Source organism: Papaver somniferum, chromosome 1 (assembly GCF_003573695.1).
Source record: "Papaver somniferum cultivar HN1 chromosome 1, ASM357369v1, whole genome shotgun sequence".
Classification (NCBI taxonomy): Eukaryota; Viridiplantae; Streptophyta; class Magnoliopsida; order Ranunculales; family Papaveraceae; genus Papaver; species Papaver somniferum.
The window spans coordinates 37,202,409-37,274,109 of record NC_039358.1 but is presented as its reverse complement, the minus strand read 5'-3'; the positions used below and the strand labels follow the sequence as shown (position 1 = coordinate 37,274,109).

The following is a 71,701-nucleotide window of genomic DNA, read 5'->3' as shown; positions in this document are numbered from 1 at the left end:
CTCTAAAGGATCTTGGAGAGTTGTCTCTTTTTCTTGGTGTTGAAGTTACAAGAACAACTGATGGTTTGTTTCTTTCCTAGCGTCGTTATATAGAGGATTTATTGGAGCGTTCTAATATGCAAGGAGCAAAGACTGTGAGTACTCCTTTTACTACTTCTACGGAGCTAAATCCACATGATGGTGTTCCGTTGAAAAATCCTACTGAATATCGGAGTCTTGTTGGTGGTCTTCAATACTTGTTAATCACTCGGCCTGAGCTTGCCTTCTCATTCAATAAAGTATGTCAGTTTATGAAACATCCTACGGACAAGCATCTTCTTCTTGTCAAGAGAATACTCCGTTATTTACAAGGTACTTCCTCTTATGGTCTTACTCTTCGGCCTTCTTCTAATTTAAAATTGAGTTTTCAAGCCTACACGGATGTTGATTGGGCTGGTGATCAAACTGATAGACGGTCCACTAGTGGGTATTGTGTTTACTTGGGTTCGAATCTTATTTCTTGGAGTGCTAAAAAGCATAAAACTGTTTCTAGGTCGAGTACGGAGGCTGAATATCGTGGTCTTGCCATTGCTACTGCTGAGCTAATGTGGATTGAATCTCTACTCAAAGAACTTAAGGTTCCAGTCTGCACTCCTCCCGTCTTATGGTGTGATAATCTTGGTGCTACCTATCTTACTATGAATCCTATTTTCCATGGTCGTACTAAACATATTGTAATCGATTATCATTTTGTTCGCGAAAGAGTTCAACGTGGCCAGTTACAAGTGTGTTTCGTTTGTTTTAAAGACCAAATTGCTGATGTGTTTACTAAACGTCTTTCGCGGGATAGATTCTCTTTTCTACACTCTAAGCTTACTGTTTCCGATCACCGCTTAGATCGAGGGAGGGTGTTAGATAATAGGAAACTTCTCTTTGTTTCATGTTCTTTCTGTTTATAGTTTTCACTTATTTTGTTATCTCTTGTATGCCAAACTAAGGCAACTATAGGTCCTGTTCAGCAAGTCATGTAACTCTAAATATATATAAACAGATCTTTATGTTTGGTTTTCTCATCTTGAGAAACCGTTAACAACCCAATTCTGTCTCAAATTCGTTATCCTTTTTATTATAAATTGATACAAATTGATGGTCGTTTAGCTGTGTTAGCTACTACGACAACATGCATAACTGAAACCCGTCAATGAAGATGTGTGTGTTATATGACAAGAAATTGAAGGAAAATATCGGTAGTAATGTGTCATCTACAAGCAGTGTGGCAGGCAGTAGTGTTAGCAATAGTGGTGATTTCTACTGGACTGAAGAGGTCTTCAAGATGCCGCATTCTGACTGGAGCCGGCTACAGTTTGATTCCATTCAAGCTGTTCCAGGTGCAGACTTACTCATCATTAACTCTGAAGAACATGCTCGTTCAACTTTCTATTTTTACGACTGGAGGAAGGGGAGTTTTAGCAAGGAGAGTTTTTCCATTGCAAAAAGGAAGAAACCTTCGTTTGAGTATTTTGTTTACGAAGAAAGCCTTTTGCATGTAATATGAGTAACTAGGTATATACAGTATTGGCTTTATTTTTACAGGAGTGCTAAAAATGATTTTGATGGTCAATATAAAAGTTGTGCTTTGTCAACAGTTTCTTTAGTTAATGAATGAATTGTGGAAAGTCTAATCCAGAATCTGGTTCTCTTCTGTCTTTTTTTCGGGTATGTTGCATTGTTTCCTATGCGTCACTCAGCAAAATTCCTATGAATGCCTGCAGCCATTTAGTGAAACATTCCTGGTTGGGAGGCTAGTTTTCTTTTATTTTCTCGAAGGTACAGTGCATTGCCTTATTCCCTAAAAGTTCAACCTTTAAATAAGTTGGGCATTATTAGACTTTAGGGACATAGTCAGGATTTATCCTTCTTATGTGGAGGTGAGGTGTTCATTGGCCCCAACTATGATATGAACCGAGAGACGAGAGATGAGATATCCCTCAGCTAGCTACTGCAGCTTTATTAAAAAAATTGGGGATGCAGCATGGGAGAGAAAATTCTTCATATATGAGTAGGCTTTTGCTTAGTGTGCGTGGCCTTCTGGCTCTTTTCTCTTTTTGGTTTGGCTGCACTAGTTTGTGCCTTTCTTTCCTGTATCTTTTGTTTTTTCTTTAATACAAGTTTAACCTTTCTTCTCAAAAAAAAAAAACAAGACAAAAACAAAAACAAAAAACAAATGGACCAGGAAGATATATAAACTAGATGCAAAGTATGAATATAGTCGGGTATATTAATATCTGAAATCAAAAAGTGCTGAATGATGATTTAAACTTTCCTAACAAGATCGAAGTTACCAAAACACCAATTTCATTACAACAGAGGCAAACTGGTTTATATTTATGTCCAGGGAGTTGTCTGAAACGTGCAAAATCTCACCTGCTTAGTAATTATAACATGTGATGCATCAACTGGAGACATCGGCATGCCAGCAACATCAGATGGGAATGACATCATCTGACCCATGAAACCCTGAGGTACCATTGGCATTGAAATGTATCTATAACCAAGACTATTGCGCTGCATCAACTGCAATAAGCAAAACCTCCAGAGTCAAAAATAAAAACTTGACGGTAAAAAACTTAATGGTAAAAGTAAGCAAAACCTCCAGAATCTAAAGTAATAACTTGACGGTAAAAACTCTAGCACATTAGAAGGCCAAGTAATTCTTAGCAAGTGAAGATACTGCCTTTTCCTATGCTTTATATGTTTGGTAGCATTATTATACAAGGATTAGGAATGTTTGGTAGTATTACAAGGATTAGGAAACTTGTTGCAGCCTGCAAGATTTGTATGTATATATATTCTCTGATGCCGTAGCTACAATACCAAAGCTATAGCTAGGAAGGAACAAAGTTGAAGAAGAATGATGACGAAGCAGTATTAATTTAATAGCGAACTTGTTATGTGCAATGAGTTCTTACTTGGGGACATATTGAGTAGACTTCCAATGAAGTCACTCATGAGGTTCAAGTGTGTAAGCAAACAATGGCAGTCTTTAATTAATAAAGATCGAAGCTTCATCGATCTTCACTTCACGCGATCAAAAGCGTCTAGTTTTTCTGTTGGTGGTATCTCATTTTTGACGAAGCGCCCTACTAGACATAACGTTTTCTCCTCGGTTGAATTAATAATGTCTGAAGAAAAAGTAGAGACTGTTCAAAGGGAAGTACCTGTACCAGGAGCTTCTCATAATGGTACACACGTTTTTGGAGGTGTCATGGGTTGATAGCTTTAGTAAACCGCAGCACGAGTTGTGTGTGTATATTAAATCCGAGCACGGGACAATCAACACCTTGGATACAGCCCACGTTTAAACAACAACATGATCGGGTTCAGTATACCAGTGCTAATTGGTATTACTTTGGGTATGATCCTGACACTATGGAACACAGAGTGGTTTTATTTTGGATAAAAAGAATATGCGACTGCCGTGGATTTTTCTTACGCTATGAAAACATATGTGAGGTCATGACAGTTGACGGCAGACAACACAACAACAATCTATTATGGAGAAGGACTGATGACGAGTTCTCGCTCCCGCCAAAAATTTCACCGGAAGAATTCACTTCTTCTCTTTACGCAAATGGTTCCATTTATTGGCTGCGTACCGGCTATAAATGGAGCCAAGTAACAGAACCATTAATTGTGGAATTTAATGTTGGGAGTGAAAAGCTTAGATTAATTTCACTTCCCAACTTCATCATTGAAGAACTTGTAATTTCAATTCCCATCTACATCATTGGAGAAGTTGGTTATCCTTATGATTGTAAGTTGATACAAATTGATGGTCGTTTAGCTGTGTTAGTTAAGCCGACAACATGGCTACCAATTAAGATGTGTGTGTTATATGACAAGAAATTGAAGGACATTACCAGCAGTACCGTGACATCTACAAGCAGTGCAGATGGCAGTACTGTTAGCAATAGTGGTGATTTCTACTGGACTGAAGAGACCTTCGAGATTCCGCATTCTGACTGGAGCCTGCTACAGTTTTATTCCATTAAAGCTGTTCCAGGTACAGATTTACTCATCATTAAATATGAAGAAGAGGCCCCTTCCACTTTCTATTTTTACGACTTGAAGCAGAAGAGTTTTAGCAAGGATAGTTTTCTCATTGCAAAGAGTGAGACACCTTCCTTTGGGTATTTCCTTTACAGAGAAAGCCTCTTGCCTGTAATATGAGTAACAATTGGCGTAATGTCTACTACAGGAGTGCTAAAAATTACTGTTATTATGGTTAATATAAAAGTTGTGCTTTGTCAATATTTTGTTTCGTTAATGAATGAATATCCGGATTCTGGTTCTCTTCTATCTTTTTACGCGTTTCAGGTATGTTGCATTGGTGCATGCAGCCGTTTCTCAGCAATATCCTATGAATGCTGCATCCGTTTAGTGTAAAATTCCTGATTGGGACGCTGGTTTTCTTTTTTTTTTCCTCGAAAGTACAGTGCATCGTCATATTCCCTAAAAATTATAAGTTCAACCTTTAAACAAGGTGAGTAGTAAAACAATTGCTCTCTTTTCTATTATAGATGCAGCATGGAAGAAATGCTTCATATATGAGAAGGCTTTTGCTTAGTGTGCCTGGCCTTCTGGCTCTTTTCTCTTTGTTGTTTGATTGCCTTGGTTTGGTTGCACTAGTTTATGTTTATAATTTTTATATGAATTGCTGGTCAATTTCATTACAACAGTGGCAAACTGGTTTATATTGATGTCCAGGGAGTTGTTGTCTGGTTACTTCACCTGCTTAGTAATTATAACATGTGATGTACAGGACAGGACTCCCTCACATTTCTGTACATACGCCAAGAATCTGATGCGGTGGTCCCAAGTACTACAAAAATCAAATATCACAACAAACTACTTTGGAATTTTAATTGACAAAACAAATATCACAAGGAAGAAAAAGAATCCGTGAAGACTCAAAATCCTTCCATAAAGTATGATGAAGTTCAACAGTAACAAAATGAAAACACCCCATCCAGAAAAAAACTTGTCAAATTCCTAAACTTATACCTCCTTCCACCCCCAAAATATAAATCTGACTCATTATCCCATATATCTAAACCCAAACCATTAAAGCCACTCAATTCCGTATCAAAAAATAACCCAAATCAATAGGCGTAAGACAACAACAGATCAGGGCAACACCCAAATCAGTTGTTCAAAGATAAACTAGCAAACCGATCTAGAGTAGGATCCGACTTGTGAGCAGATCCAAGAACAATCAACGCCTCTTCCACTTTCTTCTTTAGCGCTTCAGGTGCCTCCAATAAATGTAGGACTTCGGTTTGGTCCATCTCCAACAACATCCCTGTGACTTTACCCGCTTGGTCATGCTCAATGCGCTCAACCAGAGGATATAAATGTTCTCCAAGCATCTGTGTATTTTAACAAATGCACAATAAATACTTCATTAGGCCTGTGTATCCTTCACAAATCTGGTATTTGCGGGATAAAAACTGTGAAAAAGAGGAGGCTGAATATACCACATGCTGATGCTCAGGATCTGCAGAAGCCAAAGCCGAGGCAAGTGTTTGCACTGATCCAGGTCGTTGTGCATCAACTGGAGACACCGGCATGCCAGCAACATCAGACTGGAATGACATCATCTGACCCATGAAACCCTGAGGTACCATAGATGGTTCATTCCGTCCATTTGAAATGTATCTATAACCGGGACTATTGGCATTGCGCTGCATCAACTGCAATAAGATAAACCTCCAGGGTCAAAAGTAACAACTTACCGTAAAAAATTCAGTACATTAGAAGGTCTAGAGGCTAAGCAAGTTCTCATTACAGATGGAAGAAGACAACGATACCTGATGTTGCTGCATCTGCTGCTGTGGGTTCCCAGCTCTCCTCGCACCCATTCTTGGCGAAGGCTGCCCTTGTCGCTGGAGTGGGTATGGCATCATGAAGTTTGGGGCAACACCTGGCCTCATCCCAGGCAATAGTTGGGGTTGGAAGCCATAAGCTGCAGGTTGTGGAACAAGACCAGGACCACCTTGACTAAAGTACATCTGTCGAGGATGAGGAGGTCTAGGTCCTCCAAGATGGTATGCAGCAATACCTGGGGGCAGAGGTGCCATCGCAACAGGTGGTCGAGCTTGAGAAAATTGTGCCTTCAAAGATAAATTGGTAACTGGTTAGTACTTCTTGGAATCCAAAATGATATAAAAATAAACAAACATACTAAACATCTATACCACAAGGCCTGTTTTGACAAACATGATTTAGTGGGTGAATGGTGAGATGCAGATAAATAGTTTTTATACATTATCACGTCAAACGGTGGCAAGAAACACTAGAGCAAGAATACATAAGCTAGCATCCAGGAATGATAACATTCTACAGTGACTAACCACATCATGAAGTCATGATCAGGAAAATATATATATACACATATGAAAATTTTCTGAATAAATACCATGTTTCCAATTAACTAACTAACCTGAAGTCTGGCCTTCCTGTCATCTTTACGCTGAGCCACAGCAACATAGAGAGGTTTTCGCCCGATGATCTTCCCATTCATTTCATTCAGCTAAAACATTAAAGAATGACATACATAATCTCAGTCGTGTAAGCGCTAACAGAGCAAGTCAGCAAGATGACATACAAAGAAAAGAAAAATCCACTTACAGCTTTAATAGCTTCCTCTGAGGTAGAAAAGGCAACAAATGTGGTGCACCTATCTCAACTTCGTAAAGAGACACAAAAGGGGGAGATGTTTCACAAAGAGGAAACTGCAAAGCAGATTAATTTTGATAAGAAAAAAGGAAAAGGTAAGAAGATTATCTCTGGAAAATCCAATATTGGGAACGATGTTAGTATTCCAATTTGTGCAGCATCAAAGTTAAAAAAGTGGCTAAAGATAAGAGGCATTCCTAGGCGCTATTGGAATTCTAATCTTTTCAAAACCGTAGGAGATTCTATGGGAGGTTTAATCGAGATTGCAACCAGCACTCCGCAACTTGATAAAGCTTCTTTTTTTAGAATCTCAGTCAAGGGAGATTTTACGATGATTTCGGCGGTTTTGATGGTTGAAGAAGGAGACCAAATTTGGGTTGTTACGATCGAATGGGACTTTAATTTTGATCTTAAAATTAGGCCTTCATTGGAGGAGTACTGTATAATAGGTTGGTTATTGATTGACAATAAACAGAAACATTCAAATTCAAATACACCAATTACTCCCTCGCTTCTAGGCGCTAAATCGGTCTGAGTCTCTGATTCAAATTTGGGTGAGTTAAATCATCAAATGCGTGAGCAACAAGAAAACTGGGTTTATAAACCTAAAAATAAGAATGTGTCTAATGCTTCTTCACGCGATGATTCCCCGATAACAGATGAGGGTGACCACGGGGTTGGAACTATTCATTCTGTTTCCCATGGGATGGATAGAAGAGAGGTTGTAGTTCCTATTCATTCTAATGGGAAGGAGTTTAGTAATTCCATTGTTGAGATGAGTGGATGTGCAGGTGATGTTCCCAACTCTCATAATGGAGTTATAACTCCTACTGCTAATCATTTTCATGTTTTGAATGATTATGGAAGAGGAGTTGAAGTTCCCATATCATCAAGACTGGAAGTGATTGACAGTATTTTAGCAGTAGAGTCAGTTGGATTACAGATTGAAAGTGGAGATGGGGTTGGACCTTTTCATTATGTTTCTCAGCTGTATCCGAGCTGCTCTGCCTCACCTCTGAATGTTGTTAGTAGATGTGAAGGAGATGTTCCTACTACAACTTTCGAGAAGAGTCCAGCTTCTAATAGAAGGTTTGATTCCTCGGGATGTCCTAACGACCTTCAATTAGTGTTACATGGCTCATCTTTGCAAGACAACAATGGGTTGGATATGGACACTGAAATCCGACCGTTACAAGTATTTCCTACTAACGTATTTACAGTAGTGGATGATAAAATTGTGATTAGTCTTGATGATATCCAGAAATCCAACATTGACTCAAATGAAGTTATCTTTTCAACTTCGAAGATGGTTTTTGAGTTATGTTGAAGATTAGGGGGTATTACTTCCAAAGATGAAAAGAGTGCAAAAGAAGTCATTGATGAGATTCTGTTCAAGTACAGAGATAGATACAGAGCTATTCAAGAAGCCAAAAAGGCACACGACAGTTGTGAGTCGACTAACTCAGGCAATTCGAATGAGCTGGATAATGATTTGGAGGAGGTCAATTCAAGGGAGAAGTTATTACCCGATGAGTTCTAAGTTCATTAACTGTAACATTAGAGGCCTTAATGCCTACAACAAACAGATTGATGTTAGAGATCTAATCGCTGCGCACAAATGCTTGGTGTGCACAATACAAGAGACAAAAATTATGAATTTCTCACTGTGGTTTGTTAGACAACTTTGGTACGGCTCTGAGTACGACTTTGAGTTTTTACCATCCCAAGGCGCTAATGGCAATAGTGGAGGTCTTATTTCCATTTGGGATTGCACAACACTCGAGTTGTTGGATAAGAGGTTGGGAAACTATTCTATTTTTTTTTTTTTTTTTGCTTCAGAAGTAATGATTTTAAGTTTATTGTCACTAATGCATACTCCCCTTGCGAATACACATTGAGAGAAAGTTTCTGGAATGATTTGGCGGAAGTAAGAAATTGGTCTTCTGAAGCTTGGTGTTTAATGGGAGATTTCAATGCTGTAAGAAATGATGCTGAAAGAAACAGGCCGGGTGGTGATTTAAGAAATATGGATTTTCTTAATGATTTTATTGATCTGCAAGAAATGATTGATATGTCGTTAATTGGTAGTGTGTATACTTGGAGTAATAAGCAAGACGATCCACTTCTCTACAGATTAGATAGAGTTTTAGTTTGTACTGCTTTTGATTCTAAATTTTCAAATGCAACTCAAACTGTTTTGGTTCGAACTATTTTAGACCATAATGCTTTGTTACTGGAGTTATTTCCAAGTATTTGTCATCATGCAAGCTTCAAAATTGAGAACCACTGGCTGAAACATCCATATTTTGTGAAGATGGTAGAGATTTGGTGGACGGCTATGCAGTTTAAAGGTACTACAGGTTATGTGCTTTTCAGGAAATTACAGAATCTAAAATTTTTCATTAAAACTTGAAGTAAGGAAGTTTTTGGGCATGTTAGGAGACAAGAGGAGGAGCTGCCTGAGAGAATTAAAACTTTTAATTTATCTGAAGAAACGACAGCGTTATGTAGCACTCAAAGAGATGAAAGAGCTGATTTGCTGGTGAAGTTAAACGAGGTGAAGGTTAATATGGCGAGAATGGCACACCAAAGGGCTAAGGTTAGAGGCTTTCAGGAGGGTGATAAGAACACAAGTTATTTTAACAGGATTGCAAACTCTAAGAAAAAAGAAGTTTGATTACTAAGCTAGAGATTGGAGGGAGAGATGTTTTTAATCAAGAGGCAATAAAGTTGGAGATTCAACAATACTTTTCAAAGCTTTTTACAGCTTCAAGTTCTGTGAACCCTACTTTTGAGAATATGGAGTTTAAAAGTATTGATAATACTCAAAAATGCTAGCTAGAGAGATGCTTTGAAGAAGAAGAGGTGGTTCAAGCTATTATAAGTCGTGGTACTAACGAGACACCAGGGCCTGATGGGTACAATATAGAATTTTACATAGCATGTTGGAGTATTTTGAAGACTGATATTATGGCGGCTGTTAATGAGTTCTTCTCTAAAGGTAAGTTGGATTGGAGACTTAATGTGTCTTTCTTGAAATTAATACCAAAAAGGAGGATTCTGCAACACCAAAGGATTTTAGGCCTTTAAGCCTCATAAGCAGTTTCTACAAAATTATTGCTAAACTTCTTGCCGAAAGGTTGAAGGTTGTGATGCCAAGTCTGATTTAAAATGCACAAGGGGCTTTCATCAAGAATAAACATATTTTAGATGGTATTCTTATTGCGAACGAGTGCATTGATAGTAGATTGAGGCAAAAAAAAACGGGTATTTTATGCAAAATAGATATGGAAGAGGCTTTTGATAACGTTAGTTGGAACTCTCTTTTCTCAATTTTGAAAAAAAAAATGGGTTTGGTGATAAGTGGATTTCATGGATTCGTTGGTGCATCACAGGTGGTCAATTTTCTATTTTGGTTAATGGTGGTACAACTTCAAGAATACAACCTTCAAAAGGAATCAGATAAGGTGATCCTCTGTCACCTTTTCTTTTTTTATTGGTTGTAGAAGTACTTTCTATTCTGATTAATGATACAGTCATAGATGGAAGGTTATCTGGTTTTCAAGTGGTGGAAGGTGGTTCAATTGTTTCTCATCTTCAGGTTGAAGACGATACTATTATTTTCTTAGATGCTTGTAAGGTGGAGGTAAGAAGATTGGTAGTGATTTTATTGATGTTTGAAGTTTTAACTGGGCTGAAGTTAAACTTAGAAAAGAGCTCAATGACTAGTATTGGTGCTGAAGATGTGGTGCATGATTTGGCTTTGGAGTTGGGTTGTAAAGTAGATTCCCTTCCTATTAAGTACTTAGGAATGCCCATTGGTGCTTCTAAGAGGAATGTGAACATTTGGGAAGAGGTTATCCAGAAGTTACAGAAGAAACTTGCACCTTGGGAGAGAAAATTTCTTAACAAGGCTGGCAGAATTATGTTGATAAAGAGTTCTTTAGAGAGCATAGTAGTTTACTACTTGTCTCTGTATTATTTGCCAGTTTCTGTGGAAAAGAGAATTAACACAATATTGAGACGTTTCTTGTGGGGAGAGGATGAGAACATCAGGAAGATGAGTTGGGTTTCTTGGGAGAAAATTTGTAAGCCGAAAAATAAAGGGGGATTGGGAATTCGAAATATAAGAATTTTGAATAGGTCTTTGCTGGCAAAATGGCATGGTAGATTCTGCAAAGAAAGAACAACATGGTGGAGACAGATAATGTGTGAGAAGACAGGTTCAGATTTGGAGTGTCTTGTTCCTTTACAAGTGAATGAAACTATAGGGAGGAGTATGTGGTTTGAGATACTTAAAGCAAATAAGGACTTTATGGAGTCTGTTAGTCTACGGATAAACAATGGAAGAAGGGTTCGTTTTTGGCAGGATCTGTGGATGGGTAATCTTTGTTTTAAGGATAAATACCCAAGAATCTACAGAATAAGTAGACAAAAGACGTCGGTTATGGCAGATATGATGAATCCAGCTTGGAATTTCTTATTTTCAAGAGAGCTTGACCCTGCAGAAAGAATAGATTTGTTGGAATTGAAATATGAGGTTCGGAATGTTGTTCTTAATGTGCATGAAGAAGATGGAGTTGAAGGACATGCTACAGCAAAAGCAATATATATCAAGATTTCTGAAGCTGCTGGAGATGATTGGTACGGTCGTAATGCCTTGGAAAATAAGTTGGTTCCCCCAAAAGTCTGTTTTATCGTTTGGGCAGCCTTACACGATTCCATTCCATCAAGAGCTATGCTGCAACATAGAGGTGTTATATTAAACTCGGTTTCCTGCCTATTTTGCGATGAAGTGGAGACGATGGATCATATGCTATTAAACTGCAGTGAGGTGAAAGAAATTTGGGATTATTTTATCAACTCTTTACAGGTAATCTGGGTAATGCCTTCAGATATAAAGTCTTTAATTGTAAGCTGGGATATTCAAAGAACTTCGGAGAAGCGCAAGTCAGTTTGTCAGCTGCTCTTGTTTGCCATTTGTTGGGAAATCTGGTTAGAACGTAATAGGAGGGTTCACCAAGGAAGGGCAAGGTCAAAAGATAAAATAGTATACGCTGTCAAGCTTAATATTTGCTTATGGAACTCAGATACAGAAATCTTTCAAGGCTACTCTGTAAACCAGATTTTGCATAATTGGGAGGATATTCTTAATATGTAATCTTTCCTTTTCTTCTTTCACGGATATTTCTCTCTGAACCTGTAGATATCTTTTTCTATTAATATACACCCTTTCTTCTCGAAAAAAAAAATGATGTTTAATCAAATTAACCCACATATCAACTACCATTAATTCATCATCAAAACTTGAAAAAAAAATTAATTTTTTTTTCAAAACTCAATCCAGAATTGGTTGATGTTAGTGCAGTTGTAAACTGATTCTGGGTTGAGCTTTTTCAAAGGATGAAGTAAACCCAGAGTCGGGATATTCAATACCAAAACAAACCGATTGTGGGAATTTTATATATGCCCACATAATCCGATTATGCCTTTGTTTCAGAAACAAAATATTCATTACATAGTTTATAAAATTAGCGCATTACATATATAAGATAGGATTCAGTATAGGTATTATAGAATTTGACACATCAAATGTTCGTCAATGAACCTCCGAGCACGTCGGTACAACGCCGTATATTCTCTGTGGTGAATGAACTTAGTTTCCCCATTACGAATTCTCCATAGCCCATTGAAACGTTCCAGCTGAAATTCAGTGAATTCTTAAATGTTAGTATGCGAACTTTTAACGATGACATAAGTATAAATATTATCGGATTACTAATTTTTTCCCTAAGAGGAGCTCGTGGATGATAGTCATACACCATATTTCTAACTTTTACATACTCTCGCATTGCACTTTTTATGTAGTTGAATCGGAATTCTAAGTCTCTCCATTTGCGGTTATTGGGATTCCCGGTACTCCCGTAAAAGAACTCTTTAACTCTCTTCCAAAACATTGAATAGATTTCATTCGGATGTTCGCGGAATGTATTAGCAAACGATTTAACGAGACACAAATCTTCACGCGGTACCCACTCCATTTTCTAGGGTAAGTGTGTGATGTGGGAGTAGCTCAAAGAGGTTGTCCTTATATAGATAAAGACTCAACGACTATTTTTTTTCAAATTCAATTCAAACAATCGGAGTTAAGGTATGTCCACATAGTCCGATTGTGTCCTCGCAAAATCATAAAAAATTGTGCCTCTCAATAATCAGATTTTAATATTGCACAAGTAATCCGATTCTTGGCGAAAAAAGTTACAGAAGAACCGCCACTTTTCCTTGCAAGAATCGGATTACGAGTGATGCCAACATAGACCGGTTATAGAAGTTGTCAAAATCTGCCTCTCAATAATCGGGTTTTAATGTGTCACTTGTAGTCCGATTCTTGGCAAAAAAAGATACAGAAACATTGTCACTTTTCATCACAGGAATCGGATTACATGGGATGCCCACATAAACCGATTCCGAAATTGTCCCCTTGGAGAATTGTCAGAATCGGATTTTATACCGGTACATGTAAACCGATTGTGGCAGAAAAAACTTACAGAATCATGCATTTTTTGCACACAAACATTGTAGTTGGTTCTTTTGCCGCGTCTTGGACAAACACAAACAATTTTCAAAATAAACCAGATTCAGTCATTCATAAACTAGGAATATAACCAAACATAATTCGACAATAAGTTTGAGACATAAGTTTTGACACCATAATTATCCATAGTTAAAGACATAAGTTTGAAACCATTCATTCATCAACATCCCCACCACGACCATCTCGTCCTCGTTTAGCAGTTGGCGCGCTGCTCGATGCACCTTCAGAATACACTCTTTTTCTTTGGCTCCTCCTCCTCCACCTCTTCCCCAAATTTTGCACCCGCTTCCACATCTTCGAGACTGTTCAATTCATCAATCATCTTTTCATTGGCCTTAAAAAAAAATTCCCTTGCCTGATTTCTAGCTGTGCTTGGGATATCAAGTGCCCGATTCGTCTTCTCTGTTTCCATTATAAACAACAAACATTAAACAAATAATCCTAAAAAAATTGACAAAACCGTAATTGAGAAATAATACGCACCAGGAAATCGAGAGTTGTATCTTTGTCCTCTATCCGGGGCCTCTCATCTACTCGTATCACTCGAGTACGCGAAATATTGAGGCACCACGGCATGTAACCCGGAATTTCCTCATCATCTGTTTTCAATCGACCATCCATAGCATATCCTTTGTACTCTCTCTTATCCCAATATTTATATGATGGTAAAGTGTAGTGATCTACACTACAAATGGGTTTCAGGCAGCCGGTTTCTGCCGAAGAAGAGAAAGAAGACGAGATGAAGAAGAGGATAAGAGTTTGATTAATTTTCTTATTGGTTCTCTTACAGCCACAAACGCAAATAAAAGCAAAACGCCTGACCCGCTAGAATACTGCCACACGTAACTAACAGAGTCGTTAACAACATTAACTCCTAACGGCTGAACCTGGACTAAGGCACCTGAATAAATACTAAGGGAACCTTCCTACTACAAGAGATCATACAAAGGCAGGGACATGACAACTACCCTCTACTCCACCAGATCCTTGTCCTCAAGGATCAACTTTGGAAACTGGCTCTTCATCAACAGTTTGTCCTCTCATGTAGCTTCAGATTCTGACAAGCCGTCCCATTGTATCAAAACTTGAGATACTATCTGTTGATGTTTTTGAATGTCCCTTGTTGCTAGAACCTTCATTGGCTTGACTTGTAGCTGTCCTTCCAAGTCAGTCTTTCGAAGGTTAGTTTGCACTACCACATCTGCTCCTACCTTGGGCTTGAGTTGAGAAACATGAAAGGTGGAGTGAATTCTGCATCCAGCTGGAAGCTTAAGTTTATAGGCGACAGTACCAATCTTTGCTAGCACTTGATAAGGGCCAAAGAATTTTACAGCTAGCTTCAGATTTCTTCTCAGTTGCACAGAAGCTTGCTTGTAGGGTTGTAATCTTAGATACACCCAATTTCCCACAGCAAAGGACCTCTCTGATCTTTTTTTATCAGCATGTTGCTTGATTCTGTGTTGTGCAGCTTCCAATGCTTCCTTCAAGACACCAGCCATCTCTTGTCTTTGCTGCAAATAGTCATCTACTGTTGCATGTATTCCTGCTTGAGAAGAAAGAATTCCAAACTGTGGAGGGGTATAACCATATAATTCTTGGAATGGTGTGAGTCTTAAGCTAGTATGATATGAAGTGTTGAACCACCATTCAGCTAGAGGTAGCCAGGTGACCCATTTGGAAGGTTTAAAACTAGTCATACATCTGAGGTAAGACTCTAAACAGGCATTGAATCTCTCTGTTTGCCCATCTGATTGAGGATGGTAGGAAGTACTCAAATGTAAAGAGGTACCAACCTTAGTAAATAAGACTTGCCAAAAGTTGTTGATGAATACACTGTCTCTGTCAGATACAATAGACTTGGGCATGCCATGTAGATTGTATACAGTGTCTATGAACCTTTTGGCCACTGAAGAAGCTGTGTACGGATGGCTGAGTGCAATGAAATGGTTGTACTTTGTAAATATGTCTACCACTACTAGAATCACTTCCCTCCCTTATGATTTTGGCAACCCTGTTATGAAGTCCATACTTATGTGTTCCCAAGCTTGATCTGGTACAGGTAATTGTTGGAGAAGTCCTGCTGGCAGAGTGTTGAACCCCTTGTGTTGTTGGCATATGTCACACTCCTTGACATAATTGAGGATTTGATTTTTCATTCCCACCCAATAGAAGTACAATTTTTCCTTTTGATAGCTGGCTTGTCCCCCTGAATGTCCTCGAATAGTAGAAGAACGAATATCAGTAAGTATTTTTGTTCTCAGATCACCAGTACTACCAATATAGATTCTTCCCTTATATCTGATTATACCTTGCTGATAAGAATAAGGGCTCAAGGCTGCTCCTTCCACCACTAGTTCAAGAATTAATTTTTGAGCCAAGGTATCACTAATATAACTTTTTGATATCTCTTGCAACCAAGCTGGTTGGATTTGACAAATGGCTTGACAACTTGGAGTCTCTTCTACTACTACTCTTGAAAGGGCATCAGCCAGCACATTCTCAGTCCCCTTCTTGTATTTCAGTTCATAAGTATACCCCATTAATTTGGCCAGCCACTTTTGTTGAAGCAATGAATGTACTCTCTGTTCCATGAAGTACCTTATACTCTGATGATCAGTATAGATTGTAAATTTGTTACCCATCAAATAAGTCCTCCATTTAGTAACTGACATGACTACTGCCATCATTTCTTTTTCATAAGTGGACAAAGCCAAAAACCTTGCACCCATGCCTTTGCTGAAATAAGCTATATGTATTTGTTCTTGCATCAGACTAGCTCCCACTCCTAAGTCACATGCATCAGTTTCCAATTCAAATGACTTTGTAAAATCTGGAAGTACTAGCACTGGGGTTGTAGTAACAGCTTCCTTCAGTTGTTCAAAAGCTAACTGAGCTGCAGCATTCCAATGAAAATTATTTTTCTTGAGTAAGTCTGCCAATGGCTTGCAGATAAGGCCATAGTTTTTGACAAACTTCCTATAATATCCTGTAAGGCCTAGGAATCCCCTAAGATCCTTTAAAGTGTTTGGTACAAGCCATTTCACCATACAAGCTATCTTATCTGGATCAGTTGCCACCCCATCACCACAAATAATGTGTCCCAGATACTCTATTTGAGATTGCACAAAGGAGCACTTGCTGAATTTAGCAAAGAGAGAATGCTCCTTGAGTACATTGAAGGACAAGGATAAATGTTGGAGGTGAGTCTTCATGTCTGGACTATAGATTAAGATATCATCAAAGAATACCAGAATAAACTTCCTCAGATAGGGTTTAAAAATGTCATTCATTAAGGCCTGAAAGTTTGCTGGTGCATTTGTAAGGCCAAATGGCATGACTAAAAACTCATAGTGCCCTTGGTGAGTCTTGAATGCAGTTTTATGGGTGTCTAAGGGGTGTACTCTAATCTGGTGGTATCCTGCCCTTAAATCAATCTTGGAGAACACCTTAGACCCTTTGAGTTCATCTAAAAGCTCATCAACGATTGGAATGGGGTATCTATCTTTGATGGTGATGTCATTTAGCCTTCTATAGTCTACACAAAACCTCCATCTTCCATCCTTCTTCTTAACTAAGAGTATGGGAGATGAAAAGGGGTTATGACTGGGTCTGATCACTCCAGAATTAAGCATTTCCTGTACCAGCTTCTCAACTACCTCTTTCTGAATGTATGGAATTCTATAAGGCCTTTGGTTGGGAGGGGAAGTTGATGGTTGAAGTGGAATATGGTGATCATGAGTTCTATAAGGAGGAATAGTAGTGGGTTCTTGGAATATATCCTTAAATGAATCAAGTAAGGGTTGTATGATGATGGGTATAGTGGGTATTTAATCATTGCATGTGATAGAGAATAAGTGACCAACCAGCCCATGTTTATGTTTCTTTAAGTACTTCTGGCAAGATTCTCCTGTCATAACTGAGATACTAGTGGATTCAACATTTCCCTGTAGAATAACTTATTTCCCATCCCTCTGAAAAGAAATAAACATGTTTTTAAAATCAAAGTTAACAGGGCTGAGATCCCTCATCCAATCAACACCAAGAACCATATCACAGCCTCCCAGAGCTAAAACTCTCAAATCAAACTTGAATGAATGGCCCTGCATCTGCCATTGTAAGCCTGGACATTTAGCATTGCTAACTAATTTATTGCCATCTGCTACTGCTACTTGAAATGCACCTGTAGGTTCTATATAACAACCACTCTGCCTAGTAATTTCAGGATCAATGAAGCTATGTGTACTTCCACTATCTACCAAAATGGTAAAATTCTTCTTCTTATTCTTAAGAGTGCCTAAAATCTCAATGGTGTTATGGGTAACATTACCTGACAAGTCATGTACAGAAATCTCCACCTCTTCCTCAGGCACTTCTTGTATAATGGGAGAGTTGATAGGTGATTCATCTTTTGAAGTAGCAACTCCATCATCATCTCCAACAAGAAATAGTAATTGTTGTTTAATGCACTTATGGACCTTGGAATAGATTTCATCACAATTGTAACAAAGTCCTTTCTCCCTTATAGCTCTCATCTCAGCATATGTGAGTCTCTTGATGGGTGGAAGCTTTGGACTGGAGTTGGTGCTTCCTCTTGGAGATGGGGATTGAGGTTGTGGGGTAGACATTATACTTCTGTGAGATTGTGGAATGAACAGTGGTGGTAGCTTGGCAGACCTAGCCTTCTTTGTTGTACTTTCCAACAAAATATCTTGCATTTTGGCCAAGTAAATAGCCTTGTCTAGGGTGGATGGAGAAAACATCTGAACTGCTATTTTTAGCTCATCTTTGAGCCCACTAATAAAACTAGAAGTGAAATATTCTTCTGTGAGATGTCTATTCTTGGCTAACATCAAGGCCTTCAACTCTTCAAATAATTCTTGGTATTCTAAGACAGTGCCCAATTGACAAAGCTTGTTAAATTCTTGTAGTAATCTACACTACAAATGGGTTTCAGGCGGCCGGTTTCTGCCGGAGAAGAGAAAGAAGACGATATGAAGAAGAGGATAAGAGTTTAATTAATTTTCTGATTGGTTCTCTTACAGCCACAAACGCAAATAAAGGCAAAACACCTGACCCGCTAGAATACTGTCACGCGTAACTAACAGAGTCGTTAACAACATTAACTCCTAACAGCTGAACCTGGACTAAGGCACCCGAATAAATACTAATGGCACCTTCCTACTACAAGAGATCATACAAAGGCAGGGACATGACATAAAGGGTCATGTACAAGATCAATATCATTATCATATGACTTGGTTTTCTTCACATCGATTTTAAAATCCTTGTGCTCCTTTGGGAGTTTTTGTATGTATCCGCATTGTCTTGCAACTCTCGTCGGGTTATACATTACATATCCTCTTGGGTGAAACAACGACCCAAAATAATCAGTTTTCTCTTTGCACCCAGCCATCTTTCCCTTTTTTTTAGCCAAACCCCATTGTAAGGGTCAAAGACAACACCTCTCGTCGTCAAGTTGTCCAACTGGCGTCGCAACTTCAAATAAACTGTATCTTGGTCCTTTTCCTTACTCTTGTAGATGTACTTGTCTCCATAACACTTACCGTCCCATTCCTTGTTCTCAAAATCCCTTGTCGCAAATATCGGGAAGTGCAAATATATCCACGCCTGCAGAAAAGCCATGTTCCCTCAGATTTGGTTCATGTCAGCCCTGGAAGCATTTCTCAACTCGTTCAACGAGTGTGCAAGGATGGAAGTGCCTCAAGAGTACTTGTGGATCTTCTCAAATGGTTGTAACAGCTGAATAAAGTTGGCGTTCACACGGGCACCGGAAACGTCGGGAAAGATAACAGATCCCAGGACGTAGAGGACATACGCATTGGCGGTGGCGAAGATATTCCTTGGTCACCTCTTTTCCCTCAGCACGAAGTTTCTTTGTTCCACTTAAGAGTGCCCTCAACTTCGAGAGATGGAATATCCCCTGCTTTGATTTACCTACTAGCATTTGTGACTTGGTCATCTCCTCATCCCATTGGAACACTTCCTTGGTGAACGCGTAAATCTTGTCCCAATCAAGCTCTTGCACGTACTCTTTTTGTTTCATGGCTTTACCATGTATGCTTAGCCCGGTAATGAACTTCGCATTATTTGGAGTCATCGTCATTTCCCAAAACGGAAGATGAAAAGTATGTGTTTCCCCGTAATATCTCTCGGCAAAGGCGGAACAAAAATTACAAGACAACAATTTACATGGCCATGAGAGAAGGACTTTCAAAACTTGGATCTTCGAAACTTGTGATGTCTTGGTATCATGAATTCTAACAACTTATATCATTTGCTCTTATAACTTCAACTTTGATTTTTGAATTATTCTTTTCTATTATTGCTTCTAAACCTAAAACGTCTTCAACTTTCTTCATAGATTTTTATGTCGCTCCGCTTGTTGATGATGATAAATTTCTACCGAGAGAGAGTCGCAATCCAGTAACTAAGAATACATTGTGAGGTTTCTTTGTCTTTCTGGAATTTCCTGACCTACTTTCCTTTCCATCGTGTATGGTTAGGTCCATCACGGTTACCCTCTAAAAGGAACAAGTTCTCTCCTGAATTTCAAGGATCTCAATGTCTTTTTCTCTAATGTCTCAAAAGGTTATTATCCCCAGCATTCCAATTTCTATCTTTTCGGTGAGAAACAGTATATAAACTTAGCTAACCGGATACCATGTGACGCTAGAAGTTTCAAAAGTGCAACTAAAAAGTTCTTCCCCACCCCCAAACTTAAATCTAACATTGTCCTCGATGTTCTAAAGATAAAATTAAAAGCATGAACAAGGAGAAACTGTTACCACTTGAAGAAAAAGAGTTAAGGAAAGATATTACCATGTTGCATGAGCATGGGTTACCTCCCAAGAAGTTCTAAGTTTAAAGTCTTCAGCCAGACTTAGGAAAGGATTGGTCAACTCGAACCGTATAATAGTAGCCGGAATAACTGTGGGTCTTCAAAACCAAATAGAGCTGACCAAAGGAAACTGTAGTAAACCAAGAAAATGAACAAGACTAGCATGCCCTTACCTAGTTTCCTGATTAAGACAACTACATATAATTGTGGTTCAGGTTCAGGTTCTATAAAAGGGTCTAAATATATTTCTTTAGGATGCAACTCCTCAAAAGTGAGATCTGAATTATTAGGTCCTAGAGTCTGTAAAAACTCAAATAAAAATTTAGAAGCACATAGCAACAACCTGAATAATTTGGGATCCTCTAAGTCAATTAGATTTGACTCACAAAGTTGACCATAATAATGGTCATTCTTAAGAAAATGTGTCGACCCTAATATCCTAAAGTAATTAGGTTTAGTCTCAAAACTTAAATACCGACACAACTGAAAATCATATGTTCCCACAATTAGAAGAAAAGTTTTTGGTGGGAAAACAAAGTCAATCTTGGTATCATAGCCTGGGTTAACCACATCAACCAGAGGATGGGTCTCTAACAACTGAGCTTCTTTCTGGACATCATTAGGTTCGGGAAAACGTGTATGAAGATAATATTGTAAGATGGTTGAGACACAAATGTCAAGTCCTACAGGAGGGTACTTTCTAAGAGTTAAAGCACACGGAGAATGATAATCACCCCCAAACTTAGAGTTTTCTGTGTCTCTAGAAAGACTAGTCACAACTTCCCTAATTTCTAGGTCATCAGATTCCTGAAAATGGTCAATTGCTTCTTCTAAGTCTGGTTCATCCTCACTCATCTCTACGAGTTTATCATCTTCTAAGACTAGTGTTTCTAAATCGCTAGATTCTAAAACAGTATTCTCAGGGTAAACTCTTTCCTCTAAATCATTATTGTCTTTGTAAACAGGAAATACTACATCGTCTAAAACAGGGGTATCTCTAGTGAAATCCTCTTCCTTTTGAATAGGTGAATAATTATTAAAATTATTTGGATTTGAACTAGAAATAATATTATCATTAAAGAGCTCATTAGGAGTAACAGATTCCTCATCACTATGCCTATATATTTCAGATTCTTCATCAATACTATCCTCATCACAGTCCTCATTATAATAACATGAAAAAGATCGAACCTCATCAAAACAATTAGTGTTACCAATTCTAACCTCGTCGTCTTGATTATGTGAATAAAAACTATCCTTGTTTTCGAGGGTGGTATTGGGAAAACTACACTGGAAATTAGGACTATCCTGAACAAGTTTTTCCACAATCCTATTTGTACTCTCAGTAAATTGCTTGAGGGTCTCTTCTAGAGATATCTTAGTTGACCGCTCTACAGACTCTTCTGGGAGAAGAATATTATAAGTCTCTTTCATAAATAACTTCCGTGTTGACTCATTGAAACTATTGAGAGACTCTTCTAGAGAAATAGAAGGATTTTTTTGCTCGTATGACCTGTGGGTATATGGATAGTAATTGGGCTCACAATGGTATGGACCATAAACTTCAAAAGTTTCGCGTTCCCAATCACTATTCACACTATGGTCATAAAAAGGATAATGTCCAAGCTGCTCAGTCGGATACTCATTGTATTGGCTATTATAATACCAGTTCGACATCCTAACCGCAAGGGAATTCTACACAATCACAAACAAGGCTGACTCGACCAAATTAAATCTATAAAATCTAGCAAACAACAAGCATGATGGCCCCACTTAGATTGTTTCTAGACCAGCTTCTAATCTTTCGAAAAGGAATTCGTTACAATCTGAGCAAACCTCTCTGGAATCGATCCGAGTTTAAGTAAGTTGAATTGAGACGAGGGAAGCTGCGAGGAGCTTTGATACCCAAGGTCTCACCGGTATTATAAGGCGGCGCAGTCACGCATTCAACTCGCAGAAACCATCATGAACTTCAAAGTATGCTCAAAAGAGTAACCAATATTTTTCGAACGACTTTCCTATTAAGTTCGTTACCCTATAGGTCTCGTTCTAGTCAAAATTTTAAGATTAGGTTCGCGTTTGGTTTCGTTTTCCTAAGGTGGGCAAGAAGGAAACGGTGATGAAATCCGAGTCCTTATCTTAATTTGGCCAGGCCTTGCCCTTTACTAGGAAATTAAAACAACCGTATTCAAATCCTCAGCATATATTCACCTTAAGGCATACAATAAACCCGCTGACAGAGGATTCGCGGGTGTTTCGAAAGCTTACCTCCCGTACCAGACGGGCGCAGAACCGCTGAAGTCGACTCGGGCCACGACTCCTATGTCATGTACGAACCCGAGGGGCCGAGACGATATTGTAATCGTCGTCCTTCCCTGCAAACAGTTTTATATTTAATGTACCCTTCCTTAGGGTTTAAAAAAAAATTGTCAAAGTCCAAAGTCCAAATAAAGTGCAAAAGAAAAGAAATAAAAAAAATAATTACAAAAAAATGGAAGGTTGCTAAAAAAAAATAAAATAAATTCTCTCTTTTTTTTTAATTTTTCTTTCGCTCTTTTTTTTTTTGCTTTGTCTTTTTCCTTCTCTTTTGGCTTTAAGCTTTGATTCCAACTCTTAAGTATCCAACTTCAAACCTGTAATACAAAGACACACCCAAAGAAACGTAAAAAGAACAAATGAAATTAAAAAAAAAACCTAAAAATTCTACCTAAGCACAAATCCGCGTCGGCGGCGCCAAAATGATAATATTTTTTGATGATGTTGTAGTAATGAGGTTCAAACTCTCGGACTTGTGAAGATTAAATTTAAAGATTTAATAAAATTATATACAAAAATATTAACAAAGTGGGCGAGAGGTATGAGAAAATAACCAAGACACTGATTCCACTATTACACATGAATTAATGATGGTAAATAATCCAAAACTCTAATTATCTTTTAAGTCTTTTATATCTTAACTCACTAATAATCAAGCAAATTCTCACACATCAATTGTATCCCTTAAGCATAGATTATCTAAACAAAGCATAACCTATCTAATTGAATCACAACTGATTAGGAAAATTACGCAAACAATTTAAAACTCTGCAAAAGCAGTGATCGAGTAAATTATAATTAAATATTAGAGAAAATAAAATAGTTATCAGTTATTCATGCGTAAATAGCTTCCTCATTGCCTTGGTTGTGGGAGAATTATCCGCTCATCATGTTAGAAACACGCTCAAAAATCATTATTATTGCTCAAAGGGTGTTTACAAATGATGGAAATGGAGAAATAATTCAAAACCGGGTTTGTAACAATTATATTTGTTACAAACCAAAGAACCACGACCCACAGTATGTGTCACCGATACTGTTGCTCTAAGACCCACGGCTCTGTGTCGCAAACGCTGACAAATAAGTCTGCCTCTGATGTACGACCCAGGTTGTGAGTCGTTGTTACTGTTGGAAAACGACGGTCTTGGATGGTCCGTTCTTCGTGTTCTTCATGTTCATCAGCAGCAGCAGAAACCGAGTTTGGGAAAACTCGAATTTCTCCTTCTCTGGCTCTCCTCAGCCCCCCAGACTCTTGATACCCCTTCTCTATGATCCCATCCACCTATTTATACTCCTTAGACTCATTTAATCACCCCATGATTCTCAATATTCTTCATTGAACTCGGGCAGTAAAGAAAATATTTTGGGAATATTTTCTTCCCTGATTTAGCTTCTCACGCGTTTCTACAGCTGCAAAATCTCCTCATTTATCTTTTTCAAGGTCCAAAGTGTTGTTAGAGTCATCATACATGAGCAGAACACGTTTAAATTCTCCAAAACTCATGTAATCCCGTGAATTGTCCCTCTCATGCACGTGCTGCCCTGATTTCTTCTCACGGATTTTTCAACCAAATTTGATAGACCAAAACACTTGTAATAGCTTTGTATATGTCCCAGGAACAATCCCATAAATTTTCAGCCATTTAGTCTCCCTATAACACCTCTAAATCCTTGATTGAAATCTGACAGTGAATAAAAATATTTTCCCGCCAATATTCAGTTCAAACGAAGGGGATGAAGGTGCCCCTTAACCAGCTGCTTGGGTTCCAATAACAAATAGGTGTTGTGGACAAATTTGGGCTACATATAGCCCTGGGTAACCCTTATCCAAATCTGGGATCCGTATAGCAAATGTTCTCCGGAGGTGTCTCGAGCAACTTTTCGAGCCGAATTTTCTAACAATGTTTATTTCCAAAAAATACCTATAAACACACAAAACACCATAATAAGTACGAAATTGAGTACTAACAATATGGAACATTGAGGACAAATTAGACACATAAATACGTCTATCAGTTTATCGTAACCAAGATCCAAATTCTCGACCGCAGGTAACATCCCCGTAGATTGGATTAGATCGATTACTTCCTCAACTTCTCTGATGGTTGATTCTATTGCTTGTAGTGGACAACTCTTCATCATAGCCCATGACATTCCTGGCTTCATACGATGAATGGCATCCCTGTGGCCCTATAAAACAAAACAAAACCGATGGACAATAATCAAAACACCACACAGATATAAATGTTTTATATTACATATCATAAGGTTTAGGTACTTACTACGGTATGGCAGGCGACCGCGGACCAACTCTCTTTGTACCCCCATAACACCCGTCCATCACCGGGTAACCCTTTCACAGGATCATTAGGGCCTCGAGGAAACATCTTCTCCGGGTCGGGCATGTGGTCCCCTTTCTTTTTCTTCTTACCATCTTTCTTACCATCTTGAGTGTCTCCTCCTTGGACTTTTTGTTGAACTTCTCCTCCTTGGACTTGTTCTTGAACTTCTCATATCTCTCTATCACCTTCATCCTCACTTTCTTCTCCATCACCTTCATCCTCACTTTCTTCTCCATCATCCTCATCCCCACTTTCTTCTCCATCATCCTCATCCTCAGTTTCTTGTCCATCACCATCCTTGCCACCAGTTTCTTCTTCATTAACTTCCTCATCACCACTTTCTTCTTCAGCAACTTCTCTATCACCGCCTCCTTCTTCAGTAGGTGTATCGGAATCAGATTCTTCTTGTGTTGGTTGCTCCGCTTGAGGTGGTGGTTCATTGTTGTGGATCGCTTTGGATTTACTCCCCGAGCCCCTTCGGTGAGAAGCATTTAAATTTTGACCACCCTCTCGACGAGGTCTCAAACTCTGAGGAGTATCAAAGTCAGTTTTTTTCTTATATTTCTTTTAAGCTTGACGTTGTTGCTTGCCCTTGTTTGTCCTGTAAAATACGGAGATAAGCGACAAACAACAATGGAATTCAATGGATATTTTTGAATTCAAGGTATACAATCGGGTTACTCGATATACACATAAAGACAGATTCCTAACGTAACACATCTACATTCGGTTTATATAAGTGTTAATGTAATCCGACTCTAACAAGAAAAAGTTACAGAAACATTGGGCATTCTTTCTTACAATAATCGGTTTACTCGATACTGTTATAAAACCCGATCGTAACATTACAGTCAACAATCGTATTTTACATATACAAATGAAATTTGATTATGGCTAAGCAGTGGTTACGCAATTCGGCTATGTGACGAAAAAAAAAGTTACAGAAAAACGGTTATCCCTACAGTTATATAATCGGGCTATCTTGGTATTAACATTGACCGATTCTGGTTCAAATTTTTCGAACCAGAAAACACATGCAGCACAATCGGGGTATATAGGCATGAACAACAACCGATTCCTAACACAAACGGTTCACAAATACATGAACATAGTCCGATTCTAGTAAACCCAGAAATTTTGATTTCAAAATTTCTAATTTTTGAGCGATTGCATGTTACTAAAACCTAGTTTAGAGGATTGGGTTGATAGAAAAGTGCATGATTCGACCCAGTTCCTCCTCTTGTGTGATAAAAGATCCTTTGGCTTCCTCGACCGTTTTTTTCGTTTTATTTCGAATTGCTTCAACAATTCCGGGATTATCCACACTAGGAAATTTCCTGCTAGTAGGATGCTTCACTCTTGCTTGTTTCGGCGACATTTTATAGAAGAAAAAAACGATTAATCATATTTGGATCGTCGATAATCGACGATGTTTTGGTTTCAAAAAAATGAAAAAAGAGGGAGAAGAAGAGAAGAAGAATCGGTTTATAGAAATGAAATTGAAACTGATTTTTAGTTTTAATTTTATTATTAAGAGTAGTATTTTTTAGAGGGTAAATTGGTAGTTTCAGCAAATTTAGACACCCCATATCCTTCTCCATTGGGTTGATGTGGAAATCTGTAGGCCCAAATTAATCACAATAGGCCCCAATTTAGCCAGGAAAAGAAGGTGTTTCACCAAAACTGGTAGAGTGGTGTTGGTAAAGGTTTTATGGGGTTCAACAACAGACAAAAGGAAAAATAGTTAGATTACATGTGAAAAACGTGTACACCAGAAGAAAAAACTTGGTTTGGGAATACGAACCCTAAGACTTACTAGCAAGGCATTAATTGATAAATGGACACAGAGATACACAAGAAAAAAGAAATACTTACTAAGAAAAGTAATTTAGAAAAATGAAACGAAAAGGAAATACTTAGGATATATGGGCGAAAGACTCTGCCTTACCTCAAGGTAGAGGTATTTGGAAAGAAAATAAAAAAATTTAAAAATAAGAAAGTAGTGGTTGAAGGTATCCCCTCAATGGAGATTAAGCTTTATAAGTTATCAAGTCAGAAGTGTTAGACTTTGTGTTGGTTTAGCAGTAAAACATGCTTTGTACTTAAATTAATCTGGAGTAGCATTAATCCTAATCAGTGAGTAATGTTATGTATTATTTATCTTTTCTTAAGATAAGGAATGACATATTGGTTGATATCTTGTATTGTAGGACTGTTTTTCAACTAATGATGGTAGGTTGACTGACACACGTTCTACTTAGCATGAGGTGGACTCCACTCTAGATCTTGTTTAAAAAGAAAACTTATTCCATCATTCAAGAAAAAGAATAGATAGACGTGGAAGTTTATCTAATTGCAGTAACATCTAAGGTTTACAAGCTTTCATGTTCTACTGTTTTCCTATAAACTAAAGTATGTAATTATACTTCCTATCTATTGATATGAAGATATAGAATATGTGATCCCATGGCATATAAAGAACAGTCTATCAGCAGAAAGTGTTAACTATGTTTACAATTAGCTTGTTTCCAACATTGGTATCAAAGCATAGGTATAAATATTCTAGTAGTTGTTGTGACTATTATGAAATGAAAAAAAATCACATATTAACTTAAACATGAAATTCCTAAGATCCAAATCATGTAGTATATGTGTTTTGTCGTCGTTATGTTACAAGGCTGATCTAAAGAATTATTTGAAGCCTTGTTGTATTCTTGGTGTGACTTTTATCGTTTCTATGTGTCGCCAAAGTGATAATTAGAGAGCTGATAAAAGCTACATATTTCTGTTATGAAAGGACTATGTAAAGTTGCATTTCAGATGTTGTTCGTAAGACGGTACCCAAAGGTTAATCATACTTGTAACATTTGTAACATATGGAGCAAGATATATATTCTATTTATACATAGTAAATGATAGATCTTTTCGACCCGAAGGTTTAAAAGTTCCGCTGAATACTATGCATAGGCTGATTAGTCTTGTTTCTGTGTTTAAGACTTGTATATTACATGTTTACCCAAAGGTGAAGTTGTGATTATATCAAGTCTGAGATCAGAATATTGTTATCATGAAGTTTTAATAACAATTATTAATTCTGATTATGCTATATGAAGTTTCACATGCTGGTGTTATAAACATCTTGAAGTATTATAATGATTTCTTATGTATAAACACATATATATCACTCATACATGCATCTTTTCAGTTACAGCAATGAATCCTGCACAAATTCAAGGTCTTTTGGCTGGTATTGAGCCTCTTACTGGTACAAATTACCTGAAATGGAAGTCACATCTTGATACAATTATTGGTTATTTGGATTATGATATTGCTCTGAGAGAACCTAAACCAGACATGCTTGTCGACACTTCCACTAGATTTCCAGAAATGGGAAAAGGCAAACAGAACGAGTATTATAATTATCCGTGGTGCGATTCCAGATGCCATTAATTCCATTGAAATATACAACTATTGATCTATTAGAGGTTATTCAGTCACAGTTTCTGAGTTCGGTGAAGTCTATGATTGGTACTCATATGGGTCAGTTAACTTTTATGCGTTATAGTGGTGAAGGGAGTATCTGGGATCATATAATTCAATGGAAGATCTGATTTACAAGCTACGGGGGTTGGATATGAATCTTACAGATGATTTTGTTGTGCAACATGCGGTTAATTCACTTCCGAAACAATTTGAGACTTTTAAAGTTAATTACAATACTAGAGACATAAAATGGGATGTAAATAAGTTAATTGCTCGTTGTGTACAAGAAGAAGAAAGGCAGCGACATGAAACAAATAAATATGCACATTTTACTACTCTTGGTCCTAACAAGAAAACCTTCAAGAAATTAGGAAAGGGTAAGAAACCTCAAGAGCAGCAAAAGGAAACTACGAAAGATGAATCTGAAACTAATAAGGATAACAAGAAGTTTCCTTTTAAATGTAATTTTTGTAAGAAGACATGGCACATGAAGAAGGATTGCTTTAAGTATAGGAATTTGATGAAAAGGAAACAACAAGGTACTGATTTTCGTATGATGTTTTTTGAGATTAATTTTGTTGATACACCTTTAAATACTTGGTGGTTAGACACCGTAACAACCATCTATGTTGCAAATTCCTTGCAGGCATTCAAAATCCAGAGAAAACTAAGTAAGGAAGAGCGGTGTTTATATATGCCAAATGCTCAAGAAGTGGAAGTTGAAGCCATTGGGAATGTGCTACTAACACCGGATTCCAGATTCTTTTTTGATCTTTTTGATGTATTTGATGTACCACTGTAAGAAGATATTTAATATCAGTTGGTAGGCTCGACTTTAAGGGATTTTCTTTTTCTATCGGTGCTGGTTGTTTATATCATAAATCTCAACTGGTTGGTTTTGGGCCGAATGTGGATAACCTTTACAAGTTAAATTTTGATCTCAGTTCTGTAAATTCAGCATTATGTATGAATGTTGATACTTCTAAAGGCACCAAAAGAAGCTTAAATTCAGATAACTCTTCCATGTTGTGGCATCAACGTTTTGGAAATATATCTAAAGAACGAATGGAAAGACTTATAAGGGAAAATACTCTCTCAAAGATGGATTTTTCATATTTCAGCACATATATCGCTTGTATTAAAGGAAAACTTATGAAAACTAGAAAGAAGACTGCAATACGAAGTCAAGATTTACTTGAAATCGTACATACAGACATATGTGGTCCCTTTTCTATTCCTGTTAGAGGTGGGCAACAATACTTCATTACATTTATAGATGATTATACTCGCTACGGGTATGTCTATCTCATTAAGGAAACGTATGATGCTCTTGAAGCTTTCAAAACTTACAAGGAAGCTGTAGAAAATCAAACTGATAAGAATATTAAATTGCTCAGATGTGACAGGGGAGGTGAATACTACAGAAAGGAAAACTCTTTTGGAGAATCTCATGGAAAATTACTGGATTTTCTTCGAGAACATGGAATTGTGCCTCAATTCACCAATTCTGGATCACCGGAGAAAAATATGGTAGCAGAAAGATGTAAAAGAAATTATAAAGACATGGTTCAGACCATGTTATGCAATTCTACTCTATCTGAGTCCTTCTGGGGAGAAGCCTTACAGACATCAACATACATACTGAATTGTTTTCCTACTAAAGCAGTACCAAAGACTCCATATATGAACTGTGGAAAGGTAGAAAGCCTAGTGTAAATCATTTTCATGTTTGGGGTTGCGCAGCGGAAGCTAGACTATGTAATCCTTCGAAAAAATCTCTTGATTCTCGCACTACAAGTTGTTTCTTTGTTGGTTACCCAATCAGATCAAAAGGATACATGTTTTATTGTCCATCTAGACATTTCGAAATTGTGGAAACTAATAATGCTAAGTTTCTAGAGAATGATGAAATCAGTGGGAGTGAAACTCGACAAGTTGTGTTTGAAGAAGAATATTATCATGGAGATGCTGAAATTTCAGTTCGAAAGGAATCCACTATTGATGTTCCAGAATCATCTAAATCTGCTGAAAAGGGTGAAACACTTCTTCGCAGATCTGTTATACCAAGAAAAACCGTCGTAAAGCCTGGGTTTAGTACTTTCATGGTAGAATTAGACGGCATTGTTGATGATTTGGAAGAACCTATGACATATTCACGAGCAGTAAATGAAAAGAATTCACGCTCTTGGCTTCCTGCCATAGATGAAGAATTAGAATTAATGGACAAGAATGGAGTATGGGATATGATGTATCTGCCAGAAGGTGCAACGACAGTTGGATATAAACGGATTTTCAAAATCAACGTGATGATGATGGGAGTATTGAAACATTCAAGGCGAGACTTGTTGCGAAGGAGTTTACTCAAGAACCAGGTGTTGATTGTGAAGAAAACTTTTCTCTTGTTTCCAAGAAAGATTCATTTAGAGTTATCATGGCAATGGTAGCTCATTTCAACCTGGAATTGTTTCAAATGGATGTGAAAACATATTTTTCGAATGGTGATATAGATAAGAAGATTTATATGGTACCACTGAAAGTCTTAACATCTAAAGATCAAGAGGGAAAAGTATGTTACTTGAAGAAATCTCTATATGGGCTGAAACAAGCTTCTAGGCAAAATAATATGAAGTTTGATCAAGTAATATCCTCATTTTATTTTGTTGAAAATGTGGCAGATATGTGCATATACCTGAAATCTAGTGGGAGCAAGTTTATTTTTCTGATTCTCTATGTTGATGATAACTTGATTGCTACTAATAATTTTCACATGATGTATGATACAAGGAATTTTATCTCAACTAACTTTCAAATGAAAGAAGTAGAAGAAGCTTTTTATGTTTTAGGTATAAAGATAAACCGTGACAGAAACATGGGTTTGTTAGGTTTATCTCAAGAAGCCTACATCAATAAAGTTCTCAAGAGGTTTGAAATGCAGAATTGTGCAGCGGGTGAAGCACCTATTGTTAAAGGTGATGTTATTAACAAACTGTAGTGTCCAAAATCAGATTTTGAGAGGAGCCGTATAGATTCAAAACGGTATGCATCAGCAGTTGGTAACTTAAAGTGCGCCATGATTTGCACTCGTCCAGATATAATATTTGTGGTTGGTATGTTAGGACGCTACCAGCACAATCCAGGAGAACCTCACTGGAAGGCAGTAAAGAAATTGGTTCGATACTTGCAGCGAACAAAGCATTCTCAGCTTGTTTACAGAAGATCGAAAGAATTTATTGGAAGTTGAGTGTTATTCTGATTATGATTTCCCAGGTTCAGATAGTATGAAATCCACGTAAGGTTATGTTTTTATGTTCGCTAATGGTGTTATATCATGGAGAAGTGCGAAGCAATCAATTCAGGCTCAATCTACTATGGAAGCAGAATATATTGCTTGTTATGAGGCAACTAATCAAGTTGTTTGGTTAAGAAACTTCATGAGAGGCCTTCTAGCTATAGATTCAATATATAGACCTATGAAGTTTATTGTGACAACCAAGATGCAATAAGTTTTGCTAAAGATAATCAAGGAACGGGAAGAGTAAGAAACATAGATGTTAAATATTTCTTGGTTAAACACAAATTTAAGGATCGAGAAATTTTTCTTTCTCACGTTTCATCTGAACGCATGCTTGCAGATCCTATGACTAAAGGTTTGATCCCTAAAGTGTTTAAAGAGCATGTTGCATCTATGGGTGTTTTTAATCTCTTTTAATTATAAAACTGAAGTATGTATGTTTTTTATTGCATATATAATCAAATCAACTTTAGTTTGCATATTAATATCTCTTGTTTGATTGATGTTATTGTTTTGTATTGTTGTAGTGTCTTAAGCGATGTGTTGGAAGATCTCTATTGAGATCAAAAGAAAGTTGTAGTCTTCTCATGACATTGGCAGATCTCTTTTGAGATCATAAGCATGTTGTAGTCTCTTGAATGAGACATTGGCAAGCCCCTTTGAAATCATAAGGAAGTCTGAACTATGAGGCATAAAGAGATTTCTTTTGGGATACTAATCTTAATGTACTTAGTGTGCCAGTAAAGATTAACTCGAGATTGATAGTCCGCCTAGTTTTCTAATTATGGAAATGATCTATGTATCTTTTAAATGGTATGTGAGTCTTCATTGTCGAAATTTAGCGTATTGTTGGTCTTGAGGATGAGGTTATAAATGACAATTCACTCATTGTTTAAAATTATTGTTTTCTAAATTTGGTGGTCGCCTACAGTTTTACAACTTGTTAATCCATGTCTGGTTTTGGAATGATTTTCTGAAAAAATAAAAGGTTTTATTGCTAACCAAAGTGGGAGATGTTAGACTTTGTGTTTGTTTAGCAGTAAAAAATGCTTTGTGATTTAATTAATCTGGATTAGCATTAATCCTAATCAGTGAGTAATGTTATGTATTATTTATCTTTTCTTAAGATAAGGAATGGCATATTGATTGATATCTTGTATTGTATGACTGTTTTTCAACTAATGATGGTAGGTTGATTGACACATGATCTACTTAGCATGAGGTGGACTCCACTCTAAATCTTGTTTAAGAAGAAAACTTATCCATCATTCAAGAACAAGAAAAGATAGAAGTGGAAGTTTATATAATTACAATAACATCTAAGGTTTACAAGCTTTCATGTTCTACTGTTTTCCTATAAACTAATGTATGTAATTATACTTCCTATCTATTGACATGAAGATATAGAATATGTGACCCTAAAGCATATAAAGAACAGTCTATCAGCAGAAAGTGTTAACCATGTTTACAAACAACTTGTTTATAGTTAATAATAAATTAGTAAGCATGCTTAAGGAGCTGATTTCCAAGAAGAAGAACTTAACTGTCGGAGAAATTGTAGAGAATAAAACTTGGAACACTCAATTAAGGAGAAGTGTAACTCCCCCGTAAATAAATAAGTTGATGATATTTTCAGTATTTTAAGCAATCCTCCAATATTAATGGAAGATGAATTGAAGTGAATCTAACTCACGAAGGTTTTAACATTGAAGCTTGTTATAATTTTCTAGTGAACCAGGACAATTTTACTCAAACCTATGGTGCCTTATAACTTTCTTTTTATTTTACCACAATAAAGAAATTCCACGGTCGAACTACCAGAATTCCCTAAAAAAATCCTTAATAATTCATTTTCTATTGAAAAGCCAGGACTTCATAGTTCTTATGGGCTTAATTCATTGAAATCCCGTCCAGTAAAACATAAGAATTATAAATATGTAAAGTGATACATAGGAATACCGCAAGTAAAGCCATTGTGACACCCATCAAAGGGGTAGTTCCACTTCTAAAATCTACTTTACCATATTTCTAATTCAACGGTTTCAATAAAGCTCCTACATTTGTTCATCTACACATCTAGAACTACCCTCTACAGTTTGTGTAGCCATAAATATTTTGCATTGGTTGAGATATGTTGACTTTGTATACCATTTCGTTGTAAATAAACGATCATATCATAAATCCATTGTGGTCTTGAAATTATATAATAATGTAAATAGAAACCCTAATCGCATCTTTATAGCTGGTTCACTTGTAAGTTTTTCCGGGTACGCCTTATATACCGCTTTTGGGCATCCCTCTCAACAACTAAGAGATCTATTCGAGGAACACGAGAGTAAGGTAAGGATCCTCCCTAAAAAGGCTCATTATATTACTTTAATTGACATAATGAAAAATTATTTCTTAGTCAGAACCTTAGATGGTTCTCGAAAAAATATAGCGAAAAAAATAATCCCTAGAGTCGAGACTAAGAGGAATGTATAAACCAATGCTTCCATAGTTTCGATCGCAGTTTACAATTATAGATTCTACACATGTTCATTTGGGATCAGCTCCCAGATAAGATAAAGAAATGACAAGAATCAAAGAAAAAACGATGATTCAAATCAAACAGCGATGATATCAATTATAAAGAATATTTTTTTGTGTTAATGTTGGATTCATGGAAGAAATAAAGGTTCCTCGTTGCTTACACAATGTTATTGAAGATATAAGAGATTTTAATAAAGAAGTGGTGGTTTGTGATCTGGAAAAGGTACTAAAAGTTGGGTTCAAATTCAGAAAAAGAACGTTGCGAATGGTATGACGGGGGAACAGCGAGATAGACGATATGCGACAGAATTGGGTGCACTCTAATCATCAGTTGTGGAAGGAAAAGAATGAATAAGAACAAAGGAGAGACCTAGAAAGACGATGAACATACTTGAAAAAGTTTCACGGCCTTCAAAATTTACATATTGAATCAATCCGAACGGGATGGTATTTACCTACTATTTACGAACCTTCTGCAAGTGCAGAGCCTCCATTTGTTGATTTATCCAACAAAAATTGATACATTGTAGCTTCAATTGATCTTCAACAGACACTAATACTATAATTTAGGCCACTGAAACTATGATAATAAGAATAATAATTCATATATCTTCAGCGTACTACATTATAATACGGATAAGTAGTTCTTCGAAACTATTGGGATCGTGGTTGGATCCCTTTGTGAAGTTATATTGGAATCCCCTAATATGCATATCTCATGAAGATGATGAAGTATCTCATGAAGATGATGAATGGTAGGTAAGCATGGTTATTTTGGAGATGGATGGCTAAGAATGATATATTTATCATGACCAGGAAGAGCTAACGTCGGCATATCAAACTTATAGATGTGCATATTGTGAACACCAATTACCGTCTTCGCAATTCTCTGGTACCATTTGAGGTACTGTGCTTTAATATATTATTCATTTCAATGTTTTATATCCTAAAATGTTATTAAACCTATCCCACAGTGCCTGTCGCAACCTATCAAAATATGATGCAGAGACATGAGTATGTCTTGTGTGGTTAATCGTCATCGTTTCAAAAAGACTTTCAACTGGAAAATCTTTCTCTACTTTTTTACGGTCCCAGGGTAAAAAGAAAATTTCATAGAGCGATACTCGATAATACCTTGTACCTTAGGATCTCCAAACTTAGCAAAACTGTTATAAGGATGAACAATAACACTTTAGGATCTCTTTGTCCATTTGTTGATATCTTTGAGAAAACACGGAAAGCATTTCATTGTCACCTATGTCCTTATCTTCGTTCCTCTTGTGGTATATCTCTATTATTGGAACTTTCTAGGTTTTGTCTTTAAGAACTGATTTACCCACATGGAAGTAGGTATACCACACCAATATCCGAAACAGATTTATAATATAATATTTTGATCATGTTTTTGTTTGGGAAAATATTCAATTTAAAAAGAAGAATTTGAAAGTTACCTTTATGATGTCCCAGAGACCAGTGAAGTTTGTTTCCTTTGCAAATGATGCACCGAAGTCGTGGTACATTTCTGATAAAATTACACATCTCGAATCATGATATGGTGCAACATGAAGATCTTGTAACACTTCAAGCCAACCAACTCTTGAGATATTGGTTGAGTTAAAAAAAAACGTTTGACCCAATAACCAAAACACAAACACTCTTTTGGTTTCATTATATTCATCTTCATTATTTGACCCCTCCTTGGATAATAGGAAAGCCTTCAATGTTGAACAGTGTATTCCACCTCATTTCAAAACTTTATGATCTTCTCGTATATTGGATGCAAAATAATAATAATGAAAGAACCATAGGCCACCAATTTCAAAGTCCTGAAAATAGAATGTGTGCTTGTAGGCCACCGCCTTTCTGACAATACTTGGATAATAACTTTTTCTTTTCTTTTTTTATCTACCAAATAAAACCAACACCTTGGATATCTATCCAATCTTTTTCGGACCGAATCGGGTAGAGAGATAGACAAATAACATTTAAGTCTTTGTATCCGCCCCTCATTCTATGATATTCGGACCGGTCTTGATGCCTTGACATATAACGTGGAATTGTCTCTGAACCAGCAACTATGTTCGACGAATCAAACTAAACACCACAATTTTGAGTAAAATCAACATTTGTAGCTAGCACCGATATTTTTTCATCTTTTTGGTTTCTTTTTCCCCTCCTAGTGTTTATGATAATCTTCATTTGTAAACTAGTTTTTACCAAGAATTATTATTTACGAGTCAGGTTTGGTTTAAAAAAATGAAGTAGAGAATGGAATGGCGTGGATGAAAATGGTTGAAAATAGATGAATTTATGGTGTTTCAAAATTAGAGTCGTTGGCAACTAAACTTTTGGAAAGCCACGTTCAAGCAACAACGACTCATCTTCAAGCGTTGACGACAATTGCGGCGCAACCTAACTCACATCGCGCATCTCTTAAGTTATCGCGGATTGAGTTTCCCCACAGAGGGACGATGGGAAAATTTTGTTGTTTGCGAATTCCCAATGGAACTTCCTTAAGGGAAACTCCGATAACACTGGTATATTTTGTTTATTTGCCTGTCCTGTCAATAACTTAACTATGGGACACGCTTTAATGTACAAATGAATATTTCTTTTAACTTGTGTGTCCTATTTATTAAGTAACATTTTTTTTGTGGGACTGGTGGTGTTTAATTTGAGACGATCGGCTTAACTTGAGACTCGATAAGCAAACCCTCGTTTTTGAGTGTCTGTCCATCTGTTTCACTTATTTGCCAGTCCCACTGTGGATACTAGATAACTTGTTTGCTAGTCCCGTTGGACTTTCCCATGCCCATGAGGTTAATAGCTTCTGGGTTAGAGCCTGATTATTAGGGTTCCCTAGAGAGAGACAGAGAGAATGGAGCGAAAAGAATGGCGGCGAGAGCAATCATAAAGAAGATTATCGTTTCTCCTCTAAAGTTTGATTCATGAAAGGAGGGCTAAGAAAGGTTCATGCTCATTGCTTTAGCAGCAGTTCTACTACGGTAACAGAAGATAGAAGATAGATGATCTTCATAACGAAGCCGTCGACGTCTGTGATCTTGAAAAGATACTACAAATTGGGTCCAAATTTAGAAAGAGAAGGTTTCCCGGGTGGTGTGAGGAGGTTCAAGAATTGGACGGAAGCGACGAGATAGACAGTAAGTGGCGGGCCGTCAGCTGAGGAAGTTCAAAACTACACCAGCATCCAATTCAAAATTCACCGGATTTCAAAACTTACATCCGCGTCCAATTCATTAGTGAAATGTTCGGGGACTCATCCACAAAAATGTGGTTGGTCCCGATCGAATCCCCGGATTTCGGGCCATGCTCACCCCTAAATGGAAGTTTGGAACTGCAAGTGCCAAAGGATGACCAAAAATAGTCCAAATTATCCACATTTCGGTCCAAGCCCATGAGGCGATTTTTTAATAGGTTCCGTTTGATTCTTAGGGTTCCCTAAAGAGAGACAGAGTTGGGGTTCCCCAGAGAGAGACCGAGAGAAGGGAGGGAGAAGAATGGCGATGAGAGCAATCATGAAGAAGATCATTATTTCTCCTCCTAAAATTGGATTTATGGAAGCAGGACTAAGAAGGGTTCCTGCTCGTTGCTTTAGCAGTAGTTCTACTACTGTAACAGAAGATAGCCATCGTAATAACGAAGAAGCCGTCGGAGTCTGTAATCTGGAAAATTTACTAAAAATTGGGTCCAAAGTTAGAAAAAGAACGTTTCCCGAGTGGTGTGTGGAAATTCAATACGGAAGCGACCCCGTAGACAGTATGTGGGAGGATTGGGTGCGTTCGAGCCGTCAGCTGTGGAAGCTAAAGAATGAAGAAGAATAGCGGAAAGACCTAGAAAGACGATGGACATACTTGAAAGATTTGCTGCATCGCCAAGGAATTGATACCAGTAATCACAGACCACTACTGTCTATGAGAATTATCCAACCTGGTAACAGCGAATCAGAAGAAGGAATTGTGGAATTCAAAATTGGTTCACCTGACAGAGGATTGGTAAGTATTAACAGGTTAGTGTTAGATCGCGGTACTTGTTTTTCATTACCAAGACAAAGTGTGAATGGTTTTCTATGTATTACCTCCGGTAAGGCATTTCTTATATATAACCCTATCACTGGAGAAAAATCACCTTGGATCGAAATCAATAACAAGCAGGCAAGAAACCAAATTGCATTTGGATTTGATAAACAGAGTAATGAACATAAAGTCATCTGCATATCAAGTAGTAATTCTGATTCGGGTTCCGCTGATAGTAATAATCAAAAAGTTAATGAAGTTTTTACTGTTGGCAAAAATACATGGAGAATAATCGATGCAGTTCCACCCATTGCATTAGGTGTGGGTTATAATGAGAAAGTTCCTTATTATGTAGATGGTTGTATATATCGGCGGATCCGGCCGGATATTTTTCACCCATGGGAACGAGAACAAATACTGAGATTTGATATTGCAACTGAAAAGTTTAGAATTATTCCCATTCCGGATTTTGTAATTGATCCCGATAGATATAAGTTCTCGCAGACTGTTGAGCTAACGGAAATTGATGGATGCATTGCTGTATTGAATTGGGTAAATGAAGTCTGCATTTCTCTATGGAAATTTCGTGAAGTTGCAGATGGTAACATTGAGTGGATTGAAGAGATTATTGATATACCTTCTCACTGGAATGGGAAACCAGATCTTTCAATTCAAGCTCTTACTGGGACACGTCAAATCTTCCTGCATTATCAATATTCAGATAGCATTTTTTATTACAACAGAGACACCAGGGAGTCCATAAGGTTTCCGATCTGTTCAGAGTGTGACAGGGAAAGGACAATACAAGTGTAGTCAAGTCGACAGAGTAAGAACGTTCTTAGAAAAACTGACCTTTTTGCGTGATTGGGGTATTTCCATTGCCTTTTTTCAGTCTGGTTTATTAGTTTTTCTTTCCTGCCCGATATTCTTTGAAAGTCCTGTAGCTGTTTTGAACAGCAATCCCTTTTAGGTTCAGACAGTTTAGTTTAATGATTTTGGTTTTATTATGCAGAAATTATTCCAGTCTGCACTCAAACATGTGTTTAGTTTAAAGATTTTTGTTTGATGCAGAAATCATTCCAGTCTGCGCTCGAACATGTGGTTCCAATTATTAGTCGGGAACGGTAATCTGCAGTAGATGACTACAACTGCAAAAGCTAATGTCGAAAGTCAAGTATATTCGTCAATTTTCAACACTGTATCTGTCCATGTGGAAGTAATCTTTGCTTATGGAAGACATCATGAACAAGATATCTAATGATTCATATCACAGTAAACAAGCAAAGAAAAGAAAAGAAAACCAAAATGTTGTACTTTAAGAATGTGGTTTTGTACTTATAGATAACCAATAGAAAACCCCTAATTCAAACAAGAAAATCTTGCTTGCAGACTATGAGAACCCTGAAACAACACAATCTTGCTTACAGACAATGAGATCAGATATGTAATTAAATTTGAGTGGCAAAAAGTAAAATGTATCTATAATGTTTAACAGGAAGGGATAAACCAAACACCTACAAATCCAGCAGAAGGCCACAAAACCTAATCTTCAAGGCAGGACAACAAATGACGCACAAAAAAAAAAAAAAAATGAGTGAGGCGTTATAACCAGGAGATGTAGCTGTGTGCAGAATTCAAAGTTCTAATGTTTCTAGATTTCAGGTTCACAATGAACAGAATTCTGAATTTCATCAGAATGTGAAGCTGTAACAAGACAAACAGAAAAGATGACCCAAAAATTGTCCAGATTACAAGCAACAAACAGTTTCTATATATAGATTAATACGGAGTATGTAAATATAACTAAAATGAGATATTAGGACCCCAACTAAAAAGAAAACAAAAAAAAACAAAGTTTACATTTCACATATTGAGAGTCCCCTAAGCAAAAGATCAGAGAAAGCCTTTTATGAACAAATCGAATGATGGATTCTGGTATTCTATCAAATAATTTGTCTCCTCTGTATAGTCAAGAACTAACCAAGCATGGCGCGTTTATTTTCCGGAAACTATTGACACTTCCATATCACGCTTCTCTTCCACATGGAGATTGGATCACCACAACAAAAAAGACTTCAAAACCTTTTAAGAACTTTCATAACCTCCCGAGACATACTTCAACTAATCAGGATGAAGAAGTGGGACTATCTGAATGCATGTCCATAAAGGTGTCATTAGAGTGGGCGTCATTCCTAACTCCATTCTTAGAAGGTATGACATTGTTTATATTATCGCCTCCCTGAGCCAACTGACAGTTCTGGAAGCTCCTACGAACTGGGCTCGATAAAGCATTTGAGAAACTTGTGTTCTTAACCTGGTTATCAAACTGACCTGACCTAGAAACCTGTCCAGCAGTCGCCGAGCTTAATGAGCCAGAGGATACTTGGATGCTTGGATTCATGAAAGTCAAATGAGGGTGCTGTTGCGGGAACGGAAGGTTGGGAGATATAGGGGGCTCTTCTCCACCATAGTCGAGCTCATTCTACAAATGCAGCAGAAGATATTATCTTATAGAACACTCAATAATTTGCGCACCATCAATCTTCATATATGCCATTTTCTTATTTCAACCGGATATTACCAGAAAAGTGAAAGGTACAGCTCTCTAGAAACAAATAGCAGCTAGACAGAATAAGAAACATATAAGAATGGGAAACAAAGATAACCTGCAAGTAGGCGAGTATATCCGAAGTTGCAACTCTTGACCCTTCCTGTTGTTGTCGCCGGATCCAGTCATAGAGTTTCTCCTGCGCAAAGAGTAAAAGCAATGAATATCAAAAGAAAACTTAGAATTTGAGTTCACTATATTACTGCTGTAGGAGTAGGGCATTTGGGCCAACTGCAGAAACAATGGACTCTTAAGACATATAGCTACCATAATCTTATCAATATTGTGGCTGACTGTGATTATTAGCTAGATGTAAAATTCAGACAATGCTATGTTCCATATCCAGAAAGAAGACTGTATTGGTTTGTGAGACTATCGAGTTGGCTGAATTGACAGCGATTGCCACACCATCTTTTTTATTTTGTCCAAAATTGGTGGAGGACATACAAGTTTAGGATAAAAGAAGATGCTGAGCTGCAATTTTAAGCATGCAACGTTCGCAAAGAGGTAACAGTACAGCTTTAGGGAGCTTAGCATGCTTATAGCCTTCCAAAACATCACAAAATGGAGCTAAGTATGATCGTATGTGGACTCAAGTTTATAGATCTAGATCCAGACTATACAGCCTTTAACAACTATAAGATACTCATTTGCATAATGTAAGTTGGTCTAACTTTTGAAATTAATAGCTCTGGCACTCCCAATCTAGAACAATACACAGTATGTCTATGTACAATGGTACAGATAAAAGGCGAAGATGGGTATGTTACTGCTATTACTTCATTAACTCATGGCTGTACCAGACTAAGACTGTAACTCAGCATGTGGAATCGAGAACATCTTAAAATGAATATAAGTGAGTCTCGATGTGTCAAATTATTTAAACTGCTCTATGTAATACCCTAATACCAAATAAAAAGAAATACAAACTAGAAAGTGTGACCAAATATATGAAACAAAATGTAGTACTAGCTGTCAGCAAATAAGGTCTGTGGAGTCACACATCTCTATCAATTCATTGTCATGTTAGATATAACTGGGTGTATCTACCCATGTTTCGGGAGGACAGAAATAAGCAGACTGCATGTGGGGAAGTAAGAAAAACACTGACATGAATGCTCGAAATTTTTACACAACCAGAACTTACGCATTCAAGGAATCCTAGGGACAGAAAATCCAGTATGTAACTGTATCCATATTTTACCCTTATTAAGTTGAACATATTGTCTTCAGAATATGTTCAACCCAATAAGTAACAAAAAGTGTAATTGACTTCCTAGTGTGAATGTTCAAGTGTCAAGTATGGACAAGCATGTGCGTTCAACCCAGTGTGATGCAAAAAAGTTCAGTGCAAGTTGAAGACAACCATACGACAATCAAAACCGTAAATGTGAAACAATGATAAACAAGCTCTCAAGTGACAAAACCTCACCCTGATGCTTCTCAAATCCCACCACCTAAAATAACCTCTTACACGAATGCCTCTTCAATTCCTCTTCACTAAACCAATGACACATAAACGTGCACTTAACAACTTAAAGCCAATAATCAAACATCACTCAATCAATCATCAATATACACAATCCCCAAAACCAAAATCAACAATTAGCATAAACCAAGGACACCATCATCTCCAATCCATTATACAACATGAAAACACACAGAAATCAAAATGAATCACAAAATCCACATGCTAATAGATGTCTAATATCATCCTCATTAATCCAAAAATCCTAAAAAAAAAAGACCCTTTTTATTTATTAATCAACAAAACCCAATTAATCAACAACACCCAATCAAGTTAGAAACATAAGCGTTTGTTAATTAGGAGATTGAGATACAAACCATTGCATTTCTTTCTCCAGCTTGAAATGAAAGTTTCTGTTGATTCATGGCTTGTGTATAAAGCTGAGATAATGAATTTGCGGCATTACAGAAAGTTGAATACATGGTCCGATCAACTTCATCAAGACGAGAAGCGATTGATTTCCTCTTTTTCCCCATCAATACAACAACAAAATTTCTCTCAATCAGATTTTGTTTTCTCTCAAAACCCTAATTTTGTAGAAGAGAAAGAGACGGAATTGGTTTTTTGGTTTGGGGGAGATAGGGGGTTTTCTACTTTTATGGAGGAAGTTACAGCAGGAGCCAGAAAGCAAGTGACACGAAGGTCTTACGTGTACTACACCTTTGCTAAAAGAGTTCTTTTCTTTGATGACTAGGCAATCCAAGTATGGCTTCCATACAAATGATTCTTACATGTGGCGAAATACCATCCGTCCATATCGAATGCCACAGGTTCCAGTGGTCTATGATATTCAAAGATAGATGATTTGTGCCGGAAATAGGGTTGTCAGCGGATGAATATTCGTCGGATATTTAGAAACCCGCATTGATAGGTTAAGCGCTATATCCGATAACATCCTATATGATTTCAAAATCAGATATTAATTCTGATAGGTTAAGCTAACGGATATTTATCCGATAATATCCGGTTTCTGACAAAAAAAAATTAAAAAACCTGTAAAACATATTCATACTTGAAATTTAAGTTCAATTTCCCAGTATATTATCCAAATTGTCTTCCAATACACGTTCAAACTTGTAAACAGTCTTAAAAACTTCACTCTTATGTAGTTAAGGTCATGTTTGGTACAGTTTTCAAAAACAGTTTTTTGTTTTTAAAAACAGAGAAAACAGAAAACAGGAGAAAACGTGTTTGGTAGGGACATTTCCAGAACATGTTTTCTATCTGTTTTCTGTTTTTGAAAACAAAAAAATGAAAACAACAAATTATTGTTTTCTGTGTTTTCTCTTTTTTCTTTTCTTTGTTCTTTTTTTTCTTTTCAGAACAAAGTAAGAGATTGAGGGAATGACTGCAAGTGAGTCATGGCTAATATCACTATCTCTTAGACGAATCTTTACATTTGATCCGGTTTAGTTGATTTTTAGAAAATGAAAACAAGGAAAAAAGGGTATATTTTTAAAACAATGGAAAACTATTTTTGAAAACTATACCAAACAGACTCTAAGTCTCTTACTCTTAATAATGGTGATGAAAAATTTCAAGTACGTCCATGTTTCCATATGATATCGGATTTAACAAACAGGTGGAGCCTAATCCGATTCTGATATGTTTAAGGAAGAAATATCCGATAAAAATTCCGATATGATATCAATATTCGATAAAATGGATAAAATCCTATAAGATCTTGAATACTCGGAAATGGATTCCGGATATCAGATTGATATTGACAACCCTAATCAGAAGTCAACCGAGCAGTTAAGTAATTAACAGATGGCCATACAACCATGCATGCTTAAAACCTAGTTGTGCATTATCCAACACTTAAAAATTAAATCAATGTAGAGTTTGAACTTGTTACTTGCACACTTATTAGAGAGTGTGCACAAAATCGAATTCTTTATATCATAGTAACTCTAAAAGGTGTTTACATGTTATTTAATTTTTATTTTCTTATTTGATTTCGGTAACCATGTGATAAGAGAAGAAACTTTAGCACATAAGGAAATGAGATCAATTGATAATTTTTATTTCTTTCTTAATAATGAAGAATTTGATAGACAATTGGTTTTATTTTTTGATGAGAAAGTTCTATCAGCTGAAAAATTTACAACACTGTATGAAGCACAGAAAGGTATTCTGAGGGAGCATTTCCGCGAGCAAGAGAGGTGGCAAATATCCTTGGTCGTCGAACTGTCTTTGTAAATGTTAGGAGTCGTGTTTCTTTTTCTCTTATAGTTTAGGAATTAAGCTACATATTTTTACTTGTTTCCTTCTATTTATGCTAGTCTCAGTTACATTGACCGCCTTCTCATCAAAATCAAACCATTATAAGAACCGTGAGTGTCAATCAATATATCTCGATGAGATTTTAATGGAAAATCCAATACATTGATAGACTCAAAGCAGTCATCTTGAGGTTCTGTTAATGATGATGATTTTAATGGAAAATCCAATACATTAAACTCTTGGCGGCCTTTAATTGAAAAACAATTAAACTTTCCACTTTCCATGCTATTTTTAAGATGCCTTTTAACAAAAATAGGGTATATGGATAACCAGTTGTGCCAGATTTTGCATACGCACCTGAACTGCATTATATATTTTAATGGTATCATCAAAAGGACTAGATTTTGTGCCCGGGCAAACTTGGTTCACCAATTCAATCTACAACTACAAATACAATGCATCACTGCCTTTTTCTTTGATTTGGTAAAGCTCGGCTTCGCCTCACCCAAGTCCCCATTTGATTTGGTAAAGCTCGGCTTCGCATCGCCCAAGTCCCATTTGATTTGGTAAAGCTCGGCTTAGCCTCGCCCTAGTCCCCATTTGATTTGGTAAAGCTCGGCTTCGCCTCGCTCAAGTCCTTTAAATTGATTGGAAGCTGTTGCAAACTAACCCTAACAGAACTTAATAACCCAAACGGGAATGCATCCACGTCGTTCTTTTGGAAGCTTGGAGACCTTCGTATTCATTAGGAAAAATTAACTTGACCATTCAGTGGCAATATCATTGGAAAAGCAAGTATCCGTGCATATCCTTTTGGATAGTGAACACATCTTTAATGTGTATGTGGTTAACACTTACATTGTCCATTCAGTCAGTGCCAATACCATTGGTCAAGCAAGTATCCGTTCATATCCTTTTGGATAGTGAACACATCTTTAATGTATGTGTGGTTAACACTTACATTGTCCATTCAGTCAGTGCCAACATCATTGGTCAAGTCCTAAGTATATACATAATCAAGGCATGTGCATTAAGAATGAAAAGTTAATGCACATGGTTTTTTTTTCCCATTCAGTCACTTCTAAGAGATTATGCAACATGGTTTTTTTTTTCTCTCGTAGGTTTTTTTCTTTAATATGAAAATCTAGATTTTGAGAATCTCTTTTCTCCATAGCTTCATGTAATTGCTTAAGATCCTTATTGTACTATTTCTCACGCAACTAACAATATAGGAGAACCATGTTGCATAGTATTAGGAAGACTATAACAGTACCAAAAAAATAACATTCTAAATCACTTCATGTTGCTGACCTTGGTCATCATCGGCGTAATTACTTTATTCTTTCTAGTGACACTGGAATTGATGCAGGGGCAGTAGTGCATCAAGAATATTTTCAGGCATGTCAGTTTGCAAGATCTAAGGTATCTAGAGGGTACATATACAGAAAATAATTGAATGGATTGAATATACGTTAGATATACAGGTCTTCAATGAAATCTTCTCAAGCCATCAGAAAAGAAAAGAAAAATAAAGTAAAAGATTTCAGGTTAGACAAAGACCCAAAGTATATATAAGAACCCAAACTAAGAACATAAATCACAATATAAGAATCCATAGTAGCCTAGGACGGAGCACGATGGTAGAATATAAACCTTTCCGCATTACAATTAGTAGAACAGTATGCTGAGATGCATATATAACCATCATCACTTGTCTTACAAACGTTTATCTTAGGAGATTCCATTTCAGAATGGCCATACACGAAAGCCGACTTGAGAGTGTTGCTTTGAAGAAGCTTTCTTCCCTCTTCAAATTTTACTTGCACCCGTTATCGTTCTTCTTCTGCCTGTGCAGCAGCACCATCCTGTCGAAGTCGTTCGGTTTTTGAAGTAATGCACCACTATCCTGTCTACGAAGACATTAGTTTTCTAAATAGACGACGTGTCCATCACCGCCTCTTTTCAAGAACATGATGCTACTGTTCGTAGTATATAACATTAACTACCATGAATATGAAAATAACCATTGAAAAAAGCTTTAGTAGAAACAACTGGTGGATAGTTTAGTGTCTTCTTTAGCTTGAACGTGGAAACTCCTGCTTATACCTGCAGAAATAGAGGCACAAACCAAGTCAGCAGCCTGTTGTATCCTTGAATATGTAATATCTAATCACTGAAAGATTCACACATTTAAAAAGATAAAATGTTGCAAGCCCCATATGAAGTATGGTTAATGCTTGTTATGAAAGCAAAGGGTGGATGAATTCCACTAAAACATAGCAAGTTCACTGACGGTGGTTTCAAACCTGTGGTAGAGAATTCAAAGGTTTATGATCTTCATTTATGCAATGTAGAAAAAAAAATCATTAAATTTTGGATAAGATCTAGAGATTGAACATAATCATGGGATTTTAGAAGAGAGTAGAAAAAAAAATCATTAAATTTTGGATAAGATCTAGAGATTGAACATAATCATGGGATTTTAGAAGAGATAAGATGTATCAGAAGACTCAATTTATGGGAAGAAACATTATAATAAGTCGGAGCTCTTTGGCTTATACAATGGCCAATTACTAATCCAAATAAATCTTTTGAGACGTTGTATCAGAGAAAATCACTTTAATTTTTCCCCTTATCGAAAACAAAACTCACACAGTGGCAGTAATGAAACCAACTGCAGGAAGGCAGTTGCCGTCTTTTTAATATTTCAATCCAGATAAAATATTCAATCTCTTAGATAATTTTTTTGATCTATGTCTTCTTCATCTAAATCCAAGCTCGTTCCTTTTTTCAGTCCTTTAATGCATTTTCAACTTGAGATATTTGTTCCTGCCACTGCATCAGAAAGAGGCAATCTCTCTTTTGCATAATATAAAAAATTCATTCAATTTAATCCAACAATTAGAAAACAAATTTGATATACCTTAATCAATAAGTACGATCACAGTTTTGAAAGAAATCTCCCTCCGTTGTTGTGATTGTAACTCGGGTTACTACTACGTCTTTTTTTCCTCTTACTGCAAGATAAACTGACATTGGAAAATCCAGCTACAAAATGTATAGAATAAAACCTCCCCATCTCTCCCATTTGGGGATGATAAACACCAAATCCTCCATCATGATTCGCCTCTTCTGTTATACTAAATGAGTTACCAATGTTCGTTTAAAGTTCTCCGTCTTTTTTTCCTCTTACTGCAAGATAAACTGACATTGGAAAATCCAGCTACAAAATGTATAGAATAAAACCTCCCCATCTCTCCCATTTTGGGATGATAAACACCAAATCCTCCATCATGATTCGCCGCTTCTGTTATACTAAATGAGTTACCAATGTTCGTTTAAAGTTCTCCGTCTATCTATTTAATAATCATATTTTGGGTACGTGGAGGTTGGTTCCACATTTGTTACCTGATTAGTTAAGATCATTTTCAAGCAATCAGAAATGCAAAAATTACGACGTTGCCGTATTAGTGCATTTAAATCAAGAAAACGGCAGTGTTGTAAATAACTTAAACTCAAAAGGATTATATGCAGAAATAGGCCTGTTTTGGACCCTCACTTTCGTTTGTAGGCCTGTTTTTTTATTTATTGCTAGACTAGGCAAGTTAAACGGATTCCATCCACTTTAACTATCTCGGTCAATTTATCGCGTTGACTCGTCAATACCTCGCCAAAATATCGTATAGAGAGATCTCGTGAAGGTATTAAGATTACTAGATTACCCTTTTTGTACGCGTGTAAATCTCGCCCACGTTTGTCCATCTGAAAACCTAATTGAACGACTATGATGGACATCCATAGGAATTAACTCTACACGTGTCTATCTCGGAACCAGTAATCTGAGATATCCAGATCGCAGAGAAATTGGACGGTCTAGATACTTAGATTCCCTCTAATAGCAGAAGAGAGATTGACCGATTCTTATTTTCTTCTTCCTTCTTCTCTCGGGTTCTCTCGAGTTCATCTAAATCAATTTCAATTTTTTGATAGATTGTTAACATAGAGAAGCTAGGGTTTGAGATGATTTCAGAGAAAGATAGTGGTAGCTGCAGAAAGGGTGGCGGATGTTTAAGACAAGCTGAGAAAGGGGTTTTGTTTGTGGGTGCGAGCTGAGGAAGGGATGAGTTGCAGTTGATTTGAGAGATGGTGATGAAATACAAGCAGTTGATGGTGGATTTGAGTTGGGTTTCGGTCGAATTTTCAAACTGACTCTAGTTGGAGATGTTACAAAGAAATTAGGGTTGTGTGGTTATCTGCAGTAGAGATGAAATTGAAATGATTTTCGGAGATTCAACGGTTTGATTGTGATGAGAAGATGGAGTTGTTGATGTCAATCAATTGGATAAGTTTAATCTTCTTATGTACCCATTTCGACTGTGAACCGTCTAATCTGAAGTTCCTGAGACATCATATGGATGATGTTGAGCTCGATCTGTGATGTTTAATTATTTGGCGTTGAGATTCAAGCCAATTTGAGGGTTCTTACTGTACAAGAGGAAATTGACAGCAGCGAAGGCAACATTATGTTGGCTGAAAAATGAAATTGAGTTCTTGATCTCAATTGAGAAATGAAATTACAATAAGGGAGAAATGGACGAAAAAATTTGTAAGAAGAAGCAACAGTTTGTTGATGTTTTGTGCTCAATTTGAGTTGGCTGATTGAATGTGCAGTGGTGATAGTTGGTTGAGCTGTTGCAGCTGGTAGAGATTGAAGACTGTGTTGTCCCCATGAATCAATTTGACTGTGTACCAAGGATTGGAAGTGCAGTCATAAATCCATTTTAGGAGTTGCTTCTCTTGAGCTTTGTTCGGGCGCCATACAAGGATGATATGTGATATGTAGCCCACTTGATCTCTCCAAGGTAAAGAAATACTGAAATTCTGTTGATACTTGCTCATTCGCATTTGATGTTCCCTACTGCATTTCTTCTTAATTCATACTTTATGTTTTATTGATACCAACCACTTACTCAGCTCCACCAGTCGATAGTTAAAATAGAATAAAAATGATAGTTATATTTGAATAAATGCAATTGTTTGAACAAATGCAATGGTTTCCTGTGATGGTTCTGCAAGCAAGGAAGAAATGGAATATATAACCCGAGTGTTATAACTGGGATTTGAGTTGTGGTTAGCTAAGACATGGTTTCGAAGCTGAGTTTACAAAGTCTGGGAACGTGTAGAATGGTTTGTGTGGAACTGCAGGTTGTAATTGCAGTAGAAGATGTTTGTGGTTAATCTTGGTGGTGATTTAAGACAGGAAAAATGGTGGTTGTATGCCTTGGTCTGGTGCTGCAGGCATGAATTGATGATTGTGCAGCATGATAGTCGCTGGTGTTTTGGGTTAGTGTATGTGAAGCTGCCGGAAATTGGATTTGGATTGAGTCTGTGTGCAAGATGAAGATGGCTTTGAGGTTGAATTTCTGTGGTCATGTTGTTGATATCAAACAGGTATTGGGTGGTGGTTGCCAACAGTTCTCATGGTTATGATTAATGGATCAGTGAAGGTTGAGCTGTGTCGCTGTTGCTGATGTGGATATGAAGTTGGTGACGTGTACAAAATCTACCTAGCATACCCGAGTCCATGTGTACAGAGTCCATGATGATTTACCCGAGTTAAATCAGTAATACATAATTAAATCAACGATTCAAAGGACTATTAAGTCTTTTCAGTTACAGCTAACGGTGCTAACTTTCCATCCATCACTTTTGGTCAAAACTTGCCTAGTTTTGCAATAAATAAAAAACAGGCCTAGCTTTGAAAAGCACAAAAAAAAGGCCTATTTTTGTAAAAAGCCCAACTCAAAATAATTTATGCTACTTCCATAAAGCACTTCACTAAAAAAATGAAAACGAAACAACTATCACTGACCTTTGCAATTGGATATTTATGACCATGCCTATAATATTCTCTGTCATGGATGCAGCCTCCTGGAATCTAACCTTATGCATGATAACCTGCAAACCAGAACATTAAAAAGATAAAGGGTGTGGTTAATAGATTTATATCAGTAGGAGTTCAGTGGATGTCAGAAAATATGTGACATCTTCCAACATCATGCATAGTTTAAGCTAGAACCAAACATCACCTCCAGGTTATCTTTATCTTTAACGTGTCCATATTGTGTTCATATCTATTGCTTCACCCAGCTTCTGAAGGCAACTTGTTATTCGGTGTTCAGTGGATGTCAAAAAATAGGTGACATCTTCCAACATCATGCATAGTTTAAGCTAGAACCAAACATCACCTCCAGGTTATCTTTATCTTTAACGTGTCCATATTGTGTTCATATCTATTGCTTCACCAAGTTTCTGAAGGCAACTTGTTATTCGGTGTCATCTTATAATCCAACTTTCCTATAAAAGCCAACAACAATGTGTAAAAAAAAAAGGGAGAAAAAGATGTCCAGAATAAACCAATTTTGATGTACGATGGGAGCGCTCCTCGCATACTTCTTCCTACTACATGGAAAACTGGAAAACACAATGAATTTTAATCGAAAAAAATCCAAACAGGATCATGCCACAATAAAACGATAAGAAACAAAAGTACCTCCTCGACCATCGCAATTCACATCTGACATCCCTATACATCCCTATTCCTAACCGGGGAAAACAATGAGAAACAAAAATGCCCACCACGGTAGCCAACAGAACACTTCGACAAATGAGCATAATATAAGCCAATAGAGATTAGCCAATAAAAACCATGAGCAACACAATACCTGCAGAAGAAATACACCGACCACAAACAGTTAAAACAAATGTGGACATGCCTCCGAAAATTTAATTTACTACCTTCATCGTTATAATTATCGTTAGATCAAGAAAACTAAGACGATGTCGTGCGTATTAGTGCTTACCTTGGAAACCATGGATACACGCTCCTTGAGAAGAACTGTGCTTCTTGCACATAGTAGGTGGTACATATATATAAGAATAGAAATCCGTAAATTTAAGCGAGTAATCTATATATAAAAAAAAAAGACACAACAATGTAGCTATATAGCAAATTTTATATAGGACTACTAAAAGGTCCAAAACTACCAACGTCAATGGATGTCCTTTGTGGAAGAAGGACATTAAAGCTGAAAACAGATAACAAACTTCCTCATATCATCTTGCAACCCAATGTTGGATACACTTCGGCTTAGGTAATGAAAAAAAGACATAATAACTTGCTTCCTATTAGCTTGGTCTCCATAAGATTTTTTCTTATGTCAATCAACATTAATCTCCGTTGTTTGAGCCGAGATGAGATGACTCAAAATTAAACAAACCCGTACTTAAGAATTCAAAAAATAAGTAAACCTTAACTCACAAAATAAAAAACAGAGCGTGTTCAGTAAAACTAAGAACATGTAATTAAAAATCATAGCTGATGTGCCTTACTTCTTCAAAACCTAAACACTAAAAATCATAATTTGGACATAAACTGTAAAAATTCATCCTTGAAAATCAAATATCATGAATGTAGAGCAAACCAAAGAAAAAGAAATTAGAGAAATGGACAATAGGGTTAGGGTTTTGTACCGAACCTTGTCAGTGAAAATCGTTAGAAAGCGAAAACCGTCATGGTGGAAACTACGGCAGTCGTTTTTCAGCGAAGAAGAAAAGTAAAATACTCGAAAACCTTGGTTAGCAGGCGGAAAAAGCCTTGTGACATCCGTATTGAAGTCTGCTATTTGATGATGAACATCCATGGTTTGTTGCAGAAGAATGGCAGAGGGAAGGTTTAGGATGAACGAATAGTCTTAAGAGAGAAGACGTCGATGAGAAAGTAAGAGATCCAAAGAAAAAATAGGGAGAGAAAGTTTTTAAGAAGAGACGGACGTAAGGTTAGGTTTTTCTTTGTTTTTTTTTCTTTTTCTGATAAATACAACTATTTCTTTTTTCTTTTCTTTTTTTTTGTGGAAATAAGCCTTGTTTTTCTCTCCTCTGATTAAAAGTGAAACGGAACAATTTTGCAAGTGGGTGAGGGTCACCGTTCAACATGGAGCCTTATGAACTTAGAATTTTAAAGGAGTTAGATGTATATGATGATATCATCAGGGAGGCTCGGCGTAGTCTCTTCCTTAACTCCATCTACTGTTATTGTTAATGGTGTATGCAACGATCTTTCACGTTTTCTCGTAGTTTTCTTCATGGTTCAACGTATGATAAGATTGTACAGCTACAGAGAAGATGGGATTTAGGGTTTATATTTGGAAGAGCAGCAAGAAACCAACAACATCGTCAGAGTGTCGCCCATTAATAGTTGCTCGGTCAAGGCAAAATCATGGCCATGGTGATACCGTGGTTTTGGGCCCAAGTGTACTATCCCTAGCATATGTGGGCTCTATTCCTTTATCCCTCCGGTATCAACCCGATTGTGTTTTTTAGAAGGGGTGGCATTGGGTGGGTGGGTGTGGATTCAGTATCCAATCCCTTATCCAACGGATAAAAACCCATGGGCGAACGGATGAACTGGGTGGATACGGCTGAATTAGTGGGTTTCAAAACATATTTACAAAAGACTAACACCTGGTTTGGTTGGAGGAATTGGACTCCTAAGAATTCAATTATGGCGTAATCCAATTCCTGGAATTGAATTTAAATCCAAAAAGTTATGGTTTGGTTGAGGTAATCCAATTACTTTTGTTTTTAACCTAGAATCCAATTCCTTTGCACCACTAAACCAATACAATGAAAATCTATTATTTTGGAAGAAATTGGATTCCTAGGAATCAAAATTTTCAATTACATAGAGTTGATTTGGGTTGTTTGGTTCAAGAAATTGGTCACATTCCCATGAAATTGGATTACCAAGAACCCAATTCCTTGAACCAAACATGTTGTAATATTAATATTGTGTATAATAAACACAAATAAAAAAATAATAGTGATCATGCAAAAAAAATTTAGTGATCATGCATGCATATTGAGGCCATAAAATTCTCAATTTTGTCCCTCTCTCTCATTGTGATCCTCGTTTTTTCTCTGGATTCTAAATATAGGTACCTTTCTCACGCTCTATCCCATTCTTCATATTTTGGTATAACACCAAAAACTTCCCTCCGAGTTAGGTGTCCAACGGATGGGTGATATATCACCCGCATCCAACACGTAAAGACGATCGGTTTTGAAAATTCACCCGTACCCAATCCGCCGGGAAACGGATTGGGTGTCCACTCGATAAAATGCGGATTGGTTAAAGATAAAATCATGGATGTGGGTGTTTTTGCTCACCCCAACTTCTTAGTGCCACTCATCTCATTTCACCATATTGGAAACTGGCCTCAACTCTTTTTTGGTAGTCTCACCCTTTGCTTCACTTGTTATATCTAAGGAAAAAAGGTCTCAATAGATGGTGTATTATTCAATTGGATTAAATGCCTGCTTATATAACTGATATCATAAATAATAAAGGAAAATTACTACATATAAGAAACTAACTAAACCCGTAAGGAAATAATACGAACTGTAAACTTTGGTGATCGAGTAGCAATTTTTTTTTGGAGAACCAAGTAATTAATGTAGTAATGTTTAACACCCTTCCTCGAGATGGTTTGGGCCATACGGACCAAATTTATGAAAGTGGAACCTATTAGAGCATGTCGAACTCACAACTGTTTCTATCTCAAGTTTGTTGTCAAATTTAGTTGATCAAAACTATATCTTGATTTCTAGTCTACATTTAGTCAAATATCGGATTAGTATAGAAGTGTGTATCGTTTGAGTATCGGACATCACTGCGTTCTACCGATTGACGGCGTAGATCAACATCTCTGGAGAAGTGCATCATCAAAAGGTAAGTGAATACTAAACCACTTATTTCTCAATTTTCACCTTTTTGTCTATGAGACATTGTCGCATGACTAAATTAGGCATAACATGCATAACAGAAATTTCGAGTCAAGTTTATCTTGATTACGTTCTTCAAATATGACTAAGCTAAAAAACATATGTTCATACTTGATGAATTTGGTTTAGAAAAATTTATTGTTTATAATCTAAATTATGACTCAATATTTAATCATTTGAAAATAGTCTGGAACAGTGATATGTCATATGTATCATTGATGTTATTCGGAAATGTTTCGAATTGATTATTAGAGAGTTATAAAACTATTGTTAATCTGGATATAGAACCATATGCATACCAGTTCACATATTGTGAGAAATGTTATATGTCCAGAGCCGCAGTACATGTGCCCAATATACGTACCTGCATAGCTATAGTTCGACATCGACCTTTTGGTACGCATACCTGGTATCCATACCATAAAAAGTCTGTTGAAGGCGCCACACCTAGTATGCAAACTGGAAAAGATCTGTTGGTTTCAAAACCGAAAGGGTACGCATACCTAGTATGCAAACCATAAAAGATCTATATGTTCTTGAACCCATTTTTATCTTAAGGGTATACAAACCCGGTACACGTATCATGACAAAGATTTTCACGAACAGGTACAGTACACGAACGTACCCTGACGAATATTTTCAGATGCATCAGAATTATTTATTTGAGATAATCGACATTTGAACAACACTCTAAAAAAACACTACCTAGACATATTTTATCACAAGTGTGACTCATTAAAGTCTTAACGTGTTATACGAAAATGGTTAGGCTTATCATTCAACTGGCTAGTATCGGCTAAGAACGGTCATTCTACGCGGTTCGGTGACAGTTCATCTTAATGAGAGTGTATATTCTATTATGTTAATCTCAAGTCAAGTTTTTCATCTAACGGTGATTATTGATTGCTTGGCTCCAAAGCTTGGCTTAAACTTAAAGCAACCTTGAACTTCAAAATTTATATAAGGAGATCCTCTAACAATTGGGATCTATGAATTGCTGACACTATTCTTGTATGTCTTAGTTGTAAACTAGAGTCTTCCTCCCCTTCAACCCTTCTAAGGTTTAGCGACTAAAAATATTTCACTAAGGGATTCGCGAATCCAGGTCCAACTATCTTTATCTTGATAGTTCATGTATCCTGATCTTGTTTTGATTGTTGAGATCGCTCCATCAAACAAGATAGATAAAAATCACTTAGTTTTTCGTCTCAGACCTTGTGATTCCACAAGTATCTAGGCTGCTCTTCGGGAGTCATAATACCGGATTTTGAGGTGTACTAGACTTAGTCTATTGCAATCGATTTCCTACCTCACCTTGATCTTTGATTAGAACAGAAATCATATATAATATTATCTGTGGAAGGCAGATTGGTTTAATAGTCTTCAATTGAGTTGAAGCAACTCTTAGGTTGTAAAGGACGTCAGCTAAAGGAATCAATTGCGCGAAGTCCTGGTGGGATTCAAGAGGCGTAAGAAGCACGAATGTAACTCAATTCAGTCTCAACTACATTCCAGTCTGATGTGTTAATAGTAGGCTAGAGTCTGTAGCGACTTAATACAGTTTGTTCTTCAAATATGGACCAGGTCCCGGGATTTTTGTGCATTTGCGGGTTCCTCGTTAACAAGATTTCTAGTGTCTGTGTTATTTTTTTCCAGTATTATATTGTTTATCTTTTATAATTGAAATATCACATGTTTTACGTAAATCAATCAAAGTAGATATATCTATCCTTGTTTTTTGGATACGACTTGATTGGTCTTGAACATTAAACTTTGGAATCATCCAAATACTCTCACGGAATAATTTGGTTCACGGACTTGTCTCTATTAACATTATGATTGTGAAAGAAAGAGATATCATATATTTCCTGATTGAGATTCATTAAGCTGAACTCTCGGAATTGTATTTGAGTTTAGTCCATAGAGGTTGCTTAAGAAAAAGTTTGTGGGGTATTTTGGTACCCCCACGTTTTCAAAACCTATGATCTATGAAACATTGAACACCAAAAATAAAGTTATGTCCGTTAATATCAGTTAAATTTATGGAATGTCACAACTTGGTTAGTTCTCTAGGTATCTTGAAAGGAACGAACACGCAAAAACAACTAAATAGGTTTTACCAATAAAAAGAGTTTCTTTAGCCATTTCTTTGGACTGATCTGTTGTGACTTTACTCAAAATGCTTTTCTGATAACGTATTCACAATGCTGGAGAAAGACGATAGTTATCCATATGTTCAATTTTTTTGCAATTAACTTTAGAGAAATCAAGGTACGGTTTCCAATTACTTGACCAAGTAATCATTTCTCAAACCCAAAGAACCTTTATCTACCTACTCATTTATGTGACAACACGTTTTCTACATTTTTATTAGTCTTTTTTAGATATTTAGATATTTTGTCTACCATTTAGTTTTCTGAAGGGTCCAGGGCCTTCGGCTCCCACGGGTAATTACTTGGAATTACTGTTTTTGTCTTTAACATTATGAACTATCTAAAAAAAAATTCACATATGAGAACAACGTAAGAAATTTTTTGTGGTGGAACGACAATTAATATTCAGGAGGCTAGGAAAAAGATTAGTATAAATATGTAAATTGTGAAGTCCTAAGTATATGATAAAAGTTAAAGGGTGAAAAATAGTAATAAAATTTGGACGGCGGGAATAGAAGGATTCATCTAGAAATCTTAAACTAACTCTCTCTCCTCAAAAACTATGAAATGAAAACATTCTCCGCCAGACTCTTCTCTGCTCAGAGCGTCTCCTTAGAAGCTAATCTAAGCATATCCACAAACACCCCAACATCTATTGCACCTTCTTTCACCCTGCTACTCTTAACCAATTACTTTTGGATTAAGTTTTTCTTTTGTTATTGATTCTCTTACGATTTTTCAAGGTTTGTTTAATAGATCTGTGATTGTTGATGCAGGTATGGTTTGTGATCTATCTGTGAGAAGAAATCATATCATATCATCATTTTTAGACTTGATTAATGAACAACTCAAAGCAAAAACTTCATCTTCAACAACCCTAAGAAGATATGTGATTTTCTCTGATGTTGGGGTGATCGGATTTCAATTACTCTCTTTTTAGGTCTATGTGAGACTCCTGTTTTGGGATATTTCATCGATCTACTTTTCATCAGATGTGGATTTTTTCTAGCTAATAATTTCAATTTTAGGTTTTTAGCAACATGTCCTCAAAAGTCACCAGAGGCAACAACATGTTCAGAGACACCAGCAAGACGAGCAACTAATAGCTCCGAACCGATCTCGATGAAGAACCATATGACCGATTTAGGTCATCTTTGATACTGCTACTGTTACTTTGAAAACACTTATAACAAATCGGTGGATTTTAGATCCTTTTATACCTAGTTTATCTGTTTTACTATGTTTTTAGAAAAACCCTTGAGAAATGGTTGGATCTTTGGATCCTAACACTTATACAGTTTGTAGGTTTGTTATATTGGTTGCATGGGTTACTTTTAATCCAAACTAGGCCATTTAAACTTTTTTTGCTTCTTAGAAAATTGGTTGAAATAGTTAGGATTATATTTCAGTTCAAATCTGTTAACTGTATTGGTAAGTGGCTTACTGTCTGCTTCAGATAACTACTATCAATATAATTAAGGCTAGCCACTTTTTCGGGAGGAAAACAGTCGACATGATTCTACCCATATATAATAATCCTGGAAAATTTGGAACATCGAATAATCTAAGCTCCCACATGATTAATAAGTTGGTAGATTTACTGGATTGATTACCACCGCTAAAATTTGGTAAATCTGCTATCATTTTATGGAAAATCATTTAGCATGACTTAAGCAGAGAAGTAAAATCCACAAATTAGTGATTTTCATATCTAGTTAGCCTCAAATTAGTGATTTTCTTCTCTAATTTGTAATCTATTTTTTTCACTTATCACGTGATTTTGCTACCGAAAAAATACTGAAAAGTTATCAAAGATTGTGATTCACCAAATTTTATTTTCCAACATCAATGCAGAAAATTATAGAGAAAGAACCCAAGATGTGAGCGGACCTCTCTCCAAAACCTTTCTCTCTCCAAAAACCAGAAACGAAAAACCGACTATCCTGAAACCTCCTCTGCTCAGATCGGCTCCTTTGGAGCAGATCTGAGCAGACCAAAACAATTAAGACTCTATTAACCTTCCTCCCTTTCTTAAATCATCTGGCTTTTTAGATACCCTTTTAGTTTTTATTTCAGTTTGGTTCTTTGCTGCTTGTTTTGGATCTTGGTTGTTTGTGCAGTATGATTCGTACCCCTTTGCAAAGAGATTAGAGCACATTTTCCCCAGTATTCATCTCTGTGCAAGTTGAAGCAACACCAACCCAAGCTTCAGTTACATCTCCGGTAGCTAGGAGCACATCTGCTATTCTCCACGTGCTCGATTTGGATGTAGCTGTTTTTTTATATTACATATGTTTATTCTATATTTAGGGATTTAATGTGCATTCTCAATTCTAGAATCAGAGGTTTAATGTTAGATTTACTTTTTCCATCTATGGATCTAATCATCTTCCTTTTGCTTTGATTTATCGGCTTGTTTTTTATGATTATGTTAATGTTTGCATTACGGGTAAAGAAGTTTGTTACCACAAATATGAGATTTTTTCCGGCGGGCTGAAAAGTTCAGAAGAGATTTCCGGCGAGCTATTCAGTTACCAGCTAAAGAAGATTTGAATCAACCCAGATCAAGTTCATCATCAACTATTACAACTGTTACTAAGTTTCCAAAACCGAGTCAGCCTGTTTCGTTCCGATCCAGACACTTGAAGATAGATTCAAATTTCCACAGCTACTTAAGACGCATTGGATACTACTGCTATATTAGACACTTTGGATACTACTTTGTTACTGTTACTGCTACTTGGGTAAACGCTACCTTGATTGCTTTAAGCAATCTAAACCTTAAAAACTCCAGTTCATGTAATTTACATGTCCTAAGGAATATTGGGTTGGATTTGATCTAATCATCGCCGTGTGCTTTGATACATGCCCTTGTTGTTTGGTCCTCTCCTTTGCGGGAGAGAAGAAGGTCCTCTTAAATTGTTCGAAGGTCTAAAGGAATAGATTTGATACACAAGAATTGGTGGAAATATTGTAACATGTATGATTGTTGTGTGATCTTGATAATTTTTTGTAAGGTTACCGATTTCCTTAATGGGCTCTATCAATATATCAAGGGAAACTTAGGCGCAGGCCCAAAAAAAAATAATATTCTTATTGTAAGGCCCACAATTAATTTTAGATACCGTGACACCCAAAATTATCAGAAATTATTAAGAATCAATACATAACTCGTTATGCATACTATTTTTTCAGGCCGCCTAATTTTTCAGGTGTATAATTGGCAACGCAACTTGGATATAACATATCTAAAAATCCGCGCCTTGGAATTTTACAAATTTTATATCGTTGGAAATATTTTTAAGAGAGCTATACAACGAGTATAAACAACAATATCAAATTTTTGTTTTTCACGAAAAAGTCGGAGGTTATCATCGTTTTAGGGAAATTTTCGAAAACTGACTACATATTCATTATGCAGCTTCCAAAACAGATGCATAACACATTATGCAGACGCATAATGAATTATGCAACCATTTTCTCGACTGCATAACAAAGTTATGCATCTATAACGAGTTATGTAGACATTGTTTTGGTTGATTTTAGTCCATACATAAAAAAATTGATGCATAATTGGTTATGCAGCCACATTTAAGGATGCATATAAGGTTATGCATCCATTTTCTCGATGCATAAAATATTATGCAGCAATTTTCTCGATGCATAATGCATTATGCGGCCGTATTTTGGATGCATATCAGGTTATGCATCCATTTTCTCGACTGCATGATGCATTATGCATCAATTTTCAATTTCACACAAAATAACAAAGATGCCAGATAATGTGTTATGCATCCATTTTTTGACTGCATGACACGTTATGCACTCATAACAACATCTTCTTTTTCTTTTTCTTCTTCTTCTTCTTCTTCTTCTTCTTCTTCTTCTTCGTTGTTCATCATCCAAGCTCAAATAAGCTTTATTATTATTCCCTGTATTTTCTAAATCTCAAATTAACTTTTCTTCCTGTTCTACTTGATTGAAACAATTACAAAACCTTATCTCCATCTCAGAACACATCTCAGATCCATCTTCTCAATCAGAATACCTAATTAAAAAAAAAACCATTCATACATCTTTCGGAAATAACAAACAGCAAGATCTCGATTCATCTCAAAACATCACCTCAAACCCTAACTTTCGATTCATTCATCTATTGTTTCCAATCTTCATGTGATTATACTATCTATCAATATTATCGATCGTAAGTCACAGTTGGGAGGAAGAAAAGAAAAATAATTGAAGAAGAAATTCCCGTGAAGAAGAAGAAGAAAAGATAGGAAGAAACCAAATTTATAAATTGTGGGTTTGGGAGAAATTTTCTCACAAAAACTGGGTGCGCGCGTGAACTTTTCCGCCCGTAGGTTTCACGGTGTAGAAAATCTGTAGAATGGGTTTCCCTGTAGGTTTCACATATATCAATTGAGGCTAGCCTCTTTTTCGAAAAAAATAAAAAAAATAAAAAAAAAAAGAATTGTTTTCATATTTTTTCTTTCTTTTTTTGTTCTTGAAGAAACCAATTTTGCTTTAGATTAGTTTATACTCCCTAAACTAGTTAAAATTACACACAAACCTGCCTATTATTTTGAAACGGGGAAGTCCTATTTAGGTTGAAAACCATTTTTTTTACTTCGGTCACTTGAATATATTTTGGTCCTTAGAACTCCAGAGTCCAGACACGTGCCATCTATCACACACTGAACTTTCATTTTCTTCAATAATTAAAACTTTCCAAATGAGTTAAAGAACTTAATTAATTCCTTTTTTTAATACTGACTCACGTGCCAAACGCCATCCTTGTCCTTCGTTTCATTCCTGATAAGACCAAAAAGACATGGGTCCCACAGACTACCTCTTTCTTCGTTTCTTTTAATGTTTGTTTCCAAAATACCTCATCTCCTCTTCCTCTCTTAAATTCTACTCCTAATCACAAAAATATGGCGTAGAGCATCTGCACTGGTGCGACCAAAACCAAAGACCAAAGATTAAAAAAAAAGATCAAATTTTGGATTTAGTCCTTCGTGTGATGTAGAGGGAGAAGAGTAAATTTGGTCGCGCGTTGATATAAAGTTCGCCTGGACATCGAGCGTTGGTAAAGTTTACGCCTGGAATCAGGCGTTGGTAAAGATAACGCCTGACGTTTGTAAAGATTACGACTGAAATCAGACGTTAATAAAGATTAAGCTCGGGGGAATTCAAACAAAAATAAAAAAAGAAAAAAAAATGGGGCGGAGGTATAAAGCCCGCCCCATGTGATGTATCTCAAATTAAGGTAGTGGATCAAAGTATATCAACGCCCAACTAAGGCGCGTTAACTATATGTACGCCCGATGAGGCGTACATATAAAGTTCGTCTGGCACAGGCGAACTCTTTATAAACGTCCTTACATCAGGCGTAAGGTTTACAAACGCCCGTGTCCGTGCATAGACTATACATATGTCTGTGGTACGGGCGTACATTATATAAACACCCGAGTATATTTGAGTTTGGTCTTGGTCGCCGACCAAATTTGTTCTTGATTTTAGTCTTTGATCAAATTTTGATCGATAGTCCGTTCCACTACGCCTATCCACTGGATGAAATATTTGGATTTAGTCGTCCATTATGGACGCTCTTAGAGCCTTCAATTCATCCCAAATTGAGTCAAAAATATCAAGCTACTGTATGAGATAACCCTTGTGGTAGGGGTGGAGCCAATCCTTATCATGAGTTACCACCGTGTCCAGCTGGTTTCCAAGCTTGTAAGATTTACCAGAACTTCATTTATTTATGCTCGTGATCTTAGCTTCGGCACTGCTGACTAAAAGCAGAGTATCAGCATACACAACAATTTAACTCTAGTAGTGCAAAATATACATTTTTTTTTATTGGTATACAGTGCAAAATATACATGATCTTGTAGAAAAACGGCCAGCACTCACTGGAAAGGAAAAACAATGAATACAACAACCACACGTCTTCAAAACCAGTATGCTGGGTCCCACCAAGTTCCTAATCTCCTACTAATAATTGTCTGATCGTGTAAATACACGTGCGGTGTCTTGATGATTAATGCATCCAAACGAAAGGTGGTGCACGTTAAGATGCTTCAAACCTACGACAATCTTTCTTTTTTTAGCTCCCATACACAGCACGGAAGTTTTGTCGGCGGAGATTAGTCGTGATATAGCGAAGTCGTGTAATCTAACGGCTGTAAAGATAGGCATCTCATCATTGGTGACGTGACCATGTACAGAAATCTCGAGATCCAGTGCCCATAGCTATTGGATGGGCCCCACGTAACAGTTTCGGTCAATGATCTACTTAACCTACTACCCTACTAGCTCAGTTGACTGGGCTATTCTATTAATGGCCATGATAATTTCTGCCGGAACTTATGCCGGAAAAGTTGCTGGATATTTTATCCATTTTAACGACCACAATACCCTCACAAGAAGGATTTTAGCTAACTGAAGCTCGGGGTCTGGGAGCTGTTTGTTTGGACCTGATTCGCAGTCCAAATGTATGACTCGAAAGTATCAGATTGTATATCGTCTTCGTTCTGACTTTTCACATTTCACTTAAAACCACGTGGTGAAAAGAATTCCATAAACATACCAAGCTTCTCCAAAGGGTGTCGAGTTGAATCACTCTAGCATCATTCCCTGCATGGAGCACAAACTGGTACGAAGTTTCTCCATCTTTCACAATTATAACCATGTCGAAAGCAGCATCTAGATATATATCATGATGTAAACGTATCAAACACGTGAAGAAGTTATGAACATCTTGGTAAGGATAATGAAATCGGCACCTTGAGAAAACAAACACCTGATGTCTTCTTTCCTTTGTCCCGATCTTGTAACGACAAAACAAGTGTAATCATATGACCAAAACACCCTCCGGCATAAAATCCCGATCAGGTAAAGAAGAAGAAAAAAAAGATCTTGTAAGTAAAAACCATATCCTGTAAAACTCCTGCCATGAATCGTAATATCCATTTCTTACACATCAAATCCATACATGCTGTAATTTCTCTGTGGAATCAATCTACCTTGTTAGATTTTAACCGTCAGGAAACACAAACCAACCAAAGCACTGGTCCCGGGTATTTTGAATTTATTTCCGTGGGACCCACGCCATTTATCTCTACTGGTCATTTCACTTGCGTAAATTCTGTTTTTACTGACCAGGGATAACTGACGGGTATTATTTGCTGCGTCCCGTCAAAGACGGGGCAAGTTGGAGCCGGCCTAGCAGTTCGCCAGCAGAATTTTGCATGCTCTGTGCGCCAAAGATTAGGATGTAGCTGCTGCTGCCCGCTAGAGAATGGATAGGTCACGGATATGATGCAATTGTGAATGGTAACCTGTCATTCTGCGGAAAAGATTAGAGCACTTTTAAGTTTAGCTTTTTCATCATTTTTCGTTGGTACAAAAAGAATGGGCCGTGTACCTAAAAAGAGATTAGAATGATTCCATGAATCAAACTATATCCTTGGAGTCCTTGACCCTACAATTCACAAAAATGTTGATGTATGTTTCCACATGAATATACCTGAAATCATCTTGTTTTGATGATGAATCTAGACATCTCAAAAAATCATATTTCAATTGATGATCCAATATATGACATAATCATTTGATTCCTCAAAGTTTAGATTTGGTAATTAATCACAATCTTGATATATAATCATTTTTGTTTTGATTTGTTTTCCTATGTTCTTTTTTTCTTTTGGTCTGGAAATTTGGTTCCCATTTTCTTTTTCATTTAAAAATAAAATGACTTTATTTGATTAATACTTTACTAATTATCTAAGATATATTAAAGGACTAATTCATTTGGACATAATCCTTTTTCTGTTTTACGTGTCTAACATGCATTAGACCCTTTATAAAGCTCACTCAATGACCGATCTTATCACACTTACTGTTAAGCTTTAATGCGTGCAAACCGTCATAAGTTGGACTCTATTATGTGTTTATCACTTCATTGTACACAAAACAGTAATCATATCAAGTTCTTGCGAGTAAAATTTCATGGCTGTTACAGGGATTACTTGTCAGTAACAAGTAAACTTACATTTCACTCCAGTAGAATTTGATAACTTCTTTTAGCAACATTATCTGAACCGCATACTGGGATATATTCATTGTCGGACCGTATTATGGTCCGGTTATAGTCAGTGTAAGTATATGAGCAGTTCATGATTAGCGTTAACATATATTTCCTACACTACTTCTGCAAGAGTGTTATTATCACTTCTTCATTTTAACCTATTTTCAGATTAAGATGAAAAATTATTTTTGCAAGAACAGAAATAACAGTAATGTTGGGGAAATAGATTTTTCACCTATGACATTATTAACTTACACGGTAAATAGAAACACAAAATAACCCCATTTCACTTCACATTTTTACCACGACAATCAATAATAGGGGTGTGCAACGGGTGGACGGTTGCGGATTAGGGGTCACCCGCAACCAAACCGTCAAAGTTGCGGATTTGGAAAATTGAACCGTAACCGGCCCATTCACCCGCGGATTTGATATCCACGGATTAGCGGGTGATGCGGACCGGATGCGGATTAACCGCGGATTTAGAATTCTTTTTTTTTAAAAAAAAGAAGTCTGCCTATTTGTGAAAATCCCTTCATATGGGTAATTGATCTCTCTATTTATGTTAACTCACTATCTCATTCCCATGATAATAAATTAATAACAATGAAGCAAATGCCAAAGTTTTGTTGCACAACATTATGAGTACAATATATACGTACTAGGTAGTAATCTTAATTAACACTGCAACTGATAAGTGTAGTGATCTTTAATCATTTGATGTAGTACCTTGTTTTTGAAAACGAATTTAATTTCCTCTATGAATTGACAAACAACAGGATAAATTTTCTGGATTAGTGCTTTAGCAGGATTCTTGTCCACATTAGACCACCTTTGGAGGATGATTAACTGCCACCTTGTTTTGTGTTTATATTCAGTGGCACATCTTCTTTTTCCAGTAGTTCTCACAACGCACGGAGTGGATAACATGCAAGCATCGAGAAGCTTCAAAACCTTCAGTTTCTTCAAGAAGATTATGCAGATCTTGAAATGTTCTCTGAAGAGGACGAACCTCTTATTCCTAGTAAATTAAATTAGAAATATCTAATCTAATCTAAAACTCAATTTTTACGGGTGCGGGTGAATCCGCGGATTTCAAAGTCCAACCGCAACCAAACCGCTAAACCTTGCGGATTTGAAAACGCAACCGTGTCCGATCCATAGACTCTTGCGGATTGGTTTTCATCCGCAATTTTGCGGACAGTTGCTGGTGAAAACCGCAGTTTCGGTTTTTCTGCACACCCTTAATCAATAATGAAAGGCTTTAAACACACAACAGCTAGCTTCTTAGCCCAGCCGGTCTCAGCTTGTCCCCATAAACCAAAAGCTTGTCAAAAAGAAACAAAAACAAAAAGAAAAATAATTCATGATGAAATAGTAAGTAGGTCCCTCTATCAAACGTGTGAGTTGTGAAACATAACACGCCACGTGTATTTTTTACTGTGAGTAGGTCCATCCAAAATTCAATGAGACATGGACCACTATAACATGATTGTTCAGACTTCACTTCACTTCACCACCACCACCACCCTCCGGAGTCATTGACGGACGGAGGACGGACTGCCAGTGGGTCATAAACCATGTGACCAAACAGCGGCCTTACATTTCCCTATATATAATCCTCTAATTCTCCACCCCCTTTTCTTTTTTTTACTCTTCTTCTTCTGTGAAACTCTGTTTCTGTTTCTCTGTTTTTCTGTTTCTTTCTCTTCTCTCTTCTAAAACTCTGTGTCTGTGTCTCTATGAAACCCTAAAAAGCTCTCTCTAAATGAAACCCTAGAAATCTATCTCTACTACTCTGCAGCTAAAAGAAAAAAGAAAGATGAAGAAGTACTGTTTTTTCTTCATTACAAGCTTGTTGTTTTTGTATAGTATAGGAAAAGAAGTTGATTCATCCTCATCATCTATTAATGGAGTTGGTTTTTCTAAAGATGTTGAGAAATTATTTGCTTTTAAAAGTAAGTTGATAAATCCAAGTGTATTACAAAACTGGGTACAGAATCAAGATCCTTGTTACTTCATTGGTGTTTCTTGTAATAATAATAAAGACTCTGTTTCTGGGTTGGATCTTAGTTTTGTTAATTTGAATTTGGATTTCAAGTTTGTTTCTTCATTTCTAATGAGTTTAGAATCTTTAGAGAAATTATCTTTAAGATTTTCTAACCTCACTGGAAATCTCTCTTCTTCTTCTTCTTCATCTGAAAGTTCTTGTAGTGAGAAGCTTCAGGAGTTGGATCTATCTGGAAATAGATTAACTGGTTCCATCTCAGATATTTCATCTCTAAGTTCTTGTTCAAATTTGGTTTCTCTAAATTTATCAAGAAATTCATTGGGTGGAGGAAATAAGGATTATTCTGGGCTGAAATTACCACCAAGTTTACAAAAACTTGATCTTTCTACAAATAATTTCACTGGAAAAATCCCATCTTTGAGTCCTCTGGGTGTTTTAAACCACCTTGATCTTTCTGCAAACAAATTTTCTGGAGATATCGGCAGATACTTCACTGGGTTTAAATCATTAAGTTACTTGAATCTTTCATTTAATGAGTTTTCTGGAAGAATTCCGGCCATTTCAAGTGGGAAATTACAGTATCTTCTGTTATCAGCAAATAGTTTTCATGGAGAAATTCCTCTAGAATTAACTGATTCTTGTACTACTTTAATGGAGATTGATCTTTCTTTTAATCAATTAGTTGGTTCATTACCTTCTGGTTTAGCTTCTTGTACTTCATTAGAACATATTAATCTCTCCAACAACAGCTTCTCCGGTGAGTTTCCTTCAAATATTCTGATTCAGATGACTAAATTGAAGAAATTGGTCTTATCTTACAATTACTTCGATGGTGAAGTTCATGATTCTATGTCAAAGCTTACAAATTTGGAGATGCTTGATTTAAGTGCAAATAATCTTTCTGGGTTGATTCCACCGGGACTATGTGATGATTATAAAGAAAGTAATTTGAAAGAATTGTATCTTCAGAACAATATGTTTACAGGAACTGTGCCGTCGAGTTTGAGTAAGTGTTCTAAACTGATTACACTTGATCTTAGTTCAAATTATCTTACTGGAACTATACCTTCAAGTTTCGGTTCATTATCTCAGCTTCGGGATTTGATAATGTGGTTGAATCAGTTAACCGGTGAGATTCCGACTGAGCTTGAGAACATCAAAACACTTGAGAACTTGATTCTTGATAATAATGGGCTTACAGGAGGTATTCCATCTGGTTTAAGTAATTGTACTAATTTGAATTGGATTTCGTTATCGAGTAATTTGTTAAGCGGAGAGATTCCGCCGTGGATTGGTACACTTAATAAGCTAGCAATTCTCAAGCTAGGGAACAATTCATTTTCGGGTGTAATTCCTGCGGAGCTCGGAGATTGTCGGAGTTTGATTTGGTTGGATCTTAATAGCAATTCCTTGAGTGGTAGCATTCCTGCTACTCTTTCGAAGCAAGCTGGGAATATTGCCGGAGGTTTGGTTGCAGGGAAAAGATATGTTTATTTGAAGAATGATGGTAGTCCTGGTTGCCATGGGGCTGGTAGTCTTCTTGAATTTGCTGGGATTCGGCCAGAGGGTTTAGATAGAGTTCCGACGAGACGTCAGTGCAATTTCACCAGGGTTTATATGGGTAATACTCAATACACATTCAACAACAATGGTTCCATGATCTTTCTTGATTTGTCGTACAATAAATTGGAGAATAGTATTCCGAAAGAGCTTGGAGATATGTATTATCTATCTGTTTTGAATTTGGGGCATAATAATCTCACTGGTGCAATACCGAATCATTTCGGGAACTTGAAAAATGTTGGCATACTTGATCTTTCTTTCAATAAGTTGGAAGGTCCAATTCCGGGTTCGCTATCTGGTCTTACTCTGCTAGCTGAGATTGATCTTTCAAACAACAGGCTTTCTGGATTGATTCCTGAAGGTGGTCAGTTAGCAACCTTTCCTCCTCACAGGTACCAAAATAACGATGGTCTCTGCGGTTATCCCCTTCCTCCTTGTGGGGATTCGGCTTCGAATTCGTCAGCTTCTTCGCATCCGAAATCTCACCGAAGACAAGCTTCTTTAGCTGGGAGTGTTGCTATGGGCTTATTGTTTTCGCTGTTCTGCATCTTCGGAGTGATTATTGTTATAGTGGAGAGAAATAAGCGGCAGAAGAAGAAAGAAGCGGCTTTAGATATTTACATCGACAGCCGATCACATTCTGGTACCGCGCATACCAATTGGAAACTGACGAGTGCTCGTGAAGCTCTGAGTATCAACCTGTCTACCTTCGACAGACCTCTCCGGAAGCTTACGTTTGCTGATCTTCTTGATGCTACAAACGGCTTCCACAATGACAGTTTAATTGGCTCAGGTGGTTTTGGGGATGTTTATAAAGCTCAGCTCAAGGATGGCAGCATTGTCGCGGTAAAGAAACTAATTCAGATTAGTGGGCAAGGCGACCGGGAATTCACAGCTGAGATGGAAACAATTGGTAAAGTTAAGCATCGAAATCTTGTTCCTTTATTGGGTTACTGTAAGGTTGGAGAAGAACGGCTATTAGTCTACGAGTACATGAGATTTGGCAGTTTAGAAGACGTTTTACATGATCGAAAGAAAGGCGGTATCAAGCTTAAATGGCCTGCAAGAAGAAGAATTGCAGTTGGAGCAGCAAAAGGTCTAGCTTTCCTGCACCATATGTGCGTTCCTCACATTATCCACAGAGACATGAAATCGAGCAATGTTCTTCTGGACGAAAACTTAGAAGCTAGAGTTTCAGATTTCGGAATGGCGAGGTTAATGAGTGCAATGGATACCCATCTCAGTGTAAGCACTCTTGCTGGTACACCAGGTTATGTTCCGCCAGAATACTATCAGAGTTTCAGATGTTCAGCAAAAGGGGACGTTTACAGCTACGGCGTAGTCCTCCTGGAATTACTTACTGGTAAACAACCAACAGATTCAGCAGATTTTGGCGACAACAATCTAGTCGGATGGGTGAAGCAACACGCGAAACTCAAAATAAGCGATGTTTTTGATCCGGAACTCATGAAAGAAGACCCGACATTAGAGATTGAGCTATTACAACATCTTAAAGTTGCCTGCGCTTGTTTAGACGACCGGCCGTGGCGGCGTCCTACAATGATTCAAGTCATGGCAATGTTTAAAGAAATCCAAGCGGGTTCAAGCATAGATTCTTCGGTCAGTACGATCGATCAAGACGGAAGTTTTCATACCATTGAAATGGTTGAAATGACTATAAAAGAAGGTCAAGAACTAAACACCAAGCACTGAAACAAGCGGTTCTCCCACAAGTTTCAGCAAAAGGATTCTTTAAAGTCCCCCATGATTTTGTTGTCTTCTTTTAATGAATCCATTGTATTTAATATATCTCATCTTTGTTTTAAAATCTCTGTCATTTTATACATACATAGAAGGAAGGATGTTCTTTAAGTTTGTTTCTTCTTTTTTTTTGGTGTACATATAAGAAGATAATATAAGATGGTTATTATTTAAAAATTCTATGTTCCTCCAAAAATCATTTCATAACATAGAAATCCTTAAATGGGGTTCCATCAGTTTTCCTGACATCAATTGATTGTGACCAAGTCTGGGGGATTTTTCTTTTTTGGACACCCCCTATAAAATAATCTAAAAACTTTTCTTTATTTCCTTGTTACTCTATCCTTCTATAATCTTCCTTTTTTGATTATACCTTAATAACTTAGGATACAAAAAATTGATGGTTTTATGTAGTCAAAGGATTCCTTCTTTGATAAAGAAAGTAATGCATATAAAAAAATAGGATTTTGTAGATCTAATTTTCTTGAACATTTTTGTTAGGGTTTTTACTAAACGGAAAATGGGTCATTTGTCCAAATATTTTTAAAACATGGTTCAAATGGACGAGTAAAAATTAAAAAATACCAAGGATGAAATTGGATTCATCTTGATTTAAACTTAAAAAATAGCAAGGATGAAACTGGATGCATCCTAATGTAAATAAAAAAGAAGAAAAAGTATTTGAAAATGGGTAGGATGAAATTGTTTACATCTTGGTTATTTTTACATTTTTGTCTATTTAAACAGTATCAAAATCTAAATGCTCATTTCACCCAGGAATTATTGATTTTGGTCTTGTTAATCAATTTTTTTTTTACTAAACTAGTTTTAGATTGTGTTAGTTATAATCATTTTGATTATGACAACTTAAATTTATAGTTTGCACCTACTTTACATGTTATTGCACGACGGATTAATACACGCCGAGTCAACGTTCGAGTTAAGTCGATATCGTAAACCATAATTATTCGCCGCGTTATTCACTAATTTTTTTTTAATTGTTTTCTTAATCAAAATCTTGATTTTCTTATAGCATGTACATAATCATTGGTGCAACTTGTTTTTGCACCCATAATTGGAGTATCTAACTATTGTTTTCTATGTTAAGTTTGCAAGCTAATTAAGGATTAATAAATTATGTTTCAACTTGCATGGATGGATTTTAATTGCTGCAGCCAATAAATTTGAAATCTACATCCCCCAATTACTTTATAGTTGCATGTGTTTATGATTTGTCTTATCTTCTTAAACTTAATAATCCAGCCAAGCTTTCACATTAATTTATGCCATTTACTTCTTCTTTATAGAATTCATGACATTTTTCTTTCTTGATAGTAATACTTTAAGGGGAAGTTTTGTTACAAGATATTATTTGGGGTTCATGGATGGAATCACACGTCAAATCAATTTGAATACCCCCCTCAATTAGAGGAATTGGTTGACAAAATATTGGAGAAAAGGAACATAACATGGTTTCCATCAAACGGTTCCCTTCAATCTTATGGTATAGACTTTTGATAAGACTTCATGAATAGCGTGTACATGAAAAATGCGGATGAACTGGAATTAGTTGGTCCGCCTAACTCTTACCAGTATCATTAGACTGGGTCTTATGGGCATGCCCAACCCCTTCCCAACCCCAAAAACCGTGGCCATAAGTCCCTTTTTCCGCAAGGCTTTCCTAGTATGCGGGAATCCCAGCGGGAAAATTCCGGATACGGCTAACCATTAGCTGTTTTG

General features: G+C 36.8%; 6 protein-coding genes across 11 annotated transcripts; 2 read left to right on the top strand and 4 right to left on the bottom strand.

The window, feature by feature from the left end:
* Positions 1-4,948: 4,948 nt before the first annotated feature.
* On the bottom strand, positions 4,949-6,912 carry LOC113287104 (polyadenylate-binding protein 3-like). The gene is made up of 6 exons (XM_026535810.1): positions 6,851-6,912; positions 6,670-6,718; positions 6,482-6,571; positions 5,850-6,152; positions 5,517-5,732; positions 4,949-5,408 (listed from the first exon to the last, which is right to left on the bottom strand). The coding sequence occupies exons 1-6, from the start codon at positions 6,910-6,912 to the stop codon at positions 5,184-5,186; spliced, it is 945 nt and encodes a 314-aa protein (XP_026391595.1). The 3' UTR covers positions 4,949-5,183.
* Positions 6,913-24,576: 17,664 nt separating this feature from the next.
* LOC113286871 (late secretory pathway protein AVL9-like) lies at positions 24,577-26,207 on the bottom strand. Its single transcript, XM_026535536.1, has 3 exons — positions 26,103-26,207; positions 25,054-25,357; positions 24,577-24,677 (listed from the first exon to the last, which is right to left on the bottom strand). Exons 1-3 carry the CDS (start codon positions 26,205-26,207, stop codon positions 24,577-24,579), a joined length of 510 nt encoding a protein of 169 aa, XP_026391321.1.
* Positions 26,208-38,068: 11,861 nt separating this feature from the next.
* On the top strand, positions 38,069-38,983 carry LOC113286719 (putative F-box protein At4g38870). Its single transcript, XM_026535349.1, has one exon. It carries the CDS (start codon positions 38,069-38,071, stop codon positions 38,981-38,983), a length of 915 nt encoding a protein of 304 aa, XP_026391134.1.
* A 915-nt stretch (positions 38,984-39,898) lies between these two features.
* On the bottom strand, positions 39,899-42,889 carry LOC113283335. Its single transcript, XM_026532562.1, has 3 exons — positions 42,624-42,889; positions 40,837-40,917; positions 39,899-40,652 (listed from the first exon to the last, which is right to left on the bottom strand). Exons 1-3 carry the CDS (start codon positions 42,780-42,782, stop codon positions 40,296-40,298), a joined length of 597 nt encoding a protein of 198 aa, XP_026388347.1. The 5' UTR covers positions 42,783-42,889; the 3' UTR covers positions 39,899-40,295.
* Positions 42,890-46,097: 3,208 nt separating this feature from the next.
* On the bottom strand, positions 46,098-52,353 carry LOC113283315. Of its 6 annotated transcripts, none has more exons than XR_003327431.1 (6): positions 51,396-52,353; positions 51,086-51,257; positions 50,622-50,889; positions 50,405-50,490; positions 47,456-47,940; positions 46,098-46,638 (listed from the first exon to the last, which is right to left on the bottom strand). XR_003327431.1 is itself a non-coding variant. In XM_026532536.1 (3 exons), the coding sequence occupies exons 1-3, from the start codon at positions 52,233-52,235 to the stop codon at positions 51,119-51,121; spliced, it is 339 nt and encodes a 112-aa protein (XP_026388321.1). In that variant the 5' UTR covers positions 52,236-52,353; the 3' UTR covers positions 50,902-51,118. The 6 variants fall into 6 exon arrangements, 1 of the variants encoding a protein (XP_026388321.1); XR_003327432.1 differs by lacking the exon at positions 46,098-46,638 and adding an exon at positions 46,987-47,367; XR_003327433.1 differs by lacking the exon at positions 46,098-46,638 and having other exon boundaries at positions 47,709-47,724.
* A 13,900-nt stretch (positions 52,354-66,253) lies between these two features.
* LOC113283306 (systemin receptor SR160-like) lies at positions 66,254-70,072 on the top strand. Its single transcript, XM_026532525.1, has one exon. The coding sequence runs from the start codon at positions 66,449-66,451 to the stop codon at positions 69,911-69,913; it is 3,465 nt and encodes a 1,154-aa protein (XP_026388310.1). The 5' UTR covers positions 66,254-66,448; the 3' UTR covers positions 69,914-70,072.
* Positions 70,073-71,701: the final 1,629 nt, after the last annotated feature.

Excerpts from the sequence above, each read along its gene's own strand:
- LOC113287104 (XM_026535810.1), bottom strand. The coding sequence starts at position 6,912 with ATGCCTCTTATCTTTAGCCACTTTTTTAACTTTGATGCTGCACAAATT. Across the intron at positions 6,719-6,850 it reads CAAATTGGAATACTAACATC|GTGCACCACATTTGTTGCCT; the intron begins GTTCCCAATATT and ends AAGTTGAGATAG. Across the intron at positions 5,409-5,516 it reads ATCCTGAGCATCAGCATGTG|ATGCTTGGAGAACATTTATA; the intron begins GTATATTCAGCC and ends TAAAATACACAG.
- LOC113286871 (XM_026535536.1), bottom strand. The coding sequence starts at position 26,207 with ATGTCGCCGAAACAAGCAAGAGTGAAGCATCCTACTAGCAGGAAATTT. Across the intron at positions 25,358-26,102 it reads GAAATAAAACGAAAAAAACG|AGTTTGAGACCTCGTCGAGA; the intron begins GTCGAGGAAGCC and ends GATACTCCTCAG. Across the intron at positions 24,678-25,053 it reads TGAGGATGATGGAGAAGAAA|GGCCACAGGGATGCCATTCA; the intron begins GTGAGGATGAAG and ends TTTGTTTTATAG.
- LOC113286719 (XM_026535349.1), top strand. The coding sequence starts at position 38,069 with ATGAGAATTATCCAACCTGGTAACAGCGAATCAGAAGAAGGAATTGTG.
- LOC113283335 (XM_026532562.1), bottom strand. The coding sequence starts at position 42,782 with ATGGGGAAAAAGAGGAAATCAATCGCTTCTCGTCTTGATGAAGTTGAT. Across the intron at positions 40,918-42,623 it reads CTGGAGAAAGAAATGCAATG|GAGAAACTCTATGACTGGAT; the intron begins GTTTGTATCTCA and ends CTCTTTGCGCAG. Across the intron at positions 40,653-40,836 it reads ATATACTCGCCTACTTGCAG|AATGAGCTCGACTATGGTGG; the intron begins GTTATCTTTGTT and ends CTGCATTTGTAG.
- LOC113283315 (XM_026532536.1), bottom strand. The coding sequence starts at position 52,235 with ATGGATGTTCATCATCAAATAGCAGACTTCAATACGGATGTCACAAGG. Across the intron at positions 51,431-52,070 it reads TAACGATTTTCACTGACAAG|TTCTTCTCAAGGAGCGTGTA; the intron begins GTTCGGTACAAA and ends CAAGAAGCACAG. Across the intron at positions 51,258-51,395 it reads GTGTATCCATGGTTTCCAAG|GTATTGTGTTGCTCATGGTT; the intron begins GTAAGCACTAAT and ends TTTCTTCTGCAG.
- LOC113283306 (XM_026532525.1), top strand. The coding sequence starts at position 66,449 with ATGAAGAAGTACTGTTTTTTCTTCATTACAAGCTTGTTGTTTTTGTAT.